The sequence below is a fragment of the Elephas maximus genome, chromosome 12, assembly GCF_024166365.1.
Source record: "Elephas maximus indicus isolate mEleMax1 chromosome 12, mEleMax1 primary haplotype, whole genome shotgun sequence".
Classification (NCBI taxonomy): Eukaryota; Metazoa; Chordata; class Mammalia; order Proboscidea; family Elephantidae; genus Elephas; species Elephas maximus.
The window spans coordinates 17,675,990-17,748,078 of record NC_064830.1 but is presented as its reverse complement, the minus strand read 5'-3'; the positions used below and the strand labels follow the sequence as shown (position 1 = coordinate 17,748,078).

Sequence of the window (72,089 nt, the reverse complement as noted above, 5' to 3'; positions counted from 1 at the left end):
TTTCCTGACGATTTCCATCCCCTCCCTAAGCCAGGTTGGACCAGACATGCCTCCCTCAAGCTCTCTTGTCACCTATGATACACCTATTAGAAGACTTCTCACATAGTATGGGTTTTCTGTTCACTTCTCCCAACTCCCACATTGTCCTGGTAATCACTTGAGGGCAGGAAGTGTGTCTTCTTGTTCATCATTGTCACCTCAGAGGCACAGTGCCTGGTGCTTATTAAGTAAATATTTGCAAAAAAATGAAAGAAGCAATGGGGTGGTCATCAAATTATGTGTCTGCTCACTAAAATAATAGAATCTTCTGAGGGGTTGCTTAAAAATAATGCAGAAGCCTGGGTTCTGCTCTGAACCAATTAAATCAGAAGTTTTGGGGGTGAGATCTGGACACCAGAATTTTTAGATAAGTCTCCCAGGTGACTATGTTGTACAGGCAGACACAGGGCTTTGGAATCTGCCCACCTGGGGTTGGCTCTGGCTTTCCTACTTACTAACTCCAGTTCCCTCACTTGTAACGGAGATGTTTATCAGGTAAGGTTGTTGGTTCTATCACCACCACTGCCATCCAGTCACTTCAGACTCATAGAGACCTTGTGGGACAGAGTACAGCTGCCCCAGGGCGTTTCCAAGGTTGTAAATTTTTACGGAAGCAGACTGCCACATCTTTCTCCCATGAAGTGGCTGGTGGGTTGGAACCACTGACCTTTCAGTTAGCAGCCGAGCACTTAACCATTGTACCACCAGGGCTCCTGTTAGATTCTAGACACTGTATAAAAAGTATTACTCAATAAATAACAGCTACTTTTTATCCTGTGCTTGTAATGGGTTTAATGGTATTACCCACATCGCAGAGCCGTTGTAAGGATTAAAAGGCTAAGACATTTAAGTAGCAAGTATTTGGTAATCAGTGTTCTTGTTGTGTGCTGTTGAGTTGATTCTGACTTACAGTGACCCCATAGGACAGAGTGGAACTGTCGCATAGGGTTTCCAAGGCTGTAATCTTTACTGCAGCAGATCACTAGGTCTTTTCTCCTGTGATGCTTTTGGGGGGCTTGAACCACTCACCTTTTGGATAGCAGCCTTAGCTGATTATTATTCTTAGGTTATTGGATAAGCAGGGGAAGAACATAGGGTAACTGCTGGCTGATGTCTATAGCAGAAAAATATAGATAATGTATGAATTGTTGTTATTTAGAGTTCTCTTCTAAAGCATGTGCCTTTAAGCCTTGAACCTTAAAGGCAACCTTTGTGCCTTGATTTTTGATCTTCATAAATCAAAATATTGATTTGATTTTGTCTTTATCATATAATGCTAGATTTATGAACTTCCAATACGTGCGTGAAGTGGAAATACATTTTCATTTGCTAATTTCTGTTAACAAGGCAAAAGGCTTTCTTAAATAAACAATTATATTTTTAGGGAAGTGTAAATTAAAGCACTATTCTTAATTTTGCTAAACTTGGACTCCCTCTAACTGTGTAATTTACTCTGACGATCACACTGTTCTTATAGTTCCTAAATTATGAAGCTCTTAGCCAGCCCTCTGTTTTAGCTGTTAGAAATACATGAACGTGATCGAGATTTTGTTTGAAATCTGGGGCTATGAGCTAGGAGTCAGAGTTTGAGGCCTTTTAGCTGATGTCCTTGTCGCCTCCCACCATTCATCCCTAACCAAGGCTAATGGAGTTAGGAAGCTATGATCCAAATGTGGGCAGTTCAGCCTTTCAGTATGAGGATGAATGGATGGATGGATTCCAGCCATGAAAAACCAATTAAACGCTTAAAAATTATGGAGAAAAATTGTGGCTATCTAGCTCAGTTGTCTGTTGACTCAAAAGCTGCCACCTGAGTGATAATATGAACCTCTTCCCAAAGTGCTCTCAATTATTTCTGGCTTTCCACTGGGGGGGGGGGAACCCAAACCCATTGCCATCAAGTTGATTCTGACTCATAGCAACCCTATAAGACAGAGTAGAACTGCCCTTTAGAGTTTCCAAGGAGCGCCTGGTGGATTTGAACTGCCAGCCTTCTGGTTAGCAGCCATAGCACCTAACCACTAGGCCACCAGGGTTTCCATTCCACTGAAGACCCCGTAAACCCAGTGGTTCAGTATCCCTGGCATCTTCCTCCCCAGCTCTGTCTTCTGCATGTATATAACTGCTGCCCATGAATGAGCAAGTAGATGTCTTATTGTTGCCATTGTCTGGAAGAATCACTTGAAAGGGTAGAGAGAGGACTTTGGAATCTGACTACATGGCCTTGGATCTGGCTCCAGAGGCTTCCCAAACTTCCAAATCTCTAGGTGCCTGAGGGCTGCAGGTTTTCTGCAGAGATACACAGAATGGGTAGCGTAATGGTTAAGTGCTAGGCTGCTAACCAAATGGTTGGCAGTTCGAACACATCCAGTGGCTCCATGGAAGAAAGATATAGCAAACTACCAAGAACTTGTATGGGGCAGTTGGAATCGACTCAACAGCACCCAACAAAAACAACAAGGGTCCCCTAGCTCTGAAGCAGATCTGCCCCACCCAGAGTGACCACCTATTGGACAGTTCTGCCATCTCTCCTTCCCCTGGGGCTCAAAGCTGGGGGCCAGCTGGGGAAGAGATATCATACTGTTCCCTCTATTCTCCTCCTGGCCTCCCCCACACCAAATACCCCTTTATACTCTCCTAATTACAAAATAAAAACTCCCTTGCATATCCATGGATACAAACGGATATTGGTGTGCGCGTTTAGGGAAGGATGCAGCAGTCTAGACCTTAGCTTAGCCAACTGAAAATTCCCTGTTACATGTATAAAATCCAAACCAATCTCATTAAGCAACCAACAAAGATAGCATAACTTGGTAATGCCTTCCTAGAGAGCAATTTGGCAATATTGATCAAGAGTCTTAAAAAGGTTCACAGCCTTTTACTCAGCATTTTCACTTTTACGAATTTATTCTCAGGAAATAGTCAGATAGGTTCAGAAAGACCTATGTTCAAGGATTTTTATTTTAAAATTGATTTCACTAATATCCATATAAAATTGGACATTAACAATCTTAATGTCCAAAATAGACGAATAATTAAATAAATTATGGTATTTATATAAAACCAGTTGTCGACAAGTCAATTCCGATTCATGGCAACCCCATGTGTGTCAGAGTAGAACTGTGCTCCATAGGGTTTTCAATGACTGATATTTTGGAAGTAGATCACAAGGTCTTTTTTCGGAGGCACCTTTGGGTGAACTGGAACCTCCAACCTTCTGGTTAGCAGCCAAGCATGTTAAAGATTGGTATCACCCAAGGACTCCATGGTATTCGTATACACAAAATAAAATACTTTGAAGCTATTAAAATCACATTGAAGAGTAGCTAATGATATAGGAAGATGTTTATGTTATGTTAGGTTTAAAACATCGAATGTAAGATTGTGGATATAGTCTTATCCCAATAATATAACAATTATATGCATATGTATATGTATGTATATATGTGTGTATATGTGTGTCTCTGTGTGTGTGTGTGTGTGTGTGTATAAAAGGACCAAAGGGATACATCGAGATATGAACAGTGGCTATACCTGGACAATGGGATTACAGACAATTTTTTTTTCATGCTGTTTTCCTCTAATTATGAGCACGCATTACCCCAAAAATATTTTAAAGTAATTCAAGCATCAGAAGGTAACAAAAGGTCAACGAGATAATCCTCTAGCCTAGAATGGCAGTTACACTATTCCAAATGTCATCTGTCAGGACCTCCCAAGCTGGGTCCCCTCACTCTTGCACCTGCTCCCGTCTCTGGTGCAGCAGACTTTGACGGAGGCAATCAGGCAGGAGGCCAGGAGCAGGGATGGGACCTCACGAGAGTCTGAGACCAAAGCCCAAAGAGCCACCGTTCCTTCAGTATTCTGGGACCACTGCAGCAAGATGCCCTGACTGCTTCTTCATTTTTGGGTCTCACCTGGTTTTCAGCCTCTTTCCCTGGACCAGCCAGGTGTCCTAGGTGTTAGGGGAGAGCAGCAGATAACAGTACGGACTCCACATTTAGCCAAGTTCATGTTTGCATCCCATGTCTACTACTTAAAGGCCATTAACCTGGGGCAGTCTCCTGATCGCTAAGAGTCTTAGTTTCCTCATCTGTAAAATGGGAAAAACAATACCACCTATAGGACCGTAAGCAAGATGATACATGAAAAAACTTACTGTAGTACCTGATGTATAGTAAATACCCTGAAATTGGGGTGTGTGTGTTTTCTCATCTGATAAATGGATCTAATGGATGATTTTCACCACTCATTCCTTAAAGCTTTGGATTAATTTATGAAGAGTGTTTCGTGACCTACTGCACCTATGTCAGGTGGGGCAAACAGGCGTCTCTGTATGCTGAGAAAGAGAAGGAGGTCATAGAAAGGGAGCTGAATGTCCCCACGTGGACAGAATTCTTTCTCCTGTCTTCACAACAGACATGGAGGAGGGCTGCTGACCAACCCCTAGAGTCCTTTGTGTCTACTCTCCTCACAGCTAAATGACTGATCCGTATTCTCCTTCGTAGACCCTACGCTTAGCACACTTCGTAAAGTAGAGAAATTCAATACACAGCTGCAAATACAGCCTTGCTTCCCTCAATCAGGAAATGAGAAGCCTGATAACCTTGAGAAGAAGCTAACCGCCCATCATCATCATCATGATTATTAGTGCAACACAAAGAACAGATGAAAATGAAGTCGAGCTGTTCACCCGAAAGCTCAGAGCCTGAGCCTCCAGTGTCCCGCTGGCCCACACCCTCCCTCTGTGGCCGGTTCCCTCCTTTTGGACTCCCAGGGTTTGGAAGCTGCCATTTGTGCACCTGACCACACCCCTTTCTGGAAGCAACTGCCGTTGCTGTTAGGTGATCTGGCTGGAAAAGAGGATAAGGTGCATTGCCGTATTGCCAGTGATTGAGGCCGTGATGGGGCTCGGATGCTCTGTTGCTGATGGGAGGGCGTTCCACTGCAGAGGAATCCTGCTCTCGAGCCATCAGGGTAATGCAGACAAGAACTACATAGCACAAGGCCAAAAGCAAATTGTTTTAAAATACACAAATGAGCTTGGTTCAGGTGGTGCCAAAGAATTCGCTATTTCAGCACAGAGTTATTTTATGCTCTTTTACTACTATCATCCAATAAAAATACAACTGCTCCCAGAGTCGTTATGTTAGACTTTTAGGCGATGCTGTCAAGGAAAGCAAGCCACAAATTTAACCCGATTTGCTAAACTGTTTTTAGTCATTTTTTTTTTCCAAAGCCGTATCAGACTTTCAAATCTGTGTGATTTCATTTTCTTTGTGAAACTGTTACTCTGAACATTCAGAATCAATTCAATTGTTCCACACCTTTAGCACCTCAATGTGCCTAAGTGCTCTCAGGTATGTGACATGATTCTTGACCTCCAGGAGCTACTAGGAAAGACAGCATGAAATAGAGTGCTAAAGGGACACCCGTGGCACAGGCTATGAGACATTGTGGTGGTGTTGTTAGGTGCTGTCGAATTGGTTCCGATTCTTAGAGATGCTATGTATAACAGAATGAAATACTGCCCGGTACTGTGCCATCCCACATGATCGTTGCTATGCTTGAACCCATTGTTGCAGCCACTGTGTCAATCCGTCTCATTGAGGGTCTTCCTCTTTTTTGCTGAACCTCTACATATAAGGCACTATGAGAGATCAGGAAAGGAAGAGAGGGTGTTGCCTACCATTTAGTAAGCACCTAGTCTGTCCGCAGGATTTTCTGGGTGGGACAAATGCTTAAGCATTCGACTATTACCCGATAGGTTGACAGTTCGAACCCGTCAGAGGAGGCTTGGAAGACAAGCCTGCTTCCAAATGGTCACAGTCTTGAAAACCTTACAGAGCAATTCTACTCTGCACACATGGGATCGCTATGAGTTGGAACTAACAACAACACTCTGTCCACAGCCAGTTGCATGGCGTGTGACCTGTGTCATTGCACGGAGCCCCACATGTAGAGGCATCTTGATTTAATGATCTGCTGTCATTGTTCTGAAATTCTTAGTAATTATGAACATGGGTCCTACATTTTCACTTTGCACCTAATCTGTGTCCTTTTCATTACGGACACGTAGCTAGACCACATTTCTCAGCCTTCCCTGCAGTCAGGTATGGCCATGTGGCTAAGTTTAACCAATGGAGTGTGTGTACCACTTCCATGACTGGCCTATAAAAGCCCCCTAGCATGATCCTTCGGCTCCTTCAGGCTCTCTTCCTTGTTTGGCTAACTGGAATGTGACCCACAGGGAGTCTCTGGAAGCCACGTGTTGAAGACATCATAGCTGCCATCAGACTGAATGACTCTGAATAACTGCCTAGGGCTGAACTTTCTGCCTTCCCCACATTTTTGTCCCAGACACTTGGAACTTCCCTGAACTCTCAAGGACGAACAATGAATGTCTTTTGTGTTGAGCTACTACAGATTCAGATTTGTTGTATTGGTAGCTTGTTGTTGTTGCCTGCTGTCAAGTCAATTTCAACTTATAAGGAACCTACTGGACAGAGTAGAACTGCCCCACAGGGTTTCCTAGGCTGAAATCTTTACGGGAGCAGCTTGCCAGGTCCTTTCTCCTGAGGATCCACTGGTGGGTTTGAACCACTGACCTTTCAGTTAGCAGCCGAGTGCTTAACCATTGTACCACCACAGCTCCTTCTTGGCAGTCTAGCCTACTGCAATGCCTCTTCTTCAGATGAAGGAAGACTTTCTCAGAAGTCCCTTGGCCAACTTCCTTTCACATGTTATTGGCCAGAATGACGTCTCACATCTTTTCCTAAACCTATCCCTGTCAAGGGAAATGAAATGACCATGATCAGCTTAGACCAATAAGGATTTACTCCCTAAGGCTAGAGAGGGCCCTGGTAACCCAAAGCGTTTGGCTCTTGATATCCAAACAAAACTGGATTTCTAACGATGAGGAATAAGAGAAACTTACCACTGGGTAGCAGCCAAGCAGTGTTTTCCACAGAGGGAGGAAAGGGAGTTCTTTTTTTTTTTTTTTTTTTTTAAACAAACATTTGGTTTTAAGCTTCTCTGAGGACAGAGAGAGACCATATCCTTTATTTCTTTTGAAGCAATGTATTAACCTCTGTCAGTTCCTAAACATTGGGAGATGAAAAAAATTATACATATTGCATTGGTGAAAGGGACCACTTTCACTATAACTATGACATTTGTATAGAAATAAGAATGACTCTCGTAGATCTTCAACAATTACTACTAGTTTAAACTTTGATTTTTCCCACGTCTCAAAAGGCCACGGTAATGAGGCACAATGAAACACAAAGGAAAAAATACATGGAGATTCCTGGGGATTGTGATGAAAACAGGCTCTAGGCAAAGAATGATATGGGCAGCAATTGAATTTCTTTGGAGTAGGTGTAAGTTTTGGGACAATTTTCCCTTTTTATGTTTGGTTTGTATATCGACAGGGAATGCCAAAGGCTGCAAGTAACAGCATATCTTCGGCCACGGTTTAAATAATTAGGGGCTTTATTTTTCTTCCTATAGCATGAAGCCTGGAGTTAAGCAGTTGCTGGGTTCAGCAGCTAAATGATATCAGCGTCAACATTCTGCAATTTTCTTGGTGTTCCCGTAATGGTTCCAAGATGTCTGTGTCTGAGATAGGAAGCCCCAGTAATCATGTCTGTGTCAGAGGTAGGAGAAAAGAGGGTAAGGGAAGGAGAGGCATTTCCAGCTCTGTTCTGTCCCATTTTATCAAGAAAACAACGTTGTCTAGACACTGGCCCCAAAGCAGTCTCTTGCTTCTATCTCAATGGCCAGGACTGAGACCCGCACAGCACACTTAGCTACTAGGGAGGCTGGGGAGTGGGAAGCAGAGTCGTCAAGACTGGTTTAGACCAGTTGTGACTGATCTTGGGACTGGGCACAGGGCTGCTCTAGTCCAAGTGGGATTCTTCTAGCCAGAAGCAAGGGAGAATGAATATTGAGTAGACAACAAATAGTGAATATCACAGTCTACAAAGAAGCTTGGGGTGAGAGGAAAGTTTTTTAAAAATAAGGCAGGTGGAATTTTGAACTTCTCTTGGCCAGAAGAGAGGTTTGGGGTCTGGAGTATTTCTTTCTTGCTTTTTGTTTCACAGAAGAGGAAATTTAATTTAAAAACATGACTAGTTGAAAACAATAAACATATGAAGAGATGCTAACTCTCGAAAATGAAGATAACAAAATGTCATTTTTCACCCACCAGGCTGCCAAAAATTCAAATGTACAATAGCATCAAGCCTAATGATCATGTGGGAAATGGAGATTCTTTGAGAGACAGGCAGTTACAGCAGCCTTTTGGGAAAATCATCAGGCAATGCATAGCAACATTAACACATTCTCTCTTATCCAACATCCCAATTTGAGCATCTATCTACCTTATAGCAATAGAAGCATCAATATATCAGGATACATGCAGAAGGATGTTTATTGTGCCCCTGTTTATAGTGACAGAAAAGTTGGAATAGGGGAACGGTTGAATGAAATATGAGTTAGCTACACCATGGAAGGAAACCCTGGTGGCGTAGGGGTTAAGTGCTATGGCTGCTAACCAAAAGGTCGGAAGTTCGAATCCACCAGGTGCTCCTTGGAAACTCTGTGGGGCAGTTCTACTTTGTCCTATAGGGTTGCTATGAGTCAGAATCGACTCGACGGCAGGGGGTTTGTACCATGGAATGGAGCCCTGGTGGCACAGTTGTTATGCATTCGGGTGCTAACCAAAAGGTCGGCAGTTCAAATCTACCAGGCACTCCTTGGAAACCTTATGGGGCAGTTCTCCTCTGTCCTGTAGGGTCGCTATGAGTCAGAATTGACTTGACTGCAATTTTTTTTTTTTTTTTTTGTACCATGGAATATTATGTGGCTATTCTTATTGAAAATTATGAGTAGATCTCTCTATGTACTGACTTAGAGGGATGTCCGTAATATTTTATTAAGTGGAAAAGAGCAAGTTTGCAGAACAAAAAGTATAATATAATTTTATTTAAACGAAGAAGACAAAATCCCATCATAAATATTTATATAAACACATACATTCTAAATATACATGTATGTGTGTAAAGAGACACCTACGACTTTAGAAGCATGAGATTTAGAGGGGAGTTGCAAAAAAGACAGAAATAAAAAAATTAAAAAGATTGATTACACATTAAAGATTAACTTTTCTCATGAATCTTTTTTTTTCCCAACAGTTTCCACATATAGCATTTAGTGACACTGATCGAACTCTTTGAGTAGTATAGCCATTCTTTCCCTCCTTTTTTGAGTTGTTCCTCCCCTATTAATATAAGTTCACTGCCCCCTAAAGTTTCTAACAAATCTTTTGAGTTGCTGTGGTCAATTTGATCCCATATAGATAGTTCTTAAAACAGCATAATGCTCAAGGCAGGCATTTTTTTACTAGTTAAGCTAAAATATTGTTTGGTTTTAAGAAGACTTCAGGGGATATTTTTGGTTCAAGGTTTAAAGAGTAGTTCAGGGCAATAGTTTCAGGAGTTCATTCAACCTTCATGGCTCCAGTAAATCTGGAGACCATGGGAATTTGAAGTTCTGTTCTACATTTTCTCCCTTTTGATCAGGATTCTTCTATGGAATCTGATTAAAGTGTTCAGTAATGGTTGTCGGGCACCATCTAGTTCTTCTGGTCTCATAGCAAAGGAGGCAGTTGTTCATGGAGGCAATTAGCTATGCATGGGTCTGGAGTATTTCTTGATACAAATAAAGTCTAGACCAAAGTGAAAACCCAAGCAGAACTTGTATCTGAACTGATGTTGCTGGTGTCACAATTGAATCCAGCAGGCTTCTTGTTGCCGAACTTTGTTCTACTGTTAATTCTATCCCTATAACTCTAGATGGGCAGCAAAAAAAAAAAAAAAAGGAAGACCCTCAGTGCGATGGATTGACACAGTGGCTACAACAATGGGCTGAAGCATAACAACAATTGTGAGGATGGCAGCGTTGCATTCTGTTGTGCATAGGGTTGCTATGAGATGGAACCATCTCCGCAGCACCTAACAACAACAACAACAACGACAACAACAACAACAACATGACTTTATGACTTTGTTCCTGATTCTCTATAATAGAGGATGTTGAGTGTGGTAGGTTATCTGTCCAGTCATCTAGACCATGATAAGGAGGACTTGACCTTCATATTTGAGTATCTCAGGTCCAAGAACAATATTTAATTTCCTTTCCCATGGTGTTCCTCCGTGCAGCCTTTTTTTGCCTGCATCTATCAGAGAGAGGGACAGCTCTGTTCACTTGTCAGCCTCATCAGCTGTGTGCTTCTGGACCAGTGCTGTCCAATAGAAATGTAATGTGAGCCATTTATGTAAGTTTAAATTGTCCAGTAACCACGTTTTAAAAAGTAAAAATAAAATAATTAGAAACTATATTTTATTTGATCCAATATATAAGAAATGTTATCATTTCAACTTGCTATCAATAGAAAAATTATTAATGAGATATTTTACATTCTTTTATTTTCATACGTAGTCTTTGAAATCCAGTGTGTACTTTACATATTACACACCTCAGTTTGAACTAGCCACATTTCAAGTGCCAATAGCCACATGTAGCCAGTGGCTACCATATCAGAGCACAGAGCTCTAGAGGACGGATACTATTTTATTCATTTTTTTCATCTTAAGTATTTGCGGAACGGTAGGTCATTAATAAATACTGAATGAATAAATATGACCATACTGCAGGAATGAGTCTTTCTCAAACATAGGCGTTGGGGGGAGGTGACCAGAAAGCCCCAGTCAAGTCTATGTAATAATTAAGAGCATAGCCTTGCATGCACACCCCTTGGGCTTGGCTTTATTAGCAGCTGACCCAGATCAAACCACGAAGTCTCTTTATATCCCTGTTTCCTCATCTGTAAAGAGGGATAGCAACATCTACCTGGTAGGCCTTTGAGAAGATTAAATAAGAAGGTGTATGCAAAATGCAGAGTGCTTGGCACATAGGAACTGCTTAGGAAGTAGTGACTATGGTTACTTTAACCTAGATATTCTGTGAGTCATATGGAGAACTTGGATTTTAGCAGCAGCAATACCATTTAACCAGGGCAGTGCTGGTCCAGATGTTGGCTGCGTCCTAGAGATAAGACTCTCGAGGCATGGGCTCTCCCTGCTTGGGAACTACCCTGGGGTCTCAAAGTAACTCATGGTGCTTCTCTTTTTTTTGGATGCAGCTGAGGAAAAGTCACATGTGAACCCTAGGGCTTAGTAAGCAGGGGAGCAGGCCAAACTAAGGTGGCCTTTGCTCAGAGAGTCTCTGATTGTTCATTGTCCCTCATAGGCTGAGGACTCAGCTTCCCACAAAAGCTAAGGCCCTTTTTCAGCTGCCACAGGTCACTTGGGGGCTTTAGAGCCACCTGTCTGCCTTCTGCTCCCATCTGCTGTCTTCATATGCTTCACCCCACCTCTTTGCCCTCCCTCTGGATACCCATTGACTTTCTTTCCTAAATTGGCTGGCTTGAAATATGTTTTTTTCAAGCTATAGAAACCAAGTGTTTCATTATCATACCCAATTTTGAGAACAAAAAAATGGGCAAAGCAAGCCAGACGCACAGTGGCATTTAAAAAAAGCTAAGGCTAACTTTATTAAAAAGCTTCTTTGTGGTATCAGGCAGGAAGTGAAATAGCTTTAAATGGCAAACATTTCTCAATCATTTAATGCATCAGTAATCTTGGCACCCTTTCTCCTCTGTCCCCTTAGTGTCCAGATGTAGCTCAGACAAGAAAGTGCATCAGTGCATTATCATAGAGCCCCCTCAGAATGCTGGTCCCCCTGCCTGCAAAGCAAGAGGACCAATGACAAACACGTGGGTAGAAGGAAGGCGAAGATTGTCTTGTATGGTTGAGCGTGGGCTAGTCCTGATGAATTGCTGACTTTTGTTGGTACCACTCACCAACTTGTTCTCTCAAACTTGTCACGGTTGGAAATACCATAAATATCAAATTTTCAACTTTAGCTTGCAAGTTCATTTGCTGGGAATGGTGACTCCCCAACCTCCACACTCAATATTTACTCAACTTACCAAATGCCATTGTCCTTATTTGTATTTCTGCTGCAAGTCAGGCTTCAGAATTAAATTAAAAATAAAAAAACTAAGAAGATGGAGAAGCATGATTGGCTAAATTTTTTTTCTTGAAGAAAAATTTGCATTTACTCACTGAACACCAAACCATTAGAAATGAAAAGGGAAACCAGAAGATGGATGCTATTGATATCCTCTTGCTTAGCTGCACTTTTAAAGATTTATTTCTAAATGTCAAACAGGATATGGCTCACGATGTGTGCAGTAAATGCTCCTTAATTGATTAAAACACAGAAATAAATGTGAAGATCTTTAAGGAAATAGGTACTTTTTTTTTTTTTTTTAATAGAAGTCAATTTTAATTAGTAGTAAAAGGGTGCCTGATGGAATTGTGTTGACTAGGACCAAAAGTCCAGCTCCTGTGAAAAAATTCTCAAATGTAATGATCTTAGTATCTTTCTTAAATTGTCTCAGAATGGTTTCCCATATGTTTTCCATAACTTCTGCTCTGCTCTCCAGTGGTAGGTGCCAGGCATTCTAATAAGGCACTAAGGAAGTAAGTGGTGTGCCCCAAGGTGTGGCTGGAACTCACATTTCTGGATTTCCAATGTCATGCTTTCTAATCTATTTCCACCCTTCTTCGTCTGGCAATATCCCCCTGTCCCTGAACCTCTGAGCAGAGGAGCTGGTTCCGATAGCACCTCCCCTGGTACAGTGCTTGTTCAAGGTATTGTCATTGCTAGTTTAGTGTCTTTCTCTTCCATATGAGCTCCTCAAGGGCACAGACACAGCTGTACTCATTTTTACATTCCCAGAGACTCCCACAGTGCCTAGAGGGCTGTTGTTGTTGTTAGCTGCCTTTGTGTCAGTCAGCCCCTACTTATGGCAACCCCATGCACGTTGGAAGGAAATGCTGCCTGATACTCCTTTGCCAACGCCATGATTGCAGAAAGGACTATTGTGATCCATAGGGTCTTCATTGGCTGGAAGGTAGGTCTTCAGTAAATACTGGCCGAATGAATGAAGAGCAGAGCTACTCCTTGGTGTTCAAAGTTAACAACTCAGTTTGTTGTTGGCGTTCTTTGTGGTATATTTCTAGTCTTGTTTCCTATGGTTCCCCTTTCTCCCTAAGATAAACAATGGAGTGAGACTTCTCACCTTGCGAAAGGTGAGTCCTATTTCTAAAGCCACTGCTGAGGCCTCTTTTGGGAGCCTTGAAATGTCGTCTATATCCCTGGAGAGAATCCTAGGTGAAAAAGGAGGGGTTGGCAAATGTTGCAAATGAAAGGGACTTACCCTTGAAGTTCAATGAAAAGGGCATTGTATTCTTTCCCTTTTAATTTCAATCCCTGTCATTGTCATTTGTCTGGCAGAGAATGATACTGGTTTGGAAAGCTTGATTTCCCTCACCCCCCTGCCCCCGCCCTGAACTTCTGGAGCCAGATATAGTTTGTGATTTTTCTTCATTGGTTTTCCTGCTTAAATGTACTTGAAAGATTTATTTCTTTTTGAGTATGGAAGAGGTGTATAACACAGTTCCGACAGCTAGCAGGTGACAGCTGTCATACTGACTTGTGCGGTACTGATTTTTGGGAAGTTTTTTTTTTTTAAGCCCTGAACGATGTGTAGCTGCTTTCTTAGGTGGTTCTATTGTATAAATGTTATAAGCAATGGCTACTTGTAGAGCCAAATATAACTTCTTTGGCTCACATTTCTGCAAAAATTGCTCATAGGTTGGTGGCCTGGTTAATGTTCTTCCCTGTTTCAATCTATCTGATTATTCTAACACACATCAGACCTGTGATTCCTTGTTTGATAAAGCCCCAACGGTTAAAGGGAAGTATTTGTCATCTCAGCACCTGGTTTCAGGAACAAAGTACTCACCTCCCAGCCATGTAAGCCATCTCAAAATAACCTTTGTTCAGGGATCTGAAAGGACTGATGATGGCAAACAGGACCCTCCTACCAGCCAGGCTGGGGGCGGGGTGAAGGTGGGGACTTCAGGTGAGGAGGGTTTTAAGAGTGGTCACAGAGACTACCAATAATTGGATGGAATTCCTGGGAGGGGGAGGGGTGAGAAACCACAAAAAAACATTTGCCTTTTAACAATTTGTTAGCATCTAAGCCTTGGACCAACAGGTAAATGTATATGTAGTTTTTTTTTTTTTTTTTTTTAAAGATATTTCCCACTAGCAATGTATGAGAAGGAGCCCTGGTGGTGCTGCTAACTGAAAGGTTGACAGTTCTAACCTGCCCAGTGACTCCATGGGAGAAAGACCTGGGGATCTCCTCCCTTAAAGATTACAGCCTAGGAAACCCTATGGGGCAGTTCTACTCTGTCACGTGGGGTTGCTATGAGTAGACACCCAACAACAACAACAACCAACGCAGCTATTAACCAATGCAGCTCAACCCTTTGGAGGTGGTTATTTGGGGCACTGGATTTTGGAAATGGAAGGAAAACTAAACTTTCCTTAAGAAATGCATCTAATGTGTGCATCACCGGCCTAACAATTATTTAGGGAACCTTAGATCCTAACACTAATTTTTGTGTGCGTGTTAGAGTTGGAGGTGATGTTCTTGACCATATTCGGCCTGTCAGCCAGCATACCACTTGTTCTTGGTTATAGGGTTTCTGGTTGCCTTGGGGAATCTTGTTCTCAGGTTAAGTGCTACAGCTGCCAACCAAAAGGTTGGCAGTCTGAATCCACCAGGTGCTCCTTGGAATCTCTATGGGACAGTTCTACTCTGTCCTATAGGGTAGCTATGAGTCGGAATTGACTCGACGGCACTGGGTTTGGTGTTTTTTTTTTTTTTGTAATGAGCCACTCCAACTTCAGGTACTCAACAAAGTCACAATAATGTTAGCTATTCTATATCGTGGACCTACTATGTGCCAAAGATTTTACCCACATCATCTCCTGTAATTCTTGTGAGGTCTTTACAAGGTATGTTTTACAGGTGAGGAAGCAAAGACTCAGAGAATTTAAACAACCTCTTCAAGGTCACAGAGCTAATAACTGCCAGAGCAGGGATTTCACTAAACTAGCTGGGCCTGATGGTGAGGCTTAAAATTTTCCATTGCAGCACCCTTTCCAGGTATTACTAATAGTGTTGGTCACTCAGGGGATTGCTTCCTTGGCGGTTCCTGTGACCTCTCAGCAAGACCCTTGTCCACTCCTTCTCTCAGCTCTCTGCAGGTTTCATCAACTTGATCCAGCTTTCCTCCCTTTTTCCTGGAGAGGAACCAACCTGGACTCTCTCATCTGATATTACCTGGTGGGAGTTAAAGGGGTAGGGAGCTCAGGGGTTGGCTACTCTGAGCACTTCCAAGGGCCACATCTGTCAGTCTCATCAACTGATGCTGGAGTTTGGGGATAGCTCCCTATCTGAAGCATAGGAATCTAACTTTGCAAAATATTTCACAACAGGGTCACTGAGAAAAGAACTGCACACTGGTTGTCTTTCTGGATACTCAACAGACTTGTAAATCCCGGAAATCAGGCACTGATAGTTGACTGAGTCTGAGAATTCTGTGATGCCTTGGTTGTGTCCATCCAGCCAAGATCATCATGGTGCTGTTTCTTGACATGGGCATCTTTTTTTGATAAAGAAGATTCCATAGACAGACTGGTGCCAGCCAGGGTCTGAGTACCTGTTATGGATTGAATTGCGCCCCACCAAAGTATGTGTTGCAAATCCTTACTTTTTTTTTTTTTTATACCTGTGAATGTAATCTCATTTAGGAATGGGGTTTTCTTTGTCATGTTAATGATGCCATATAGGTGTAGGTTATATCTTAAGCCAATCACTTTTGAGATATAAAAGGGGCAGATTAGGCACAGAGACAAGGGAACACAGATGGGTGAAAGTAGATGCCATGGCATCACATGAGGTCTCCAAGGAACCAAGGAATAGAAGCCGAAAAGAGACAAGGACATTCCCTCAGAGCCAACAGAGCAAGAAAGCCTTCCCCTAAAGAGGGTGCCTTGAATTCAAACTTCTAGCCTCCTAAACTATGAGAAAATAAGTTTCTGTTCATTAAAGCCACCCATTTGTGCTATTTCTGTTATAACAGCACTAGATGACTAAGACAGTACCCTTTTCCTTGCTTACATGTCTTCTTATGCCTCTTTCTAAGGATTTTGTTTTTGCCAGCGCCCTAAAGAAGGACTGTGTTACAAACAGAAGACGGGAAGCCAAAGGCCTTCTGGTTCATTATCTCATTTCAATACCAAACAATACCTATGGTCTTATGGGCCCTGTTTTTTTCTGGAGCTACAGACTATATAGCATGGATAGAGGAAGTATGGTAGTGGCGGTGATGTCAGCCAGATTTGGGGCTATGAGTATAATGTGGGGAATTAGTCTCAAGTCTCAGACTCTGCATCTGCAAGAAAGGAATAACACTGTGCCTATTACAAGGATAAGCAACAATACAGGTTCAGCACCTGCCACCAAGGAGATACTTCATAAATGGTAGTTATTATGATTATTATATAATAACAATCTTATTACACAAAGTCCAATTTCATATGGACTTCCTAAGTTCATAGTGTTGTAAGGGCTCAGTTCCAGTGTTCCTTTCTTTCTTACCTCAACCAGAAAGGATCCCTCCTTTCTCTTCCTCTTATAGTTCTTTGCTTGTCTGGCCATCTAATGGATCTAATACCCACCTTTGCTATTTGGCTCCTGGGCGATGCAAATGGTTAAGTGCTCAGCTGCTAACTAAAAGGTTGGTGGTTTGAACCCACCTAGAGTCTCCTCAGAAGAAAGGCCTGGCGATCTGCTTCTGAAAGGTCATGGCCATGAAAACCCTAATCTGAAACACGTGGAGTCACCATGAGTTGTTTTTTGTTTTTGCTATTTATGTATAGGCTTGTATAGACTGGAAACCCTGGTGGCGTAGTGGTTAAGTGCTACAGCTGCTAACCAAAAGGTCGGCAGTTCGAATCCACCAGGTGCTCCTTGGAAAATCCATGGGACAGTTCTAGTCTGTCCTATAGGGTTGCTATGAGTCAGAATCAACTTGACAGCAATGGGTTTGGTTTTGGTTTTGTGTATAGACTGTGTATTATCTATCTACTAGATTGAGGTTCGCAGAGGCTAAGGGCTGAAGACCACAAGCTAATTAGTGATAGCATTAGCGGGATATGAACACTAACTCATAATTTTTATCCCAGCAAAACAGCAAAAATAATTTTAGGCACCAAGTTTTGGGAAATTGTATGAGGAGTCTTCTCTTACTTTTGATTTGAGGTAGAAACGAGGTGGTCTTTACTGTTTCAAATTGGACATGAGGAAACAGAACAAGCCTCCTAGCCTCTAGCACACAGTGTATTTTATAGGGAACCTACCAACTTTCTGATTTCTCAAACAGGGTACACTGCATGGTTTAGAAACACCCCCTAGAGATATGGGTGCAGAAACTCCTGATAAAGAGTACAACCATGGAGGAAGTGCTCAGAAGGCACTGGGCTAGCAGGAAGTGGGAGCTGTTTCTAGCTCAGAGGATGTGGCTCAAGACAAGGTATGAGAAATGAAAGTAAAGAAGGAAGTAGAAGTGGGATCCTGAGGTGTCTCGAAGACAAGGAAGTGGCTTTGTTGGCAAAGGTGGAAGGTGAAAACAATATTGAAGCAAAATTTTTGGGTGGGAGTTGAAGCCATTCCCTCCTGTAACGGCTGCATGAGGTGAGAGTTTGAAGATTAGACATTTTGTATGTGGGGATTCTTGGTTAACCGTCTCAGTAGGGATTTCATAGACACCACTCTTGAGGAGAAATTTAACTTATGAAGCAAAGAGACATTGAGTTCAAAGAAGTTTAGTTTATTGATTTGTGTTTTCCTTTTGGTTTTATTTTTAGTATTTATTTTGTTTCTGTAGATGTGTGAGGTCCCACAGGATGTGTGCCTCTTGGTGGGGCATCTTTGGTTTTCTTTGATGTTGGGGAAATATAAAGTCTATCATCCATTTAGCACCAAAAATATGATGAGTTTACAGATATTAAATAATTCTATGCTCACAGTAACCCCATCAAGTAGGCAAATGACATTACCCACATTTTAATGACGAGGCCAATGAGAATCACAGTATTCAAGTAGCTTGACTAAAAGTAAGGCTCAGGTGGCAAATTGCATAAAAGGATTTAAATTCACATCTCTCTGATGTCAGAATTAAGATTTTTTTTTTCTGCCAAGTTGCTTGTGTTCATATACAGTTCTTACATATGAACAAAACTCATAACAGAGGCCATTTTTGGGGGGTCAAGCGTTCCTTTGAAAATTGACAAGAACTGGTACGTAAAAGGGTGTATACTCAACATTTTCCCTATAATTTTAGGGGGTTAAGGACCTTCTGAAGCGCATTCGTAAGCCTCTAAATGTGTATGGACCCTAGTTCAGGAATTCCTGGGATAAGAAAAAAGGAAGCCAGAAGAGGTCAGAAAGAAAAAAGTCTTCAATGGATACAGATTTAAAAATGAAATCTTCAGCACAACCTATACATTCTGAATTTGTTGCCTTGACCATGATAAGGTTGCATTACCTTATGTGGTAATTGCTTTATGTAAGGTCCTTGTGAAATGGATGACTCTTTTGAACATTCTACAGGTAGTTATTTTCTCCTACTATAAAAGCCAAAACAGAAAAATAATATAAAAACAGTATGCTGGAAAGCTTAAACTATAACCTCATTTACTTTTTCTTTCTTACTTGGGTAATTCATGTTCAGGGAAGTTACCTGCTCTTATAAGTCACATAGAAATGACTTTTTTGGACTCATTCAGAATCACTTTATAATACTGTCATAGTAATCTCAAGAGGACTTGCAGCTCATTAGAATATAGTTTTTTGTACATGTCTCATTAAATTTATAATTTATTTTACACCACTTTTCAATAAAATGCTCCTGCACAAAGAATTACGGGCCATCAGAGATAGAAGATAGCTCAGCGATTATGAATCCAATCCCATTACTATACAGATGGGAAAACTGAGGCTAAGAGAGGTTAAACTGATGGTCTTAGGCTACCCATTGAGTTGGTGGCAGAGCTGGGACTATAACCCTAGTGTCCTGACTTCTTATCCAGGGCTCAGTTTAATGCAACATACCTACCTGTCCCACAGGAACGCAATAAATACGTGTTAATACAATTTTCATCTCTCCTTACTCCCTTCTTTCTTCTACTCTAAAGTCCTGATGGGGAAGGTATCTTTGGTTGGATGGAAGAAATGGCCAGAGACTCTGAGAGCAAAGAAAGACATCAAACTTATGATGACGGTAATGGCTATGGTAAGAGACAGGTGTGTTGGACCAGGACACATAGGCAGAACCTACCTCTGCCTCTGGGGATGGGGCCAGAAATAACGGTCATCCCCACCTCAAGGACCAGAGGGAGTAGATTCAGGAAGAAGTGGTGTTCTAGTTGTGGGGGGGGGGGGAGGGGGTTCAAAGTGGTAGGAAAGGTACAGGGGAATGGGGGCTGGGAGAGGAGAGAAGAAGACCCTAGAGGAAGGGACTGCTGGATGCTCCCCTGAAGCAGACCCTGTGTGGGTTGAAAGGTGATTTGATGGAAAAACTGAAAAAATGTTGTTTAGTATTCTATGCCTCTGTATATGTTTAGGACCATCTAGGGGCAAAAAAGAATGTAGCTGTCAACTTGCCTTGAGCAGCATTTTGGGCCAGGCACTGTGGGAAGTTATAAAGGAAGTAGAAGTCATTGTCCCCACTTTCAGGTTTCTTAACCTCAGAGGTTGATGTGGTTAGGTGCCAAATTTATCTTTTTAACCTTCAGTGCTTTGTATTTTCAGACATTTCCCCCCTTTCATTAAGATTAATACCTGGGTTAAAATCCAGTTCAGGCAAGTGCTTTCTGTGCAACCTTAGGTAAGTGAGTCTGTTTACCTCTTTCAGCCTCATTTTCCTTACTGGCCAAATGGAGCTTCTTCTTGTCCCTAAGAAATTGGAAATAACTCACTTTAAGAGTCAAATATGACTCAAATTATAGGGCAAAAGACCCTGGCTCTCTTATAAGCCTAAATTTACTGCAATCAGATTGAAGTTATTGTTGGGTGCCTCCATGTCAATTTCGATTCCTACTGACACTAAGTGACAGAGTAGAACTGCCCCACAGGGCTTCCTAGGCTGTCATCTTTATGCAAGCAGATAGCCAAGTCTTTTCCTCCCAGGGAGTGGCTGGCGAGTTTGAACTGATGACTTTTTGGTTAGCAGCTGAGTACTTAACCATTGCACTACCAGGGCTCTTTACTGAAGGTATTATCATATCTAAGATTATGGTATTGGTGAAGAATATTGAATATTTCATGGCCTGCCAGAAGTATGAACAAACCTGTCTTGGAAGAAGTACAGCCAGAATGCCCCTTAGAAGCGAGGATGTCTCATGTACCTCAGCCATCTTATCAGGAGGGAGATGTCCCTGGAGAAGGACATCATGCTTGGTAAAGTAGAGGGTCAGCGAAAGAGAAGGATGGATTGACACACTGGCTACAAAGATGGCCTCAAGTATAGCAACGATGGTGAGGATGATGTAGGACAGGGCATAGTTTTGTTCTGTTGTGCGTAGGGTTGCTATGAGTCGGAACCGACTCAATGGCACCTAACAACAATAACAATATCATGTCTAATGAAAGAGTGTGCATTTCTGAAAGAGAAGGGGCAGTCTTGAAAGGGGGAGGGAGGGAGGCAGGGAGCAGACACTGTCTGTGCTCATGCTTCTTCAGGGAGACCTCCCCTGGCCCAGGGACTATTTACCTCCAGCAGCCAATGGCACCCTATTACAGAAATGAGTGTGCTCAACGTCAGGAAACATTCAAACCATTAGTGACCTTCCTGTTCTTACTCTGAGGTCACCAAGCAAACTTCTGATTATAATCTGGCTTCCCGTGTAATTTGCCTACACAGAGCGAATGTTGGGTGAGCGAATGTTGGGTTATAAGAAGTAAGTGCAGGTTCCCTTACGTCCAAATGGGTGGCTTTAAAAACAGGGATTTATTTTCTCAGTTCTGGGTAAGGGTCTTAGCTCTGCTGATTCCTTATGTGAGCCTCTCTCCTAGTTTCTAGTGTCTGCTGGAGATTCTCGGTGTTCCTTTGTTTGGAGAGGACCCTCACATGGTGTTTGTCTTCCCCTGTCTGTGTGTCTTTCCGTGTCTAATCTGCTCTTTTTATAACTCAGAAGTGATTAGATTTAGAACCTAACATACTCGGGTATGGAAACGCTGGGGGCGTAGTAGTTAGGAGCTATAACTGCTAACCAAAAGGTCGGCAGTTTGAATCTACCAGGCACTCCTTGGAAACATTATGGGGCAGTTCTACTCTGTCCTATAGGGTCTCTATGAGTCAGAATCGACTCAACAGCAATGGGTTTGGTTTTTGGTTTTGGTGTTTTTTTTTTATACTCAGGTATGACCTAATTAACATAACAAAGCAAACCCCATTTCCAACCAGGATTACATCCACAGGTACAAGGGCTAGGAATTTAAAATATATTTGTGGGCGGGGGGGTACACAATTTAAGCCATGACACCTTGGCAATTAATACATGGGCACTCTGGTTTCTGGACTTTTCATCGCCTGTGGGCTGGTTAGCATGACCCTGCACAGCCCTCACACACACAGCTTCTGAGCCCCAATGCTATGCTCCTTCCAAGACCCCTATGCCACTGTCTCTTTTTTTCCCAACTGCTGCCTCTGTCCCTCTTCACTGACCATACACAGGAGCTCAGGGTCATTTCAATACTTAGGAAATGGCTCTGGACCTTTGTTCCGCTCCCACAGCTGCATCCTATTGCAGGTTCTTAGGAGTAGGAACTGTGCCCACAACCACAGCCAAAAGGCCTGTGGGCACGCAAAAATGTGAATTGAATGAATGAGTAACTTAATTCCTGGAGCGACACCAAAAGCTCTGCTGTGGGAGTAGGCGTAGGGTTGGGGGAGAAGAGTCCCGACTTGACGTTAGTGGAAAGAGCTCTATGCAAGGAGTCTTGGGGTTCTACACTTGGCTGTTCCACTGATTCCCTGCATGGTCTTGGGAACGTCACCAGTTTCCTTATATGTGATGTGAAGCAGTTGGAGTAGGCATCCCTGGGACCCCTTCTCGCCTGGTGTGGTCCTGGATTCTAGTCCCAACTTTGCATTAATTAGTCGAGACCAGTCGCTTTTCTTTTCTGAACTTTATTCTCTTATCACTAAATTGAGGGAATAGTATCAGGTGATATTTGAGGTCCCTCTTTGCTTTCAAAGTCTATATTTCTATCATTCTATGTTGCTAATTCCAGGATGGAATGTGCATAAATCAGAGACCATATGATCATATTCATGAGTTCAGGGAAGCTCTCATGTTGTTAATTAGGTCCCTAAGATCCATGAAGGAGCCCTGGTAGCGCAGTGGTTAAGAGCTTGGCTGCTAGCCCAAAGGTCAGCAGTTCAAATTCACCACTTGCTCCTTGGAAACCCTATGGGGCAGTTCTACTCTGTCCTAGGATTGTTATGAGTCAAAATGGACTCAATGGCAATGGGTAATGGGTAAGACCCATGAAAGGAGCCCTGGTGGTGCAATGACTAAGCACTTGGCTGCTAACCAAAAGGTGAGTGGTTCAAACCCACCAGCGGCTCCTTGGAAGAAAGACCTGGCAATCTGCTCCCATAAAGATTACAGCCTAGGAAACTCTATCTGCAGTTTTACTCTGTCTTACATGGTTGCTATGAGTGGGAATTGACTCAATGGCACATGACAACAATAACAATGACAACAAAGACCCCTGATGTAATAATAAAACATGGTGCTTATATACAATGCTATGTTGCATTCCAAAATAATTACTATTATTAAAATATAGAGTCTAACATTAGACTGCTGATCAAAAATGCATTATAAGTTTACACTCTGAAAATAGCCCTCTGGTCCAAACATAGCAAAGACAGAAAAAGTGTAAAAAAAGAGAAAATTTAAAAGTCATAAATAGGGTCAAACACAAACACACTTATTGCATAGACAAGAATTGGAACACAAATGTAGAGGGGTGAGTGGGGCTAAAGCCGAGGGTCAGCTGGGCTTTCGGTTCAGAAGCAGAAGGAAGCAACAGAGAATTCAGCTCCTTTGGGATGACAGAGAATAAAAACTGCTCCAGGTGAGGTGGGGTGTGGAGCCAGTTCATAACTTGAAATCAGCAGCTGAGGTGGGCTGTGTCTTTCAAGAATATCCTGAGAAAAGCTGCTGCCAACAGCTCTGTGGAGCGATGACTTATCACAGTTGTAGAACTCTGTATCAGGCCTGAGCCAGGGGGTTCGGGGTGGGTGGAGGCAATAGCTAAACCACAGGAGGGGCAAGCCTCCAGAGAGAGGGAAGAGGGCAGAAGGTAGAGAAGAGGGCAAAAAAGAACATCCTCCCTCAAAATGTATGATGAGTGAGAAACACAGAACAAGATGGTAGAAATAAGTTTAAATACCTCAGTAATCATAATAAAATACATAGAGGTTAAATTTATATATTAAAAGAAAGTGACTGTCAAATTTGGACCAAAAACTAAAATAAAATCTGGTTATATGTTGATACATAAGAGGCCCATCCAGCCTACAATGACAAAGAAAGGCCTAAGGTAAAGAGATGGGGAGGGGGGCGGGGGGGGAGTGTATATATACATATATATATATATTTATATATATATTTATATGTCAGTCAAATACCAGAAGAAAATTGATTTCATAATCTTAACAGCAGATAAAAACAATTCAAGCCAAAAAGTATTAAAAAGGGTAAAGAGGGACCCTCCATAAAGATAAAAGGAATAATCCCTCAAGAAGATAGAAAAATTGTGAATTTCTATGTCTCTAACAGCATTTTTTTTTAACAGCATAGCTTATGCAACAAAAATTGACGATACATAGAAAATGAAAACTGTAAGCATAATGAGGAAACAAGTCTATCATATACTGATATATTAAGTTGACTAAAAATTAGTGGGGATAAATTATTTAACCAAAACAATAAAAATTTTGACATATGAAATACATATAAAATCTTACACCTAAAAAAAAAAAAAAAGAGAACATATACTCTTTCTAAGTACAAATGGTAGATTAAAAAAATAACTATGGATATTAACACATAGGAAGCCTTAAAAATTTTGAAAGAAAAAGCCAAATATACTAATCACATTCTCTGCTCTAAATATAATTAGATTAGAAATTATATAAGGTTTTGTATGAGAGACTGACTTGATTTGTAAACTTTCACTTAACGCACAATAAAAATATAAAAAGAGAAAAATATACAGGAGACTAAAAAATACCCATATGTTTGGAAAATTAAAAAGTATACTTCTAAATGATTCGTGGATTAAAGAGAAAATTATAATGAAGTTATGCAATATTTAGAAATAAGCGGCAAAAACATGCATGTAAAGTGGCAAGGAGAGGTGAATTTGTAGCTTAAATGCATTTGCCAGGAGGTACTGGAAAGAAATGAGTGATGTGAAAAAGGATAGAGTAAACCCAAGGAAAGTAATGAGAGAAATAAATAAAACAATAGATAAATAAGGGAAACAAAGCAAAACAATTGAGAGGGCCAAAATAGGCAGACAAAAACAAAAACAAAACAACCAAAAATTATTCTTTGATGAAGGGAATAACAGCAACTGTAACGATGATGATGATAAATCCTTCACCAAGAGTGATCAGAGACTGAGAGGGCACACATAAGCAGTATTAGAAATAGAAAGGAAGACACAACTACAGAAACAGTAGAAGTTTAAAAAATTAATAGCAATGTCATGGATTGAATTATGTCCCCACCAAAATGTGTGTATCAACTTGGTTAGGCCATGATTCCCAGTATTATGTGGTTGTCTTCCATTTTGTGACTGTAATTTTATGTTAAGAGAATTAGGGTGGGATTGTAACACCACTCTTACCCAGGTCACATCCCTGATCCAATGTAAAGGGAGTTTCCCAGGGATGTGGCCTGCACCACCTTTTCTCTCTCAAGAGAGAAAAGGAAAGGGAAGCAAGCAGAGAGTTGGGGACCTCATACCACCAAGAAAGCAGGGCTGGGAGCAGAGCATGTCCTTTGGACCCGGGGCCCCTGTGCCTGAGAAAATCCCCGACCATGGAAAGATTGAGGACAAGGACTTTCCTCCAGAGCTGACAGAGAGAAAAAGGCTTCACCTGGAGCTGACACCCTGAATTTGGATTTTTAGCCTGCTTAGAATAAATTTCTCTTTGTTAGAGCCATCCACTTGTGGTATTCTGTTATGTCAGCACTAGTTAACTAAGACAAGCGACTACTATGAACAACGGAAACCCTAGTGGTATAGTGGTTAAGAGCTACGGCTGCTAACCAAAAGATCAGCAGTTCGAATCAGCCAGGTGCTTCTTGGAAATTCTATGGGGCAGTTCCACACTGTCCTATAGGGTTGCTATGAGTCGATTTGGATTCAATATTATCCTTTAGATCATCAAGGAAAAGAAATAAGAGTAATAAATACTGGTGAGAAAAAAACAAACTTGTTTTCTGCAGACAATATAATTGCGCACATAGACAATCTAAGATTTACAGAAAATCTACTAGAATTAGCAGAAATTTTTTTAAGAAGCTTGCCGGAAAGATCAATATAAAAGTTCAGTGTTCCTTTACATCAACAATAGTCACAAAACGTAATAGAGGAAGAGTCTATGCATATTAACAGCAAATTCTAACTGAAGATGTGCAGGGCCTTTATAAAGGAAATTAAAATTATTTTAAGGCGTGAAAGAGAACCCACATAAATAGACATACTCATGGATGCGAAGGTCCAATATCACAAAGTTTTCAATACACACTTAAAATTAATCTATAAATTCAGTGTAGGCAATGGAACTTGAATAGAAAATTCTAAAATTTATATACAAGAGCAAAGAACCAAGAATACACAAAACAACTTTAAAGGAAAAGAATATGATGTGGGGACTTATTCTCCAAATATCAAGACTTATCACAAACTGATAGGAATTAAGGCACCATAGCATCAGAGCGGGATCAAATGGATCAGTCGAACAGACCAGAAAGCCCAGAAAATAACCCATATGAAAAGTTGATCTAGGACAGAGGTGGAATTACAAATCAGTGGGAAACATATGGATTTGCCTTTTGGGATATTTGGTTATGCACATGGGAAAAAAGTTAAATTAGATCTCTTACCTCACTGTTGAGTAAATGAACTACCACCAAAAACACTCAGATAGGAAGTGTTGATCACGAGCTGAGTGTGATGATTAAGATTGTGTGTCAACTTGGCTGGACCATGATTCTCAGTGGTTTGGCAGTTATGATGTAGTTTGGTAGCTATGTAATGATGTAATCACTTCCATAATGAGATCTGATATAATGTAATCATCTCCGTGATGAGATCTGCTAAGAGCAACCGAACAGTTGAACGGGGAATTTCCTTGGGGGTGTGGCCTGCATCCAACATATGTGGACTTTCCGGCAAAGCTGCCTGGCTTTTGCTCTCTCTGGATCCTGCATCTAGCTCGTCATCTGACCTCCAGTTCATGGAACCTGAGCTAGCAGCTTACCTGCTGATCTTGGGTTCATCAGCCCCTGCACCTACACGAGTCAGGAGAAGCCTCCATCCTGACCGGTGGACTTGGGACTTTCCAGTTTCTACAACTGTGTGAGCCATTTCCTTGATATAAATCTCTTTCCCTCCCTCCCTCTGTCTCTCTATATGTATATACAGTCTTCACTGGTTGTAATTCTCTAGAGAACTCAGCCTAAGACACTGAGGGAATGATTAAGGTTTAGAAAGATGAGGGTGGGCTCTGCCTATTGGATTACAAAGGTGTCATCGTAAAATGCTCAGACTTGACCCATTGTTTCAGATGAAAATGTAAACCTGTGAGCTATAGGGCCACCTTAAGAAGGTTACTAACTCTTGAAAGATACTTCATAACCATGTGTGCAATGGAAACTTCCCTGGAAAGTGACTATCAGTAATTAGAATGAAGTCATTCTCATCAAAACAGTGATATAAAATTCTGACTGCATCATTTCTTTAAAACAACAACAAAACACTGTATTACTTTTAAGCATGTTTTTAGCGGGCAGGAGGGAGTGTTCCTTCTAGGCTGAGCTGAGATGCTGGGCTTTAATTGAAAGTGGCAGAAAGAAAGAATGACTGCTTCTGCTTTGCACTTCTCTTCCTGCTGTGGGCAAGGGGTAGCTGATTGTTGCAGAAATGAGAGGAAAACTAGCTTTGGAGGGAGAAGTAGGCATGTATACCTGCACATACACACATACGTCTCCATATGTGAAGAGAGAGCAATAGTTTCCGTCTTCAGATGAAATTATTTTATTTTGCTCAATTCGTATAACTAAGTGCCTCCCGCTCTGTCAACGAACCCATGGTCATGTCATTTTTCTGGCCAACCAGAACATATTAGGCCCAGCCTCAAATGAGTGCCAAAGCGCCATGGGAAGCCTGTGGCTTTAATTAAGTCCTTGCTCTCCACTTCTGTGGGGAAAAAGAGTTCAACAATCATTATCTTAGCAGCTGAGATTCAGGCAGAAGATCTAAGTGTTGAAGGCTTCTGAAATGTGTTTGCTCAGGCTCCAAGTAATGCCTGAGAATATATTCAATTTAATGCAGAAAATCTGAAAATAGTGCCCAATTAGTTTAGTGTAGAAGAGTGTGGTAATATTTTCATAAAATGGACTTCATGCATAAATTTGCTTTCATCAGAGTAATTAAGACTAGTAAAAAGTTTAATGTATATTTATTGAGCACATTGTAATAATAGTGTGTGAACTGGATAATAAGGCAACATGGATGCACTATGGGCTTCTTCTTTTCAGTTCACTGAAAGTTGAGTCCTTTTTCCATAATGTCTGTAGTGCTGAACAATAAGATTCATTCTGAATTGAAATAAGAATGTCTAAGTGTTCAGCCCAAGCATATTAGAAAAATTACATTGTTCAGCCCAAGCATATTAGAAAAATTACATTGGTGGAACACGTATTTCCTCTTGGAATGCTATAAGGAAAATAGTTCTTTAAATTGGCCTTGCAGAGTCGTTGAAAATAATCTCAGCACTGCAAAAGCTTTAAGAATTCCACAAATCCTTTCCTATCCTTCATTCTTACAGCAGAGAGGGTGACATGCAAAAAAATAGAAATTATGATTTTTTTAAAAACATTTTATTGCGTTTTAGGTGAAAGTTTACACCACAAATTAGCTTCCCATTTGAAAATTCATGCACAAATTGTTCCATGACATTGGCTAATACCCCCTCAATGTGTCAGCACTCTCTCCATTTTGACCCTGTTTTCCCCATTTCCACCCATCCAGTTTCCCTGCCCTTCTTTGCCTTATCATCTTCGCTTTTGGGTACATGTTGCCCATTTGGTCTCCTACAGTTGATTGTTCTAAGAAGCACATTCCTCACAGGAGTTATCATTTATTTTATAGGCCAATCTATTATTTGGCTGAAAGGTGGCTTCCAGGAGTGGCTTCAGTTCCAGGTTAAAACGGTGTCTTCGGGCGATAGTCTCAGGAGTTCCTCCAGTCTCTATCAATCCAGTAATTCTGGTCTTTATGAATTGGAGTTTTGTTCTACATTTTTATCCTGTTCTAACTGGGAACTTCTATTGTATCCCTGGTCAGAGCAGTGTGTGGTGGTAGCTGGGCACCATCTAGTTCTTCTGGTCTCAGGTTAGAGGAGGTTGTGGTTTGTGTGGGCCAGTAGTCCTATGGACTAATTATTTCCTTGAGTCTTTGGTTTTCTTCACACGCCTATGCTCAATGGGAGGAGACCAATAGTTGTATCTGAGATGGCCACTCACAAGTTTTTAAAGACTCCAGATGCATCTCACCAAAACTAGGATGTAGAACATTATTTTTAAGAATTATGTTATGCCAGTTGACCTAGATGTCCCCTGAGACTTGTCCTGAGCCTTCAAACCCAGTAACTCAGCCCCATGAGGTGTTTGGATATGTCTAGGAAGTTTCCATAACTGTGTTCTATTATATATATGAATATATATGCAGCATATACAAGTACATATATACAAATGCCCACTACTATACCTATATACGTACACCCATGTACTCCTATACATCCTCCCACACCTACATAGCATATATACCTACCTATGTAACCACTCACAAATTTTTGGTTGTTACAGAATTGTATATATTATAGCATTTACTGTGAAAAAAACCCCAATGCCATCGAGTCAATTCTGACTCATAGCGACCATTTACTGTAAAAAAAAAAAAAATTTTTTTTACGGTGGCCCTTTATTCTTGCATACCTGTCAGTGTCTTCATTTACCTTGGTCACATTATGCTGTCTTCCCCCACACTGTGTATTGCCTCTCCCTTCATCAGAATTAACACATGTCTACTATCTAGTAAGTGATTCTCCCTCCCCCTCCCATCCCTGGTAACCATTGAAGAACATTGCTTTCTGTATATAAACCTATTGACTTTTTATAAGAGTGGTATTATGTAGTATTTGTCCTTTCGTGATTGACTTATTTCACTCAGCATAATGTCCTCCAGATACATCTACGTTATAAGATGTTTCATGAACTCATCATTCTTTATTGTTGTGTAGTATTCCATTGTACGTATGTACCACATTTTGTTTATCCATTCATCCACTGATGGACACTTAGGTTGTTTCTATCTTTTTGCTATTGTGAATAATGCCGCAATGAACATGGGTAATAATATGTCTATTTGTATCATTATTGTGAACATAATAAACATTATTGTGAAGGATGTGCTTGCTCCTGACTCTTCTTTCTTGGTGGTATGAGGCCCCCCTCCTCTCTGCTCTTTTATATCTCAATTTCTCTTATTTCTCTAGGATATATACCTAGGAGTGGGATTGCTGGATCATATGATATTTCTATTTCTAGCTTTTTAAGAAAGGCCCATACCGTTCTCCACAGAGGTTGTACCATTTTACAATCCTGCCATAGTATAAAAGTGTTCCAATCTCTCCACAACCTCGCCAGCATTGTTTTTTCTGTTTTTGATCAGTGTCATTTTTGCATGGGTGAGATGGTATTTCACTGTAGTTTTGATTTGCAGCTCTGTAATGGCAAATGACTGGGAGCATCTCTTCATGTGTTTGTTGGCTGCCTGAATGTCTTCTTTGGTGAAGTGTCTGTTCATATCCTTTGCTCATGTGTTAATTGGATTGTTTGTATTTTTGTTGTTGAGGAGTTGAAGTTTTCTATATATTTTAGAGATTAGACCCTTGTCAGACTTTTTCCCAGTCTGTAGGTTCTTTTTTTTCCCTTTCGGTAAAGTCTTTTGATCAGCATAAGTATTTAATTTTTAGGAGATCCCAGTTATCTAGTTTATCTTCTGTTGTTTGGCATTTTTAGTCATGTTTGATAGTGTATTTATGCCATAAGTTAGGACCTCTAGTTTTGTCCCTATGTTATCTTTCAGGAACTTTAGAGTTTTCGGTTTAACATTTAGGTCTTTGATCCATTTTATGTTAGTTTTTGCGTATAGTGTGAGGTATGGATCCTGCTTTGTTTTTCTGCAAATGGATATCAGCTTTGCCACCAACATTTGTTAAAGAGACTATCTCTGCCCCATTTAATGGACTTCAACCCTTAGTTGAAAATAACCTGTCAATACCTGGATGGATTTACTTCTGGGTTTTTAATTCTGTTCCATTGGTTTATGTGTCTGTTGTTGTACCAGTATCAGGTTGTTTTGATTACCGTGGCTGTACCATTACTTCTGAGGTCTGAAAGTGTGAGGACTCCTATTTTTTTCTTCTTCTTCTGTAACGCTTTAGCTGTTCAGGGCCTCTTTCCTTTCCATATAAAATTGGAAATTAATTTTTCCATTTTTTTTAAAGAATGTCATTGGGATTTGGATGGGAACTGCATTGTATCTATAGATCACTTGGTGTAGTGTTGACATTTTCACAATGTTAACTCTTCCAACCCATGAACATGGTCTGCTTTTCCATTTATGTAGGTCTCTTTTGGTTTCTTGCAGTAGTTTTTTTTTGTATTTTTCTATTGCATAAGTCTTTTACATCCCTGGTTACATTCCAAGGTATTTTATCCTTTTGAAGGCTATTGTAAATGGTATTGTTTTCTTGATTTTCTTTTCAGAGTTCTCTTTGCTTGTGTAGAGGAATCCAGCTGATTTTTGTATGTTGATCTTGTACCCCTGCCACTTTGTTGAATCCTTCTATTAGTTCCAGTAACTTTCCTGTGGAATCTATGGGATTTTCTGTGTATAGGATCATGTCATCTGTGAATAGGGATAGTTTTACTTCTTCCTTACTGATTTGGATGCCCTTTATTTCACTTTCTTGTCTTATTGCTCTGGCTAGGACTTCTAGTATAATATTGAATAAGACTGGTGATAATGGGCATCCTTGTCTCATTCCTGTTCACAAGAAGAATTCTTTCAATCTCTCTCCATTTAGAATAATGTTGGCTGTTGGTTTTGTATATATGGTCTTACTCATGTTGAGGAATTTCCTTCTATTCTTATTTTGCTGACAGTTTTTATCAGGAAAGCATGTTGGATTTTGTCAGCTGCCTAGGAGCTTCTCAGCATAAGGACCCCAGGTACAAAGGATGTGCTTGCTCCTGACTCTTCTTTCTTGGTGGTATGAGGCCCCCCTCCTCTCTGCTCTTTTATATCTCAAAAGAGATTGACTCAATTTACAAACTAATCCTGTAGATTGAGTCCTGCCTCATTAACATAACTGCCTATAATCTGGCCTCATTAACATCATAACCCATTGCCATAGAGTTGATTCCGACTCATAGCAACTGTATAGGACAGAGTAGAATTGCTCCATAGGGTTTCCAAGAAGTGGCTCATGGATTCAAACTGCCAACATTTTGGTTTGCACCCATAGCTCGCTGTAACTCTTAACCACTGTGCCACCAGGGCTCCATTAACATCATGGAGGTTAGGATTTACAACACAGGATAATCACATCAGATCACAAAATGGTGGACAACAACACAATACTGGGAATCATGACCTACTCAAGTTGACACACGTTTTGGGAGGACACAATCCAATCCAGTGGTCAGATGCTTGACTGTGTACATCACCACAGACTCCTCTCCAGGCCTCAGGGCCAATAAAAATTTGCGTGAGTGTTTTAAATGGTAGAATCTACATCTACAATCCACAAAGAAACCCTAATGTGGAACAGAATGAAAAATTGAAGTTAAAAATTCAGAGCCATGTCTTTAGTTCATTCTTTGACCTTAACAGTTAACATTAATTTCTTTCCTAAGTAGGTGATTTGAATGCAGCTTATTAGAAGGGAAATTTTTTTTTTTTTTTAAAGTCTCTGTGGATCTTTTTATGCAGCTTTCTTTTTCTTTTCTTCCCCCGACTAGGTGCTTAAAGTGGCATGACGTTGAGAAAAGAGTCATCTCTCTGGGACTTCATCTCAGCCTAAGTCATCAGAAACAGTGTCTAGCTAAGTAGCAGGAATTCAATAGCAGACAAGGGCATGAATATGCTTGTTATTTAGACAGAGCTACTGTTTCCTGGTTGGAGTCCCTTGCTGCAAACAGTTAATGTGCTCTGCTGTTAACTAAAAGATTGGTGGTTCGAGTCCACCCAGAAGACCTTGGAAGAAAGACCTGGTGATCTACTTCTGGAAAAATCAGTCACTGAAAACCCTACAGAGCACAGTTTTACTCTGACACACATGGGGTTGCCATGAGTCAGATTCAGCTTGAGGGCGACTGGTTTGGTTTTTGATATTTACTATTTCCTGGTCAGATACCAAAAACAAATAAACAAACAAACAAAAAACCAAACTTGTTGCTGTCAAGTTGATTCTGACTCATTAATACAGTTACAGAGATCTGTGCTATTTCACCAAGGCTTTGATCTGGATTTTCTTGGATATTTTTGCTCCACATCCAAACTGGTAACTCCGCTGCCTGTCAAGGCTTCAGCTGACTCTGCCTTTCCTCCACACTCTCTGTCCCTCATAACAGGGTTTCTGATCAGAAGAAGGAATTCCCTAAGGGACTGCTCAGTGCTCTGGGCCCTGCGGCCTGACTTCTGAGCTGCTCTCAGGGCTCAGCCTGGTTCTTCTGGCTGGCCTCCTTCAGCTCCTGTAGTTTATTTATTTCTAACGCTTTTGAGAGTCTCTTTCTTCTTGAAATCCTACCTTCCCTTGGCTTCCATATTTCTCCCGGGACTCTGACTTCTCTGACTGTTAACTTGCTCTTCTTGCCTATTCTTCTTTCTCCTTTCCCCTCCTACATGTGGATGGATGTTCTATTTGGTTGCGTCCTTAACTGACTTCTCTTTTTGCTCTACGTTTTCTCCCTTTGCATTTCATCCACAGCTATATGTTTGGGTTTTTATTTCTATCCAGTAAGATTTTTCCCTCTCTCCTGACCATCAGTCCCACATTTCTAATCCCCACTGGGTTTTTCCACAGGATGCCCTGTTGGCCCTAAAACTGAATTCACCCTTGATTCCTCCCTTTATCACACCCCTCCGTACCCAGCCTGTATTTTGTAAAGTACCTGTTCCTACGGATTTTTCCTTTTCACCTTCTCTCACCTCTGTCCCGTTCATTCCTTTTCTACACTCGCTATGTTGCAAGCAGAGGCCTAGTCCTTTGCAGTGGCTTCAGAGCTGTTCCCCTATTTGCATCTCACCCTCTCCAATCTATACTGAGTACCACAGCTTTCGTGGGATCTCCAAAAACAGCACCTCTCTTTCCTGCCTGGCTTTTCTGAACATGTCCCAGTGAACAAAGATGGAGGCGTCTTTATTCCTGACAGAGACCATGTTGAAGGAAATGGCGTTTGATATGTTAGCTAAGTGGCCTGCTATACTGACCTCAGATTTAGGCCAAGTTGGTCAGAAGTCTTGGCAGAACTAGCCTGGGGCAGGTGTGCTCATATGGGGGTGCTGACGCTGGTGTGACTAAAAACCAGAGCAGTAGAAGAGGATTCATGTTCTTCACAAACAGGCTTGCTCCAGAGAAGAAAAGAAGGGCAGAGCAGAACTAAGTTTGTTCATTTGTGCTTCTTAAATTTACCAATCAGATAGCATTTTCTGTCTTTGGGGAACAGTGAGAAGAGCTTCTTGGGAAGAAACATCAGGGAGGGGAAAACAGATCTGTTGGTCTTATGCTTGATAAGCCAATTTTTGTTCCCCAATATTTTATTCTCTACTATTCCTGGGTGGTGCAAACAGTTAAGTGCTTGGCTACTAACCAAAAGGTTGAGAGTTCAGTTCCACTCAGAGACACGTGGAGATCTACTTCCAGAAGGCCACAGCCACTGAAAACCTTATGGAGTGTAGTTCAACTCTGAAACACATGGGGTTGTCTATGAGTTGGAATTAACTCGATGGCAACTGGTTTTTTGGTTTTACCCTTTAAAACTCCATTTTGTGTAGGGTGGTCAACAATGAATAAAACTGGCCTTGAGCTTTCCCTTCTTCATCCATTTTTAAATCGGAGCTGTTGAGCGTCTACACAGACTTCAAGGCCCAGGCCAGCTGCCATAACAATCCCTGAAGGAACCACAACCACGGCCACAGCTTCAGCAAGAGCAGCTCTCCATATTCAGCATCTACTGTGTGCCAAGTGGAATACCCAGTGCTTTAGGCATGGTCTCTCAGTTAATTCTCAAGTGTCAGAAAACCAACCCCAAATTGACTTAAGCAAATAGGGAATTTATTGAGTCATGTAACTGAACAGTTCTTTAGACACAGCTCAGGCTCAAAGAATATCTTCCTACGGGGTCTCTATCTCTTCATTTCTCTGCTCTATTTTCTTGGCATTTGGGGTTTTGGGTCCATTTTCAGGTCCCAAGAAGTCATATGATGGTATGTAATAGTGGCAATCCAACATCTACTCACCTTCCCGTCTTGAGGGAAAGAGCAAGTTGAGTTTCCTCAGTGTTCAAGCATCAGCCTTGGCTTTGTCTAATTGACCATACACCCATCCTTAAACCAGTCACTATGATCCAAGAGAGCAAATATCCCCGAGTCCTCCAAATGGAAATGGATGTATTATTTGCTATAAGACGTAGTGGATGCTGGGGAGCAGCAACATCAATCATCTCCTACAGCAGGTTTCTCAAACATTAATGTGCATGTGATCTTGTTAAAATACAGGGAACCTTGCTAAAATGCCGATTCTCACCCAGCAGGCCTGGGGTAGAACCTGAGATTCTGCATTTCTAACAAGCTCCCGGGTGATGCCCATGCTGCTGGTCCCCAGATCATACTTTGAGTAGCAAAGCACTACGGTGCCTAAGGTCATACAATTAGTCAATGCCAGAGCTAGAACTTGAATCCAGGTTTGATTGAGTCCACAATTTGTGTGCCTTCTGCTACTGCCCCCCTAGATGGCCTTCCATCTCTGTGAATACTTCCCTGGTTACTCCTGCTGAAAATTATCTTTTTCTTCTGATCCCCATGAGCATTTTATATTTCTTTTACAGTATTTTTCTTGTTCCATATCTTATTATAATTGTTTGGGTAGGTAATACAATGCAGTGGATCCCCGGTGAAGCAATGGTTAAGTGCTTGGCTGCTAACTGAATGGTCGGTAGTCTGAACCCACCAGACTGTCTGAGGGAGAAAAGATCTGGCGATCTGCTTCTATAAAAATTAAACCAAAAAAGCCAAACCTATTGCCATCAAGTTGGATCTGACTCATAGTGACCCCACAGGATGGAGTAGAACTGCCCCATAGAGTTTCCAAGGCTATAAATCTTTATGGAAGCAGATTGCCACATTTTTCACCCCTGGAGAGCTGGTGGGTTCAAACCACTGACTTTTATCTTTAGCAGCCAAGTGCTTTAACCATTGCACCACCAGGGCTCCTTCTGTAAAGATTACAGCCTACGAAACCCTATGGGGCAGTTTTAGGTTGTCCTATAGGGTGGTATAAGTCAGAATTGACTGAGGGACACACAACAACAATACAATCATGATTGCTCACTCATTTTTTTTCCTTGAACTTCCCAGCTAGAATCTTCTAAGAAGGTGCTACAGTTTGCCAGAATGTTGTTTTAATGAGGTCAGAGTGAAATCTCTTCCCCAGCTACTGACCGACAGTAGTCTTACCCAGTCATGTCTCCTGTAGATGCCTGTTTTTGGCAACAAGTGGGCTGCATTAGAGAAAAGAGATGGAAAGATGTAAGCAACCAGTTAGTGAAGGCATTTCAGCTTCTTCTGGTGCTGAAATGCTACACCTGGTCCTCTTGGGAAGAGCCCAGAAAAAGAAAAGACATGAAGACATTGGCCCTGCCCACTACAATCCATTTAGGGAGACCAGAATAGCCCACTTGAAGCCATGGTGAACAAGACAAGACAGGCTTATAATTAAATGCTAGTTTGAAGGACTAGAAGTGATGTTGGCTTCAGAGGCGGAAGAGATGCTAGCGAGCTGGAGTAGGCAAGAACAACTGGGTAGAGAAAGTGGGACTTGAATTAAGTTCTTGAACGATGGTCAGGATTTGGAGGAGGGGCAGAGGGCATTTTAGGCCAGGGAAACAAATAATTCAAAACATAGCCTTCTTCGTGTCTGAAAGACAGAACGTCTCTGTAGTGTTGTTTGTGTTGGGCACTCCGACGTCATGCTAGGTAATCTTCAGTGGGGCCAAAAGTGACTCGATATTTATTTAGACTCTAAAATAAATTGGCCTATTACATCAGTTGTCAGGAATCTCATTTGGACAGTGACTAGATTTCAAGGTTCTAGTTCTTTTTTAGTTAAAGAAATCTTCAGGAGTAGGAGCTCATTTTCTTTACTTTCAGTGGGCAGAAGTCGGCTATGAAGGAGAATTCGTTAGTAATATGAACAGGCATTGGCCTGAATGCTGAGGAACGTGGGGAAAAATGAGACGAGAAACAAGTGCTTTGCCTCCTGCTTCAGAAACAGACATGGTTGGGTTTGGGTGCTCCCAAGAAGCAGATGTAGTCTCTATCCCAAATGTCGGGGTGACAGGACTGTTCCAGGAGGATGGGTCTAGACTGTTTCCCAGAGACTGGGGGCTTTTTGCAAGGTTTAAAGGAAGAGAGGAGAGGTGGATGGCTTGGAAGAAAGGAGGGGGCTGTTTCTGCCTCTGGAAGCGGAGTGGAATGACGTTGGAAATGACAGAATGAGATTTGTAGCTGGTGGCAGAGAGCACCACAAAGACGTTTCCCCAATGGTACTGCCGGGGCCAGCTTCAATTCTTGATGAAGTTTTCAAAGGTCTCTATGAAATAAGAAAAATTACAATAGAGTTTTCTTGTTAAATTTATTCAGTTGAAAGGGTTTTCTTTTATTCCTTAGAGTAGCCTTTTCTTTTATGAAATGGCGGTGAGAGTAGTCCTTCCAAAATAGCTTACCTTGACAAAATAAAAAGTTAGAAAATTGTATGGCTCCTTTTTTTTTCCTTTCTTGTTCAGGATCCATGAAGTCTTTTTAAGTCTCAGGACCCCTGACCTAGGAGCACAGGGAGAAAAGGAGAGTTAGGAAATGGGACAGTTGGCAATAGCCTTGTTTATTCTTTTATTTATTTATTCATTCACTCAAGAAATACCTTCTCAGCACTGGGGTCAACATTTCTATTTAATTTGAGCAGCAAGGAAGAGCCACTGCAGACTTTAGAGGAGATTAGGGCGAAAACAGTCCAGGTCCTTGGGAAGGTGACTCTTGATGCTGTATGTGTTTGCTGGCTTCAGAGAAAGAGAGGTTATATCCTTTTGGAATCTACCTGAAGGCTAATTTATATTGGTCATTGGCTAGTGTCTCATAGGTTAGGGCTGGTTACTGACAAGGAAGGGTCTAGTGGCAGAAGAGAATCGAGAACTAAAACCAACATATTAGCTCTTGGAGACGCTCAAATTGAAGAAGTGGGAGGGAGAATCATATCAGAGGCTCTTCGGGCACTTGGGGGCCCAACAATAAATGTTTACTGAGCACCTACCATGAGTGACACGTTGCACTAGGGCCTGGGTTACTGACTAACCAGGCTTATTTCATAAAAGTAAGTAGTGTTTTAGGGAGCATATGAGATCATGAAGTGGTCCCAAAGTTCTTACTCTCTATTTTCTGATTGCTTTGGGAATCAGTAATTGAGAAGGACACGTGAATGAATTTGCTGTGTCAGTGCTTATGTTGTGTGTACAGAGAGTAGTGGAAAGAAACATGCATGATCAGAGTGAGGAGGAGATGATCTTTGGAAGGAACCAGTGCAATTATAGTTGGGTTCCGACTGGCTTTTGGAAATTGCAGTCAGGGCTGATGTGGTTTATGCCAGTGAGCCAACTATTATGCAAGTCATTGTTTACAGTTCTATCTGGTCAGATCAGTGTTCTTAACAGCTGTGGCTCAGGTGAGGTAGGCGGGATTTACTGCCCAAACATTTAGGGCCTGGAGGTCTGAGTTCAAATCCTAACACCATTTCAAAGGAGGAGTTCCATAATATGCCGACTAACAGAAGCAGATTTGGTCACAGACTGGCACCTGACTAGGGGCTGACGGGCTATTGCAGGATGTAGGACCTGGGCTGCAATCTGCCTGCGTCTGGCTGGGTCCTTGAGTGAATGTGAGCATTACAGATTCAGTCTTTCCTCCATATTACTGTGTGTTTTATAATGGTGTGAGCAAGGTAATAATCCTCATTTCAGTATAAAATATGTAATAACCTCAAAAAGAAACTGTGAAACAAGAGGGGCAGGCAAATAAATGGCAAATCATTTTGCAGCATGACCCCATAACACTAACCACCCAGCTTCTCCCTGGAGTAAATTATTCAAACCTCCTCTCTACTCCCATCAACTTGCTTGCATGTCACACTTGAAATGCATTTATTCTCTCAGCAGGAAATTAGGATTTTTCAGGTAATACACTAAAACTCAATAGGAAAGTAAACATTGCAACAGTGGGACTGGGCTCTGGGAGTTTAAAGAAATGATATAAAGGCCAGGCAGAAAATACAGGGTAATTTTCCTGTAGTATAACTAAGCACTTAATTTTTATGCTAATTACAAAATTATTATTCAATGTTATTTAACATCTGGATAATTGACTTCAGTTTACTTGTTAAGAAAGGACAGACTGTGGAATCGGAGTAGGGGTGACAATCACTCCCAGGTCTTAAGTAGAATTAAAACTGCTTGTTTATATCAACAAGGTAACAATGTGTGTGTTTTGGGGGGGACTAACAGAGAAGGGCTGGGAATCCAATGGGATCCTAAATATAGTACAAAACCAAAAACCCAGTGCCCTCGAGTTGATTCCGACTCATAGCAACCCTACAGGACAGAATAGAACTGCCCCATAGAGTTTCCAAGGAGCGCCTGGCAGATTGGAACTGCTGGCCCTTTGGTTAGCAGCTGTAGCACTTAACCACTACACCACCAGAGTTTCCCTAAATATAGTACGAAACCAAAAAAACCAAACCTGTTGCAGTCCAGTCAATTCCCACTCATAGCCACCCTGTAGGACAGAGTAGAGCTGCCCCATAGGGTTTCCAAGGAGTGCCTGGTGGATTTGAACTGCCAACCTTTTGGCTAGTAGCCGTAGCTCTTAACCACTATGACACCAGGGTTTCCAAATATAGTACAGTAGATAATAAAGGATAAATATGTCCAGCAAGGAAAAGCCAAGAAGATAAATAACAGGTAGGGCTGCACCTGCTTTCTTATCTAACCTTTCAAGAATGCTATCACTGTTTCCTGTTTATGCACACCTCCAGCTGAGGAAGGGGGCTGTTCAGTGGGAAGATTCTGTTTGCAGTCCTCCTCTCCTTTTCTCCTCTCCTGGACTCTGGCTTTTACCTTCTATTTCACTTTATGGAGTTACCCACCTTGGGGGGAAAGGCTATTGAAACCTGGGCGTTGGGAGGTATGACTATGCTTCCTTTGTTACTTATTTAATACCTTTGCATACATAATAAATAAAAAAGTAAAAAATAAGACCCTACTTATTTCTCAATCCTTCTTTCTGAAGGGCAACCCTGGTGGGATAGTGATTAAGTACTAGGGCTGCTAACCAAGAGGTTAGCAGTTCAAATCTGCCAGGGGCTCCTTGGAAACTCTTTGGGGGCAGTTCTGCTCTGTCCTATAGGGTCACTATCAGTTGGAATCGACTGCTATGAGTGGGAATCGACTGGAAGGCAGTGGGTTGTTTTTTTTTTTTCTTTCTGAAAGGACTGACTTTTTACTTCTCAGGACAGACGCATGAGACATCTGTGGAATTTCAAACTAGACAGACAGGCAGACACACACACACACACTGCATATATCTGTAATAAATATCAGATATTTGTGCATCTGTGCACATATCTATAATATGTAATTTTTGCACAATCCTCAGTATTTTTACACAAGTTTGCCAACCACCTTGCCCTCAGATACCTTGTTAAGCACCGCTATGTCAGTTTTGTTTACCTGTTGCTGTAGAAAAAAATTAGCACAGCAGTTTAGGAAAATACCTGGGGCGGGGGAGGGGTGAGGGTGAGGGAGAGGCCTTTGGCAAACGAACATACAAGGCGCGCTTTATTTGTGTAAAATACGGTATGTACATATACCTTAATGTACATATATCTATAGTACATGATCAGATATATGAACATATTAAATATAAGTAATCAGTATATTAATTACAGATATATGTACATATTAAAGTGTGTAAAGAAAAAAATGTTTGAGACATTTTGCTGCAGCACAGACCTCCTGGACGGTGGGCACAGCACCCCATTCTGACTTTTCCCAACCTCCTTCCCTGTCTCGGGAATCGGGGTGGGAAACGGAGCCCTCTGGAACCGGGGTAAAGGATCCAAGGGAGGCAAGCTGGGTGTAGGCAAGAAACCGGCTGGCAGGTAGGGGGTGGCGGCGTTTTGGAGAGAATGGGGGACAAGCAGAGAAAGGGGAGGAAGCTCAGCTGCCTCACAGGTGCCTTAGTGGCCCCAGGACGTGAGTGCAGCCGGGAGGAGGCACCGTCGCCCCTATCGCCGCCCGCCGCCCCTGCGGCGTCCGTCCCCGCGGCGCTCGGCCCTCAGCCCCAGAGCAGCTCCCTAGCGGCTCGTGCGCGGAGGACGCAGGTCTGCGCCCAGACGGCCGCTCCGGGCAGGTGAGCGCAGCCTCTGCGAGCGGGAGCGGGCGACGTTCCAGGCAACCCGGCAGGTGCGGGGGCCGCGCCCTGCCAGTGCCTTTGTTGACACAGGTGACCCAAGTCTAAGAATACTTTCAGCCTTGAGCCCCCATTCGCGGCCCTCGAGGAATTGAGTTCTTGGAAACTTCGTCGGCCGCGGGGGATCAGTTTCCCCTCTGGAGGAGTCAGAGCCAGAGCCAGAGTTTAGGAGAACAGTGACTTGGAGTACCCCAACCCTGTAGGCGACGAAGGTGCGCCTGGGGCATGGCCCGGGCATCCTACCTCCCTCTCCAGGTGCTCGGGTGCCAACTGCGGGCACCACATGGCTGCAGTCGCGAGGGTATGCTCTATGGATTGTTCTAGACCGGCTCTGAAGAAGTCCGCGAAGAACTTCCTTCAGTACAACTTTTTAAGCACCCCTGTCGCACCGTGGGCCCAACAATCAACTTGTCTATTGCTCATCTAAAGACCGTTGTTGTTGTTAGGTGCCGTCTAGTCGGTTCCGACTCATAGGGACCCTGTGCACAACGGAATGAAACACTGCCTAGTCCTGAGCCATCCTCACAATCGTTGTTATGCTTGAGCTCATTGTTGCAGCCACTGTGTCAATCTACCTCTTTTCCGCTGACCCTGTACTCTGCCAAGCATGATGTCCTTCTCCAAAGACTGATCCCTCCTGACGACATGTCCAAAGTATGTAAGACGCAGTCTCGCCATCCTCCCTTCTAAGGAGCATTCTGGTTGTACTTCTTCCAAGACAGATTTGTTATTTCTTTTGGCAGTCCATGGTATATTGAGTGTTCACCAACACCACAATTCAAAGGCGTCAATTCTTCTTCGGTCTTCCTTATTCATTGTCCAGCTTTCACATGCATATGATGTGATTGAAAATACCATGGCTTGGGTCAGGCGCACCTGAAGATCTAAAGATTAGGCCACCAAAATGAGCAATAGAATGGCCCAATGAAAAAAGTTGCGTCCAAGGAAGGAGCCTTGGGTAAGACGCACTCTCAGCCCAGTTTGTAAGCCGCTAGTTTGAGACTTCCTCAGAGAAGCAGACGGCCCCTTCCCTGCCACAGCCTGTCTGCTTCGGAAGACCCCGGAATCTAAGGGATCTGCTACTTTAAAAACAACGCCCAGCTTCATTTGCGGTCTCCTCCACCTTCTGTTTTTGCTGTGAGGATGAAGATCTTGGTGATGGTGGTGGTGGGGGAAGGCGTGGAGAAGATGACTGGCACGTTGCTTTAGTTCTGCAAACCAGCCTGTATTTGGGTGCCGTTGAAGGGCTTTTGTGGGGGTGAGGGCATGACAGTTTAGTTTTCAGACACACCAGAGGGTTCTCACTTTCTTTGTTGCCTTCGTCAAGATACTTCCTTCTATGACATTTCCTGCCTGGAAATCTTTGAACCATATTCTTTCTGCAGGTCATGTGCTGTGCTCTAAGAAGGCCTATTCTTTCAGTGCCTTCTATTCATCTAGATCTGTGCTCAACTAAGAAGAGGTGGAACGGGCTCATTGAATCCCTCGGGAAGAGGACATCCTCACACTTTACTGTCCTTTCCTGGGGAGACCCAGAGCCGAATTAGTGATATGGGGAGGGGTGTCTTAGGCCTACAGTGACCTCTGAGACGTCATTCCGTCCCTATGCCATTGTACAAGAGTCCCTGGGTGGTGCAAGTGGTTAAGGCTGCTAACCCAAAGGCTGGAGGTTCAAGTCCACCCAGAGGTGCCTCAGAAGAAAGGCCTGGTGATCTACTTCTGAAAAAGCAGTCATTGAAAACACTATGGACACTGTTGTACTCTGAAACCCGTGGCGTCACCATGAGCTGTTTGCCAGGCTTGATGGCAAAGGGTAAGGTAAGGCACGCCATTGTACAGGGCCACCAGTCAGTGAGAATCTGGCCTAGATTTAAAGAACTCAGGAAAAAATATCCTAAATTTCTCTCAGCAAACAGGCGCTATTGCCTAAACACCTGTTAGTCAGTTGCCCTCTGACCGCTAGATCTGAGCACGTTGTTGTGAGTAAGCAATCATCACTGTGGCCAATGTTAAGAGATGTCAGTTAAGCTATATTTTGTATCTGGGTCAAGGTGAAAAAAACTGTTTTTCTGTTAAAAGGTTTCTTACAAGTAAATCATGAAGACATATTCTTTGACATTAAGTGAAAATGTTAAGTTGGTTGCTGATGATTGGATTTGGGGAAATTCCCCCAGGGTTTATGAAATCACCTTGTCTACTGCTTTGCTTTTTAATGGGCACACCTACTCTTATCTTGGACTGTACTGTCTCATTTTCCATTGTGGTAACTTGCTGTTTCTGTGTTCTCCAAACTAGAGTTGGAGAACAGGGCTGTGATTTCTCTTCAGCATGATTTCTTTCCCCTTGTCTCTGTGTGAAAATGGATTCACTGAGGGGGAAATACATCCATGTTCCACTTTCTAAAGTAATGGCTTATGGCTTTTGAATGTGTTGGAGGCAAGACGAGAGGAAGCCATGCCCAGAATCCAGTAGTGGCCTCTTTTTGTCGTGTGCTTTGGCCTGACTATGGCATGGCCTCTGTTGACAGAATGCCTGGACACAGCAGGATACATCTAGAGAAACTTCTGTAAGGTGGTACTGTGCTCCTGGGTACCTTTACTGGGGAAATGGTTATTCACTCTTCCTGCTCTCCATTAAAGGAAGTGACCTCCTTTCTTCCACTGTAGCCTTGAATGCTCAGTATGATGATATGTTATGATACTTGGGCAGGTCAAGGCTGGGCATCATGTCTTATTTACTTCATGGGACTTAAAAAAAAAAACAACAAAAAACCAAACCCACTGCCGTTGATTCCGACTCACAGCAACCCTATAGGACAGAGTAGAACTGTCCCATAGAGTTTCCAAGAGGTGCCTGGTGGATTTGCGCTTCTGACCTTTTGTCAGCAGCCATAGCTCTTAACCACTACCCCACCAGAGTTTCTGTATATACATATGGTGGGATAGTGGCATAGAGAGAGAGAGACAGAGAGAGATCAAGGAAATGGCTCATGCAGTTGTAGAGGCTGGAGGCTCCTTCCGACTCATGTAGCTGCAGGGGCTGGCAAATCCAAGATCCAAACTATGGAGGCTGACGAATCCCAGGATTGGCAGGCAAGCTGCTAGCTCAAGCCCAAAGAACTGCAGGTCAGATGAACAAGAGCCAGCTGCAGGACCTGGAATAAGCAAAAGCCAGAAAGCCACACCAGAAAGTCCACCTATATTGGATGCAGGCCACACCCCCAAGGAAATTCCCTTTCCACTGATTGGCTACTCACAGCAGATCCCACCATGGAGGTGATCACACCGTATCAGATCTCATCATGGAATTGATTACATCATTTTACGACTGCCAAACTACATCATAGCTGCCAAATCACTGAGAATCATAGCCCAGCCAAGTTGACACACAATCTTAACCAACACAGTGCCTCAGTTTCCTCACTGGGGTTAATACTGGTATTGACTTCATGGGGCCATTGTAAGGACTAAATGAGTTCATGTAAGTAAAGTACTTAGAGTAGAGCCTGGTGGAGTAAGCACCATGTAAGTGAGGGCTTTTAGCTATTATTTTACACTGGTGCTGCTTCTGGAGTGGTTGTTTGGCTAAGCCATTGATCTTAATTCAGCTTTTGTTGTGTGACTTTGAACTTTATTGTAAAAAAAAAAAAAAAAAAAAGGAGAGAAAATATAATTGACCTATTTCACCATTAGATCAAATGGAAACCATTTGCTCATGTATGCTCCAGGGTTCCCAGTTATTAGTGGACTCGTACTGGCATGACTAACTTTATGTGAGTTTCTAGGTATTTAGGCAATTGGAAATGGTGAGGTTTGTGTAAAGAGTTCTGGAAGAAACTGGATGTAAACATTGGTACCATAGACTGTTTACCCTGCGAAGGGTTCTATGAGGGAAACCTATAATAGATTTAGAAGATTATTGGTTAAAACACCTCTAGTTCTTATGATTATGAAAAATGAGCAAGTATGGTAGTTATGTCAGTTTGATTACTCCTTGCAATTATCTGAAAGCAGCACACCTTGTCAAAAGAAAATCAGTGGGATAACCAAATGAAGCAAAGGGATGGGCAGGGGTTTGCTTGATGTTTTTGACCAAGATGAATGCTGTACAGCAAGTCTGACTGGGACACATCCAGCAAGATGTGCAAGAGAAACCCCACAAGGCTGCACCTGCTCTCACTTGGAATGTCCTTCCATGGTTGGAAGCATTCTCAGGTGCAACGCCTGCAGATGTTTTCGGAAACTCTGCCTCCTCCACTAAGGCCTTAAATGGCCACATGGCAATAATTCTGCATCAAAATCTCTGTGAATTGGGTTTGGAGACCTGCATTTTTAACACCCAGGTGAGTATTAGTGGGGTGGAGTGAGGGGTTAGTGCAGACTCAGCGTGGTGATCAGGGGAAGGGCTATGGAAACCCCTGGTTTGTACAATGTGTGTAATGGGCTATAGCTCATAGTAATTGTGCTGTAGACTCATTCTTGGTAAGACAAAGTAATTTGTTTTTCTAGAAATGGGAACGGGCTTGCCCTGAGTCATACCCTTGCTAAACTGCTTTCGTTAGCAATGGTTCACATTTTCTAGATAATCTTATAAATGTAGGCTTTTCTCAAACACGTCTTTCTTCATGTGGCCTGTGACCAAAATTATGGCCCAGTGTCTTTGTCACTAATGCTATGCCAGCTGATAAACCCAGAAGGATTTCAGGTGGAAATTTCACAATTATTAAAAAAAGATATTATTGATGACACGGAAGAGAAAGATTTAAATGATAGATACTATTTATTGTGTTACAACTAGCCACATGCACCTTGCTGAGGCTTTACATAGCCTATCTGCAATCTTTATAAGAGCACTGCAAAGTCGATAGTGTTATGTACATTGTGCAGATAAGAACGATAGAACTCAGAGAGGGTACATTCATTTTGTGGTGAACTTCAGAGTAAAAAGTAATCCTGACATGCCAATAGTAGGTTTTGTTCTGCCTCTGGTAGTGAAGATAGCTTGTACTAATTTTCTCCCGTATCTTATCTTGGCTTCTGCTTTGGGCCTGGCATGTTTAAAACTATGTCAGGGAGTGTAGGGTGTGGCAATGGAGCAAACAGTGCTAATTGGCCAATGTGAGGACTCAAGTTGTACATTTGGCCATGTTGGCATCTTGACCTTGATGAGGTAGAGTAATACTGTGAGTCATTACTCATCGCTCCTTCCCCTGTGTTCCTATTGCTCCATACCCTTCTCCCACTTTTGGAAGTTCAGCGTTCATTGCCACAGAGGAGAGGAATACAGCCGAAGAGGGAAATTGAATCTTAGCTTTTGAATTTCAAAAGAAGAACTCAAGTATGAACAATACTAGGTCAGAGCCAATTGTTTCCCCTGTTGCCCTGAGAATGAATAAAGGATCTAGAGGATTGGGAAGGGGAAAAAGAGAGTCTGGACCCTGTTCTGTCCCCGAGAAGGTGACTGGGGGTCTGCCTTCACTCACATGCCTATGGCCAGTCCTGAGTCCCCAGCTGAGTAGGTGGATGGCAGATCCCTACAGAAACCCCAGATATGTTTGAGAACTCCTAGAAAGCAGAAACTGCTTGTCACTCCTGCAATTTCCTGAGTAGGTCCAGGGAAAGTAAACTGTTTTCTTCAGATGTTTAGGTAGATAGTCCTGAAGCAGCCTCCTCAGAGGTTCCCTGATGTGTTCTGTCTCGCCTCAGTGTAATATAAGAAACAACACAAAACAGCACAGAATGGTTACCCTTGTAGTCAGGGACAGGGACAAGGATGATATAGTGGTAAATTGCATGAACTGACACGAGAAGATCAGATGGAATGATAACATTTTTGTGGATACCACGTTGATAGATGACAGTGACCAAGAGCCAAAGGCACCAATGCATGACCTTCTTCTCCCTTCCCCCATTGTCTTGGTACTAAGCACTCCAGAACTGTGATGCAATCTTGTAAAGGAGGAAATGAGACTCTGGAATAAAATACCATGACAATAATAATAATAAAAGTAGACTTATGTTTCTTATACATTCAAATCTGTAGCCCAAGATTGTAGCCAGTGTATGAGTTAGCCAATGATGGGTTTGCTTTCGTAGTAGCAGTGGGAATGAGAGTTCTCAGTAGCAGTAAGGATTTTAGGGATACTTTAGTTACCAATGGGAACCCTGGTGGGGCAGTGGTTAAAGCACTCAGTTGCTAACTGAAAGGCCAGGAGTTCAAACCCACCAGCCACTCCACGGGAAAAAGATGGACAGTTGGCTTCCTTAAAAGTTACAGCCTTGGAAACCTTATGGGGCAGTTCGACAGGGTTGCTATGAGTTGGAATTGAATCGACTTGATGGCGGTGGGTTTGGTTTGGTTGCGTTTGAGTTTAGTTACCAGGCTGCAGATCATGGAAAGAGTCATGGGCTGGGAGTTAAGACATCTGATGTTTCCCTTCTCACTCTGACCTTCACTCAACGCATGGCCCCAGACATTGGTTCACCTCTCTGGACCTCAGTTTTCTCATTTGCAAATTAGTATTGGGCTAAATTATCTCTAATGTCCCTTAGAGTTCCAATTTTGTAAGACCATAAAGTTAAAAATCAGATCCTAAATTCATTTCAGATCGGGGGAAGGAAAACACCACATGAGCCCCCGTCCCTTTTTATATTATCAACGAGTCACAATCTCTTGATTTATATCCTATTCCATGCTTACTTTTTATGCAGCCCTATAAGCAGTAACTTCAAGTATGTGTATAAGGTTACTTTGCCTCATTCCTTCCTATTTCCTACTGTGGCATTTCTCCTAGGCTACTGCTGAGGAGTTCTTGATATTTGTGTTGATCCTTGATTCTCCAGTATTCTGCATTTGGTCTTAAAACAGGCACAAGCTTTATCATGTGCTGACCTACTAATGTGAAGAAATCTCCAAGGTCAGTGATGTTGAGAAAGGAAACCCCAGGAAGATCATAGCATTCTTGACCCTGTTGACAGTCATTAAGTATGTGGCCTTACTGATGTGGAAACTTGTCCTTGGTTGTAAGTTTTAAAAGATCCAGGAAGACTGAAACAGAGTGTTTGACATATATTGTCTTAGTTATCTAGTACTGCTATAACAGAAATACCACAAACGGGTGGCTTTAACAAATAGAAATTTATTTTCTCACAGTTTAGGAGGCTAGAAGTCTGAATTCAGGGTGCCAGCTCCAGAGGAAGACTTTCTCTCTCTGTCGGCTCTGGAGGAAGATCTTTGTCTCTTTGAGCTTCTGTTTCAGTTCTGACTCTGACCTTCATTCAAAGCATGGTCCCGTCCATTGGTTAATTGCTTCTGCTCCTGAGCAGTCTTCATGTGGCTTGGCATCTCTCTTCCCCTACCTCTGCTTCTTTCGCCTGTTTAATCTTTTCATATCTCAAAAGAGATTGATTTAAGACACACCTTACACTAATCTGGTCTCATTAACATAAGAAAGACAGCCCACTCTCAAATGGGATTATAACCACAGTCATAGAGGTTAGAATTTACAATACATATTTTTTGGGGACACAATTCAGTCTATAACATACAAAAATTCATGTTATTGCAACATGCAAAACACATCACCCCATCATAAACCCATTGCCACTGAGTCAATTCTGACTCATAGCAACCCTGTATCATCATCATATCGTTCTAAAAGTCTTAACTCCAAGTCCAAAATCTTATCTTCTGAAGGACCTAAATCAAATATGGGTGAGACTTTAGGTGTATTTCATCCTGGGCAAAATTCCAATTCATCTGTGAACCCGTGAAATCTAAACTACAAGTTATCTGTTTCCAAAGTAGAATGGATAAAGAGGCACAAGGTAGACATTTCCCTTACAAACGGGATAAATTGGAGGGAAAGAAGGTATAAATGGGCACCAAGCAAGTCCAAAACCCAGCAGAACAATTTGCATTAGCTCTTAAGGCTTGAAAATAATCCTGTTTTCTGAGACCATCTGGGCACTGGCCCTGCCCTCCAGACTCTGGGTGTTGGCTATGCCCTCTGGATTCTGGGTGGAGGCCTTTCAGCCCTGGGCTTTAGCTCTGCCTTCCATTCCCACAAGGACAGCAACTCTACTCCTTTGGCTTTGGGTGGCTCCATTCTCCAATCCATCTGAGTTGCAACCCCACCTCCTGGGGCCTGGTAGTCCCCATTCTTCTGTCCCTTGGGCATGGCTGCGCCGCCCCCTCATCTTCGGGCAGTGGTCTCATCCTCTTGGCCAAACTAAAAGGCAGCCCCACACTCAGGAATTGAGTTGGTGAAGGTCTGACTCTTCAAAACCTAGGGGGCCATGGCTCTCCTCCTTGACACCCCAGAGGCTGTGGCCCCACCCTTTGGGACCAAGGCAGCTCTGCTTCCTGTGCTCCTTCTGACAGTTCTGCTGATCTCTGAGCTGCTCCAGGGATGGTCCTTTTCTTTTCTTGGAGGACGACAGATGTAGCTCCTTTGACCTGTTTCCTGCCTGTAGAATCCCAAGAGGCAGACAGTGTTCTTTCCTTTCGTTCTTTCTTTGTCCCCTTCAGTCTAAGCTGATGGATTTTCTGCTGTGACAGATTGTTAGATCCACTAGTCAGAGGCTTAATTTCTTTAACAAAAGTTTGTGCAGGCACATCCTTGATGAACATTATAGGACGCGTGTCCTTAGTTTATAGAACAGAATTTTCCAAATCTTTAAGTTTTGTTTTTATTTTACACAGCTCATTTTACTATAAGCGAAAAGAAGAAATCACACGGCTTAGAAATATTCTCAGCTAGATATCCATGTTCTTCACTTACAAATTCTACCTTACACCCAACATTTTAACATAATTCAGACAAGTTCTTTGCCAGTGTATAAAAAGCATTGCCCTTCCTCCACTGTCCAATCACATGCTCATCATTTTCTTTTAAAGCCTCCCCAGAAGCACATTTAATGTCCACATTTCTAGCAACATTCTGTTACTTATGCCATAAGTATTCTCTAAGATGAGAGAGATTCCTCTATAGCTCTCCTCACTTCCTTCTGAGCTCTCACCAGAATTGCCTTTGATGTCTGTAATTCTACCAACAGTCTCTTCAAGGCAATCTAGGCTTTTACTATTAAACCCAGTGCCATCGAGTCGATTCTGACTCATAGAGACCCTATCAAACGACACCCTAAAACTCTTTAAGCTCCACTCATTACCCAAATTCAAGAGCACTTCCACATTGCAGGTATTCGATAGAGCAGCACCCCACTCCTGGTCACAAAATTTTGTCTTAGTTATCTAGTGCTGCTATAACAGAAATACCACAAATGTGTGGTTTTTAACAAACAAAAATTTATTTTGTCACAGTTTAGGAGGCTACAAGTCCAAATTCAGGGTGCTGGCTCTAGGGAAAGTCTTTCTCACTCTGATGGCCCTGCAGGAAAGTCCTTGTCTCTTTGAGCTTCTGCTTCTAAGCAGTCTTCATATGGCTGGGCATCTCTCGTTCCTCATCTCTGCTACTTTCACTGGCTTGTTTAATCTCTTTTATATCTCAAAAGAGATTGACTTAAGACTCACCCTACACTAATCCTGTCTCATTAACATAACAAAAAAGACAACCCCCTCTCAAGTGGGGTTATAACCACAAGCATAGAGGTTAGAATTACAACACATATTTTTGGGAGGCACAATTCAATCCATAACATGTATTTTATCCCCTAATAAGAAAGAATATCTAATAAGATGACACAACTCATGATACTTTTATATTTCACTAATATCCTAATTGTTGAATAAATACATTTATTTAGCTCCGATGAATGAATAAAGATGAAAAGAGAAAGTTATATCTACATATTGTGAGCATTGTTCTAAACCTATATCAAACACATCATGATCAGTATTTTAAGAGTTCAGTGATATAATAAGTGACTTTGCAGCAATAACAGTACTTTTTCTTGTGGTTGTGACAGCCATCTGCCCTGCCCAAGGCAGTGTTAGGTGTCTTCTTCTGTGCTGTTTCTGAGTCCTCAGCTTACTTCTTGTATAGTATTTCTCATACTTCCCCATTATTTCTGTTAACCTGTCTACTCTGCTCACCAGATTGTGAGCTTCTTTAAGACAGAGATTATGTGTTACTCATTATTGTAATACTAGTGCCTAACAGAAGGCTGGCTGGATGAATGACTGGATGGAAGATGGATGCAGAGCAGAGATGGTGAGACAGTGAATAGAAGTATGAGCAGAGAATGAGTGGCCATTATTTGGCACAATTAATCAATATCAAGTAATACATGAAGTTAAACTGACGCAAGTGAGATCTTTGACAGGTTGCAGACAATCTATAGAGTTAAAGTACTGCTAATAGCTACACTCATTGATTGTCATGCAAATTTTAAAGAAGGTGAAGACAGTTCATTATGGAAACACCACACTCATCCATGATGATGTAAGACATTTGTCCAGTTACCATTGTGGCCAATGAAACTACTCGGAAAGTCAGATTTGGTTCACATAAAATAGATGACCAATTATAAGAAAGATGTCTAGTTTGAAACTTTGCTGTACTTGTTTCAAAAATATCAAATTTATTACCTTATAGCAGTGGTTCTCAAAGTTGTTTATACCTTAGAATCACCTGATGCTCAGGGCACACTCTTTATCAATTGCACCAGAATCTCGGGGGTAGAGGGTTAGAGGGGTGGAGTGAGATTCAGGCAGCTGTAAAAACTCCCCAGGTGATTCCGATGTGTAGCCAAGGTTGAGAACTAGGGCATTATAATAACATCCTACGTGGACTACAACACATATGAAGAAACTGTTATTGTTAGTTGTCTTCAAGTCAGTCCTCGAGGTGTGATTACCTCACACACGACAGGATCAGATGATTGTGATCCAAGGGTTTTCATTGGCTGATTTTCTGAAGTAGATTGCCAGGCCTTTCTTCTTAATCTTCTTCAGTCTGGAAGCTTTGCTGGAACATGTTCAGCATCATGGCAACACACAGGCCTCCACTGGTGGATGGGCAGTAGTTGCACATGAGGTCCATTGGCTGTGAAATGAACCCAGGTTTCTTGCATAAAAGGCAGGAATTCTACCATTGAACCACCACTGCCCGTAAAAGGATAATACCCAAACAACTAGATGCTATGAATTGCAAGAAGGAATTGTCCCAAATATAGTAAGAACTTAGTTTGGAGCTTTAAAATCAAATGTGTCTGGTTGCCTCCTCTACCATGAGACCAGAAGAACTGGAGGGCGCCTGGCTGTAATTGCTGAATGTTTTGATCAAGGATTCCATAGAAGAATCCTGATCAAAAGGGGGGAAATATGAAATAGAATTTAAAATTCTCAATGGAATCTAGACTTTCTGGAGCCATTGAAGCTGGATAAGATCCCAAAATTATTGCCCTGAAATCATCTTTAAACTTTAAACCAAAACTATCACCTGAAGTCTTCTTTGAACCAAAATATAGCTTATTTTAATTATTAAAGTATGTTTGCTTTGAGCATTGTGCTCTTTTAAAGAATTATCTATTGGAGATCAAATTGACAACAGCAACTGAAAAGGTTAGATGAGAGACTTAGGGGACAGTGAGTTTAAGAGGATGGTGGTGGAATAATGTGGAAAAGAATAATGAGAATTGTAGTACAACCTGAAGAATAATATCAATGTCACTGAATTGTACGTGTGGAAATTGTTGAGATGGTATATCTTTGGCTATGTATACTTTCTCAAAAAAAAAAAAAAATCAAACAAAAAAATGGATGCTTTAAAAAAGTATCTTTAATAACAATGTCAAAAAATTAATTTAACAACCCATACGTATTAAAAATAGAGTGAAAAATGTCCTAGAAGTCAATTTTATCAGTTTGGATATATTATACCTGAAACCATTGTTTTACACTCAGCTTCACTGGATTCCATACCCTACATGAGTGTTCTCCGTGTTCGGGAAGGTGAAGACTTGTACGGCCCAATACAGATCTGGGCCTAATCGGGAGATGAGATGGCTGCTAGGCTCAGCTGCCACTCATTTTGGAAGTCACCATCTCAAATGCCACAGGCGCAGCAGGCCAAATCTTTTAATACCACTTCCACCCCTGGGAATGAAATTCATTGTCTGCACAAAGGGATTCATAAACCCTGGGCCCTGCCTTCCAAACAGCAGTATGATTTCACCAGAGTGATAAATTACTCCTATCAAAACAGACATCAAGGCTCCCAGGGAAATAATGGGTTCCAAAGGTACAAAGTGTAATGTCTTAAGCACTTACCAACAGGAGACTAGAGGTAAAAAATGGGGTCTTGGGAAATCAGTGACTCTTTTTTTTTATTTTAAACCTCTTTCAACCTCTCAGATTGTAAGAGGGACAGAGGAGCAGATGAAAAGGATAACGCGATTAACTTTAAAACGAAAAAATATCCGTCAGAAATATGTCCCTGGAAGCATGTTTGAAGGTGTGGGAGAAAGGTTGGGGGATTGGAGAGGTTGGAGGAAAGGTGTGTGGGGTTATCTTTTATAGTGTCTCTCTGGTGAGATACTCTGCGGTGGGGAAGCTGGCTGTCAGTGTGAGGTGATTTACTGAGGGCTGAGAGGCACTCCCTGCTTGAGAACCTCTTCCTGCCTGACCCGCCCTAATTACCTACAATTCTCACATTGCTGTGGGTGAAGTCAGTCACACAGGCCCCAGTGCAAACACGAATGTTATCTGGACAGAAGATGCATTCTACCATTCCCAGCTACTAACAATTTATCTTCAATCGTTTCTCCCAAGAGCAAACTGGCTTCTTAAATTGGCCTGGAAGTACATGGGAAGAATGAAACTCAGTTCTGGTCACGTCTCTCCCAATTTCCTAACACATTATTTTGCCCAGACCTTAAGCCTTGCCATGCTAAAACGACAGTCTCTTCCCCAACTTGGTGCATTTCCAGTTCTGAAGAGCCCCTGATGGCACAGATGCTTAAGCACTGGATATAAACTGAAAGGTTGGGGGTTCGAACCCATCCACAGGCACCTTGGAAGACAGGCCTGGTGATCTGCTTCCCAAAGGCCACAGCCTTGAAAACCCCATGGAGCAGTTCTACTTTGCATCCATGGGGTTCACCATGAGTCAGTAACAATGAAACATCCCTGGTACCTCAGGATGGAAATCTTTTGGGTTCATTTTCCTCCCCAGGAAGCTTTCCTAACATCCCCAGGAGCATTAACTGTGGTTTTCCTAGCTCTTTGTCCTCAAACACTATCCTAGCTGGTAGTCATTTGAGTCCGCAGGTTACTCACATTCACATATTCATATTCAAAAATACTTTTTGAGTCCCTACTATAGCAGGGCACTATGCATGTACCTGGGGTAGGAGGGGAATGGACCAGCACAGCTCTAGTCCCTGGAGATACCCAGATAAATATGCTTTGTGTTGAATTCCAGTTATACCAGTGGAGCCACAGGGAACCCTGGGTTCAGGTGCTTGAGAGAAGTCAGCACTCTTTTTTTTTTTCTGAAAGTTTCTCCCTGGGTGGTGCAAACAGTTAACCACTTGGCTGCTAACCCAAAGCTTGACGGTATGAGTCTACCCAGAAGCTCCTAGAAAGAGAGGCCTGGTGATCTACTTCTGAAAAATCAGTCATTGAAAACCCTATGGAGAACAGTTCTACTCGGACACTCACGGGCTTGTCATGACTTGGAATCAACTCGACAACCGTTGATCAAGTTTCTTCTAATTCTGCGATTCTGTAGGTTATAGTTATTTGAAACAGGTATGTTTGTTTATAAATATAAGTTTGTTTCTTTATTAAAGTAAGATGCTTTCATTGTAGAAAGTTTATACATACAGAGAATCAAAAATAAACTTGTAATTCTACCACTCAGAGAGAATCACCATTAACATTTGGCTTCAATGATGAGTCTTTTATTTTGGATATATTCTTTTTAACAAAGTCAAGAACAGCTTACTCCCCCCCCTCCCTTACTCCCATAGGTATTTTATTCTTTTCATTAGTGTATCTTCATCTTCAACGTGATTGCAATAGTTGATTATTTCGTTATTATTGTTGTTATTAAGTAGCATTTATGGAGTATTTACAACCTGCTTAGGCACTGTGCCAAGCATTTGATATACATTAGGTCCTGTAAACCCTTAATGACCAGATGAGGTAGGGTGCTGATATTTCTATTTTACAAATGAGGAATTTGAGACTGACAGAGCTTAAGCAGTTCGCTGAGGATCATACCCATTGTCAATGGTTGACCCCTCGGTTGAACCCAGGTGTCGGATTCCACAGATAGCCCGAGGGTGCACATCCTTTCCATACCTAAACTGTAATGCCTGGAACCAACCCCCTCATTGTGGACCATTTAGATTGCTTCCAGTGATTCACCATTATAAACAATACCCCGATTAAAATTCTTGTAGCTAATATTTTGTATACCATTGATTGTTATTTTCTTTAGATAAATCCTCAGATGTAGAGAATTGCAAAGAGCCCTGATGGCTGCAGTGGTTAAGAGCTCAGCTGCTAACTGAAAGACCGGCGGTTTGAACCCACCAGCCATTCCACGGGAGAAAGATGTGGCAGTCTGCTTTCATAAAGATCGCAGCCTTGGAAACCCTATGGAGCAGTTCTGCCCTATCCTAGAGGGTCGCTATGAGTCTTCAGAATCAACTTGATGGCACATAATGACAACAGAATTGCAAAGTCAAAAGATGTGTTAACTTTTGAGTGTATTTTGCCAGATTGTTCTTCCCCAACACCAGAGGTTATACCAGTTGATACGCCCTTTTGTGGTATGTAAAAGTGCCTCAAACCCCAGCAATGAGCAGACAGGGGGCAAGGAATGACACAGCACTGGGGAAAGGAAGAAAGATCAGACACCCCTAAATGAGAGACAGGGGTGCTGTGTGAGAAGGAGGGTGCTCACCCCACCGCTGCAGGCTGCCAGTTCTGCTGAGTACCAAGAACTCTTGCTTTCCAGGAGGGGGAAAGGGCAACCTTACAGGTTATGCATTTTACCCCATTACAGTACCTAAATGTTAAGCAAATGCTAACTTTTATTTGCCTTGAATTAAAAAACAACATCCCTTCTTGTCCTTCTCTGTTATAGCCAAGCCCGCTGCTTCTGCCAAGTTTCTCCTTCTAGAAATATTAGATGAAATTTCACTGCCGTCAAATGAGACCTTTATTCTTCCACCTGCACGTTATGGCTCTAATAAACACATTATCAGCTCATGAAAATGATGGCAAACAGGTGACTGAAGGATTTGATAAGTCAGCAGCAAAGATTAACAGTTCTTTTCAGAGAAAGCTGTGAGAGGTTCCCCTATTTAAAACAATTGTGGCATGCGAATTTACAGCACTTAAATCATTATTGGCAATTAGTACTTGTCAAAAAGGTTGCAGCTGGCTTCAATTACAGGTAAGATTTTTATAATTTGAATTTAGTAGTGCGTCTGATAAGCAGCAATTGGAAGAACACACGCAGGAAGATTTTCAATCTGAGAAAAACTTCAAGGCGTTTCAAGACTCAGGAATTCATGATTTCAGCCATGCTTTGTCAGTGGCATCTATTATTAAGCTTCTAGAAAAAATTCCATAGACTACATTCTTCAGCTAATTTCTTCCTTAACAGAAAGATTAGCAATGATCAAAAAATTGGTTTTTAAATTACAAAAGTCCTACATGAGCATGGTTAAAAAAAAAAATTCAAGTCGTACAGAAGGATTCAAAACAAAAACTAAGCCTCTCTCTAAACATCTCCTTATCCTTCATTCCCATGCCTGAAGATAATCATTTTTGCTTTTAATCCTTCTAGGAATTATCACCATAACATCACCTAGAATTATTTTTGCCACTATGTTCTCAATCAGTCTACTTTGGACAGTGTGTTTTAACAACCCTTTCCTAGGCAAGATTTACTAGGAATTTTGTGCCATTATATACTCTTCCATCTTTCTTTCCCATGTTGGTTTTTGTTGATTATATATTTTTACAGTTTTTCTGTAGCTTCTAAACTTCAGGTAAACCAAAAACCAAACCTGATGCTGTCCGGTCAATTCCGACTCATAGTCACCCTATAAGACAGATACAGGGTTTCCAAGGAGCAGTTAGTGGATTTGAACTGCCGACCTTTTGGTTAACAGCCAAGCTCTTAACCACTGTGCCACCAGGGCTCTGACTTTAAGTAATATGCTTCTTTATTTCTTGACCCATCCACTTTTGCCATTATGTGCTGATTCTCCATTAAGAAAGATGAGAAAATTGGTGCCTTTGTAATTCCCACTTTGGAAACCCTGGTGGAGTAGTGGTTAAGAGCTACGGCTGCTAACCAAAAGGCCAGCAGTTTGAATCCACCAGGCTCTCCTTGGAAACCCTATGGGGCAGTTCTACTCTGTTCTGTAGGGTCACTATGAGTCGGAATCATTTGACGGCAACGGGTTTGGTTTGGTTTTGGTTTTCTTCTCACTTTGGTCAGCAATGCCATTATTTTTATATTGCCAGTAGTTAAAACATTCATGTGTTCTCTAATGAATTTTGTAATTTAAAAATTAAATTTCCTATAAGTTCTATAATTAAGTTTTCTATGCTTTTAAGGATTAATTCTGAAATAAAAAATTAGCGTTTACATTATGGTTATCTAATAATTTTAACTGCCAAACAAATAGGCAAGGAAATGTAATTTTGGGGAAAATACGCAGAGCAATATTTTAACATATAACTCACTAAACTATAGCTATAAAGGATAAACTTCCAACGGTCAAGATTAATTGCATTTTTTTTCCTTAACCTCCCTCCATTGCTCAAAATTAGGCCACCATTAAATTTATTTCACATTCAGGCCGTGAGTTTCTTATATCGCCCTCTCTCTCCCACTCCCTGGAGTTCTTTTTAGTTTTCTGTTTTTGTTTTTGTAACCATTGACATAAGGGACATATGCCTTCATCATGTCTTTAGGACCTCCCGGGTTCTTAATCATACAGTACATGTAATTGGGTTTGTTTCTGTCTTGAAGATTGTGATGGTTAAGGTTGTGTGTCAGCTTGGCTGGGCCATGATTCTCAGTGGTTTGGCAGTTATGATGTGGTTTGGCAGTTATGATATAGTTTGGCAGTTATATGTAGTTTGGCAGTTATGTAATGATGTAATCACTTCCATGATGAGATCTGATATAATGTAATTAAATCCATGGTGTGATTTGCTGTGAGTAGCCAGTCAGTTGAAAGGGAGTCTTCCTGGGGGTGTGGTCTACATCCAACATAAGTGGACTTTCTGGCAAAGCTTGCTGGCTTTTGCTCTGCTCTGAATCCTGTATTCAGCTGGTCATTATCTGACCTCTGGTTCTTGAGAATTGAGCCAGCAACCTGCCATCTTACCTGCTGATCTTGGATTCATCAGCCTCCACAGCCTGTGAACAAGCCATTTGCCATTTGACCTGATGTTCTTGAGTTCATCAGCTTCTGCAGCTCTGTGCGTCAGGAGGTGCCTCCAGCCTGGCGCCTGACCCACAGATTTGGGACTTTCCGTCCTCTACAGCTGTGTGAATCATTTCCTTGATGTAAATCTCCTCCCACCCCATATATATAATATGTGCTTCACTGGTTTTGCTTCTGTATAGAATCCAGCCTAAGACAAAGTATATACTGCTGTACATTTTTTGCAGAAATGGAAGTAAAATATTCTGAATCCTACAACTCTTAAAGTACCTTTTTTTCTTACCATTGGAATATAATTTTAATTTCAAAGTAACTTACCTTTAAAATATTGAATGCCTTAATATAGTTCTTAAAGTTTACGTTCTACCTCCCAGTATGGTGAGTAGTGTCTGGGGTCTTAAAATCTTGCAAGTGGCCATCTATGATAACAACTATTGGGCTCAGGGATGGATTACCCAATAAGCAAGGTATGTAGGGCTTACTTGTGTGTCATGGATTGAATTGTGTCCCCCCAAAATGTGTGTATCAACTTGATTAAGCCATGATTCCCAGTATTGTGTGGTTGTCCTCCATTTTGTGATTGTAATTTTATGTTGAAGGGATTAGGGTGGGATTGTAACACCACCCTTACTCAGGTCACCTCCCTGATCCAAGGTAAAGGGAGTTTCCCTGGGTTGGGGCCTGCACCACCTTCTATCTCTCAAAAGATAAAAGTAAAGGGAAGCAAGCACAGAGATGGGGACCTCATACCACCAAGAAAATGGCACAAGGAGCAGAGCATGTCTTTTGGACAAGGGGTCCCTGCGCCTGAGAAGCTCCTCTACTAGTGGAAGATTGAGGACAAGGACCTTTCTCCAGGGCAGATGGAGAGAGAAAGCCTTCCCCTGGAGCCGACACCCTGAATTTGTGCTTGTGACCTACTAGACTGTGAGAAAATAAATATCTCTTTGTTAAAGCCATCCATTTGTGGTATTTCTGTTATAGCAGCACTAGATGACTAAGACATTGTGCTTACTTACTAATATGTAGTGCACAATTTCACCTGTTTTTTACCACATCAAAGATGTGGTGAAACCCATGTGAAATTGTGTGCTACAGGCTAGTAAGTAAACACAAGCTGGCATGTACAATGCTTCCTGTAAGCTCTGCATACCTTCCTTACTGGTTAATCTGCCCCTGATTGAGCTCTGTTCATCTAGCACAAAAGAGAAAGAGGAAGCCCAAGAATCAGAGAAAGAACCAGACCCTGAGACCAGAAGAACTAGATAGTGCCCAGCTACCACTACTGAATGTTCTGGTCCTGAACCCTACTGTAGATGGGTCCTGATAGAAAGGGAGAAAAATGTGGAACAGAACTTCAAATTCTTAAAGAATTCAGATTTACTGGACCTATGGAGGCTGAAGGAGTCCCTGAGACTAGGGCTCTAAGTTACTCTTCAAACCTTGAATTGAAACTATCCTCTGAAGTCACATTTAAACTAACAGGTTAGCTCAAAAAGTAAAGATTGTCACCCTTGAGTATTGCATTCCTTACAAAAAATTATCCATATAAGACCAAAAGGTCGGCAGGGATATTTGAAAGCATAGATGAGAAGGTTGGGGAACAGGGAGTTTAGGTTAATGGGAGTAAAACAACTAGAAGAGAAAAAACAAGAATGTTGAACAAAGTGAAGACTGTAATCAATGTCATTGATCGTTATATCTAGAAATTGTGGAATGGGAGCAGGTTTTGCTGTATGTATTTTCACCCAAAATGCATTAAAATATTAATTGAAAAAAAATTGAATGCCTTACTCCTTTGTCTTTCAACATTACATTCTGTTAACTAGAAGTCTGATGCCAAATTAGCTCTTGTCCTTTGTAGGTAATTTTTGTTTCTCTAGAGGAATCTCTAGAGGGTTTTGTTTTATCCTTGGGTTTCTGAAATGTCAGCAGGATACAGCTGGATAGAAGTCTTTATTTTTCCCTTTCATTTGTACTGCTTGCTACTTGATATATCCTTTTTTATTTGAAGAATCAGTCTTCTTTTTAGCTTAGGGAATTTTCCCTTGTTTTTATTATTATTATTATTTTTGTCCTCTTAATTGTTCTTGCTTTTTGCTTACAGGCATAGATTTGATAGATTAGATGAATATTGGACCTTCTGAATCTTGCCTCTGTATGTTTTTAACTTTGCTTTCAAATTTTCCATCTTTTATCTTTTTTAGCCTGTGCTGTTGGACTTTTCCTTGGTTTATCATACAGCTAAGTAACTTGGTCTTTAGCTGTGTCCCATTTTTTATTTAACTTGTACATTGAATTTTTAATATCCATAATCATATTTTAAATTTCCAAGGATGTTTTTTTGTTCTCTGCTTGCTCCATTTTCAAAGTAATTTGTACTTTTTAAATGGGTATAACCACATCTCAAATCTCTCTAAGGATGTAAATTATAATTAAAAAAAAAATGTTCTGTTTCAGTAATTTTTTTTTCCCCCACCAGGTCAGCTGTTCTGTTTCTTTTTTTATGCCCACCTGCCCTTCTCAAATATCTAGTAATTTTTGGTTGAATTGTCAGGAATGAAGGCCTGTGTTGTTGAACAAAGGTAGCCGATGTGGTTTCCTTTGCAAATGTGTTGCAGTGCAAAGCAGAAAGGTCTCCCTCCACACTGTGGTTGTGTGTATGTGGGCAGTTCCTGGTGACAGACATGCTTCCCTTTAAGGTGCAAGAGCAGAGAGCAGGCAGGCTGGGGACCTCCCATGACTACCAATTTTCCAAATTATAACAGGTTCTCAGAGGCAAAAAATACATCAAATAAAATAAGGTTAATTAGTTAGTTGTCCCATAAAGCAAATCCACGTGTTAACTGATCTCAATTTTCTTTCACTGTCGAGGGCAGAAGGCAGAAAAGTACATCCTAAGGGACTGCATTGTAATAAAGGGGTCCCCTGTGGAGGATCATATCCATTTGCTGGTCCTCTTCTCTGAGCATCCTCACAACTCCTCTTCCCTCCAAGCCTCCAACTTTTATGCTCTAGCAATAACAACAACAATGACAACAAGTGTTAACTCTACACGGGCAGGGATTTTTTTTTTTTCCTGTTTTATTAACTCCTGATCTCTGTGGTCTAGAACAGTAAGTACCCAGCATATAGTTGGTGCTCAATAAGGATTTATTAAATGGATGCATGACTGAATGAATGAACATAACCATGGAGGAGATGTACCCCCTCCTGTAAAAGGTGAGTTGTTCCCCTTGAGCTCTAGGTTCCACCCCAGCTCCCTCCGGGACAATTTTGCTCCTTCAGTCACCTCCTCTTCTACCATCAGCCCAACACCTGAATGAACCTGAAAGTGCATTCTCACCTAGAGCCTCCAAATAAGAGCTCAGGCTGGCTGATGCTTTGATTTTGACCTTGTGAGACCCAGAGCAGAGAAACCATCCAAGCCCACATGGACTTCTGACCTGTAGAACAGGGAGATACTAAATTTGTGTTATTTTAAGCTGCAAGTGTGTGATGGCAATAGAATACTAATACAATTCCAATCCACTTTCATCCCCACCACTCCACTGAAACTATTTTATCAGGATTACCAATTACTCCATGTTGCTGCAATCAAAGAGCATAGCCCTGTACTCATCTTTCTTATCATTCAGAAATAAGTTTTGCTCTTAGGTTCAAGGAAAGCCTTCTAATCTCCCTTTTCCTTTGGCTGCTCCTTCCAAGTATCCTTTGCTAGATCTCCACTTTGGCACCTCTAATGTTGAGTTTTCTCAGAGCTTAGTTCTGTGCCCTCTCCTCTTGCTATCATCTTTCATCAGTTCCCGGGGATTTAATATCATTGATGTCTTAAGCTGACTTCTCTGGGAAAAAGGCTCTGAGATGGAGAACTGTGTGCAGGAGGTTATGCTTACAAACGGACTCAGCTGTGAGTTGCCAGCAGCCAAGACTCCTGACAATGGGGAGAGAGTGAGTGCCTTGGTCCTGAAGGTGGGAGCTGGGAGGCACGTCACAACATCCACTCCACTGCTTCTACCACTTGGACCCCTTTGCCTCATATAATAAGTTCACCCCATCTGGGAACAGCTCTTCCAGGATTCCCGTTGACCTCTTTTCTTGGGGAAACTGATAAGAGGAAGGATAATGGTGTGAATTACAGCTTTTATCTCTGCAACTGGTCTCAGGAATGCAAGTGGTATTTATCATCTCAATCCTCTATTACCTCCTGTAGGTGGCTTACCTGGTGGGGTCACCTAGACCTTTATCTCTGAGAGCCTGAGCCATTGGTTACCGTGATCTTCTTAGGCTACAGGGGCTGCTCCTGTCCATTTACTATTAGGTTTGGACAAATGACTACTAAGAGACACCTTGATGGATCTCCTGGTTGCCAAACACAGTCTTCTCTGTCTCTCACTGTCCAACAGCAGCTTTGCTTCTCCTAAGGATCAGCATTAATTACCCTTGCCAGCATGGTGATTTGTTCTTTCTTTTTTTTGCCTGATGGACACTTGAAACAAGGAACATGAAGTGTAGAAACATTCCCCTTTTGGGAATCAGAACCTCTAGTCCAGCTCACTCAGTGTTGTAGGACATGGATAAAGTACAAATTCCGTAAGTGGGAATAATGATATGCATGGCCACTCCTACATTTACCCTATTGTTTCGGAATCCATGTACTCTACCTGTTGGGGACATAGCACTAATAATGGTCATTGATTTAGATGTGCACTGTGCTCTGTTGTTGCAAGGTATCATCTCTAAGCTGGTGCCTCGGCTACACCTTCAAAAGGCAGTTCCAATATTTTATAGGCCAGCATCTTTCTGGATGGTAGCAGGACCCAAAAGGATCACCAGGGGATCCTAGTGGGTCCTATGATAATGCGCTATCTCTCTTTTGTTGTAAAGTAAGAGACTTGGTCTGTTGCACTGTTATGTGGGACCCTCTGTAGATGGATCAAACACGCAGTGGGCCCTTGTTTAGTAGAGCTGTCTGAAGCCCTTGGGCAAGAAAGGTAAATGTGTACAGAGAATATGCATTGATTCTAATTAAGATGACTTGTCCATTGTACTGACACTGCGGTGGCCGAAGACAGAGCTGGCTGACAGCATCTGGCTAGTTGTTTACTTGGCTGTTTGGTTCCTTTTCGGTGGTGATGCACTCTGGTGGGTATTAACACGTGATACAAAGATCTTCATACTTTGAGCCACTCCAGTAGATCCATTGTCATGCTTCTTCCCCAGGTCTTGCCCCAATCTTCCAATGTTTTCTCTTTCTCCTGAGCAACCAGCCAGCTGTCCCACAAGAATGCAAACTGCTTCTGGTCCTTCTTCCTGATAAAGATGGAGAAAAAATGCATTTATCAGATCAATGGCTGTATTCCATGTGTCTGAGGCCATGTTAATCTGGACCTGTAATATACTACAGTACCCACACCTGGTGACTACAAATGAGGCTGTTTCTTGATTGAGCTTGTCCATTGTCATCCTCTGGAGTCTATCTGGGTTTTGTAGTGGTCAGACTGGTGAATTAAATAGGTGTATATGGGTACACCCCCTGCATCCTTTTGGTCTTTAATCTCTTCTATTTCCTCTGGGATGTGATGTTTATTTTTGATTTCTTATCTTGGCGTATGTATGTGTGGGGGCATTAGAAGGCTCCATTTGATCTTCCACACAGTCTTAATTATCTAGTGCTGCTATAGCAGAAATACCACAAGTGGATGGCTTTAACAAACAGAAGTTTATTTTCTCATAGTTTAAAGGCTAGAAGTCCTAATTCAGAGTCCCAGCTCTAGGGGAAAGCTTTCTGTCGGTGGGCTCTGGAGGAAGGTCCTTGTCTCTTCAACTTCTGCTTCCTGATTCCTTGTAGATCTCCATGTGTCTTGGCATCTGTCTTACCCCAATTCTGCTTCTCTCTTTTGCTTGTTTAGTCTCTTTTTATATCTCAAAAGAAACTGCCTTAAATTGCACCCTATACTAATCATGCCTCATTAATATAACAGAGACATCCCATTCCCAAATGGGATTGTAATCACAGGCACAGAGGTTAGGATTTACAACACATATTTTGGGGGAACATAATTCAATCCATAATACCCATTTGGTAGCTCTTACCTCATACACTAAGAAACAAATGTAACAATTCTTCCGGTTTCCCAAGTCAGTTTAAATCATACATTGGAGACTGGGGAAATAATCACTGGTTGTAGACCCACTGGAGATGCCCTTAGCCAGACCTATCCAGGACTCCTTTTCTTGCCCTTGCATGCCTCCACTTTGACAAGGAGATTATAATCATGCCTTGGGTCCCTAGTTATCAATGTTATCTCAGATCCTGTGTCTGACAGTCCTCAGCATGTCTAGATACTCCTCTTTCTCCAGTATATGGTCACCTGAGTAAATGGCTGTGGGTCTCTTGCAGGAAGGTCTAGGGGGATCGTTAATATACACTAGCTGTGGTTTTGCATGGTCCTTTCTCCTGGGGACCCAGCTTCCTCTTCAATCAATGAGTTTCAGGCCTAAAAACTGGCTCTGGTCCAGACACTAGGTCCAGGGCTATGATTTAGCTTTTTATTGGGACCAGTTTCCTTTAGCCTCTTGACTGTCTTCTTTAACTTTATTTAGTGTATCAGTTGAGCAGTGTTCTCATTGGCTGCCCATACCTCTCACCCCAGGCATGCTGTGTCCCATTAACCATCTCCATTATCAGTCTGAATCAGGCCTCTCTGGCTGCCACCCCAGCCTTGTTGCCCATTATAATTGTGCCCACCTTGCTTCTAGTTAAATGGTATACCAGCTTCTATTACTTCAAGATTCTGTTACTCTCATTTCCGTTACAGAGTCAAGTTCTATGATAAAAGGATGGCCACAACTTAATTTTCATACAGTGCCCCTCTCACCAGTACATTCTTTATCAATTCCATAAATAGAGTGTTTCCTTGGCTCTCCTGAAGAATATAGTTGGTAGGTTTTCAGACCTTATGTGTCTACTGTAGAGTACCCACTTCTCTGGGCTTTTTCCTCCCATATTCCATTGTCTGGATGGTAGTTCCAGCATTTCTGCTTTACTTTATGTGGGCCATTGCTTTACCAAGTAGCTAAGAGCCATCCTAGGCATGTCTTAGCACCCCACCTAGGGTGCTTGCCAGGGCTTAACACTATGTATTGCAGAAGAGCACACACGTGTTAATAAACTCTCCCTATCCCAAACTTGCATTCTGTTTATCTTGAGCCAGTGCCCTGGGTGCAATGAATCACTTTTATATGGCCTTTCTAGCCCTGGTCTTGTAACTCCCACAGAATGATTGGCTGGGCCATAATCTTGCAAGGAACTGGTCGATTTACTAGGCAAATAGTGGCTTAAAAATCTACTCAATAGGACTGAGCCCTTTGTGGTCCAGCTAGGGAACTGATCAATTTTGTTTTGCTGTTAGGCTTATATAAGGGCCAGTCCCACTGAGGTTCAGGGGGGCCTCACTACCATCGAGAAAAGTATGGAGTGAAGCATGTCCTTTTGACTCAGAGCCCCCCATGCTGAGAACCGTTTAGACCCGAATGAAAGAGATACAGCACTGGAGACAGAGAGATGGCAAGCTGTTCATCCCGCAGAGAAAGAGAGAGCTGCAGTGGGTTTGCTGGCCCACGGAAAGGGAGCTGGGTGGTCTGTGCAGGAGATTCCCCTACTGCTGAAGAGCTGTAACACTTGCCTGTGAAAGGCAGAGGCCTGAATGTGCCCCATGCAACACACCTGTCCCCCTCCTGCTCCCCCACCCCCAGCAGCATGTCAGGAGCCATGCAGGCCCTCGGGCATGGCAGCAAGAGAGAGAACCATGTGGGCCTGGGGAGTGTGGAAGGTGCCAGTGGCAGTGGCCTAGAAGGGCCCAGTCACAGAAGCTTGGGAGAGCCTGCTCAGAGGTCTCCTGCCAGCGAGGCAAGGTCCAGAGAGGCCCAGCTGCAGAGCAGAAACCTCAGGAGCTGTGCAGGCCCCCAGGCAGAGTGCTGGTAGCCAGAGGCAGTGGTGACATGAACATAGCAGCTGACCTGAACCACAGTGTGCCTGCCCGGCAACATAAGAATGGACATGGGTAATTTGGGGAAGGGTGAGAAGTTCCCCTTTGAAAATGTGTTGCTATTGTTTACTGTTTGCTTTCTATAAATAATAATAATGACTTTCACTTTGCCAACATGTGTAAGCATCTCGCGTGTCCGGCTTGATCACAAATGAACATAGCACCCACGGAGTGGTTGATGCCAGTGGGTGCATGTTCCTCATTCCTAGCAGTCTTATGGCTGCCTGGGAGTTTGAGGCACAGCCTGGCTGCATGTGCAACACAGATAGACATACAGGGATTATACGCTGTCAGAATCCAGTTCTGCACATACTCTCCTGATTCCTGCCAACATATCTGGCTAGGGCCGTACAGGCCCTTCCTCCTGTAGCAGAACCAGCAAGTCCCCTCTAGGTACTGTTGTGACTCTGACTTTGTATTGGTCTGGTCACCAGGAGGGGAAGTGGGACAGCTGCTGATGGTATGCAGTGTCTTGCAGGACAGATGTTGAGGGTGTGCAGCGTCTTGTGGGGCAGAGGCCCCTGCAGCATCCTCCAGCAAGGGAAGAGCACTAGCCTTCAGCAGGGAGGAAGGAGACACTTCTGCAGACTCAGGGAATTCTCAGGGTTTGGGGGCTTTGACCACATCCCTAATACCTGGGCTTCATTCTTTTCCCACCAGGATCCTGACGTTGGCGTGGCAGACTCATCAGGGTTGAGAATTCAACCTTCTCTGGAGCTCTGCTACTCTTATAATTAAGACCTGAGCCTGATCTTCAGCTTTTTCTGCCCTCTGGCTCAAAGAGATGAGAATCTTATTATATGCTGTCAGGGAGATCCTCTGACTTGCACACTTCACCTTTAATTGATGATTAATAACTCCCAGGCTTTCATTGTTTTCCACCAATAAATGGTGGCACTCAACAAGAGCTGTTCAATCCCATTATCCTTATAATTACTACTTCCCTTGAATTTCTCAAATGTCTGAAATATTGCATTTGCCAGTGCATTCCCTTTCATGGATATCGTGGTAAAAATTTTAACAGTTGCACCACTACAGCCTACCAGGGCTTTCAGTATGCCTTATACCACCCTGTGGGGGCTTCACTGCTAGCTGTTTACAAGTGGTGTGTGAACGCTGTGTTCCTCTACCTAGATTTCTTTTTATAAACAACCTGTGATGGATTGAGGAGACCTTGGCAGTTCAGTGGATTTCTTGTCTATGCTATGAGTTGGAATCGACTTGACAGCAATAGTTTGGTTTTTGGTTTGGTATACAGGAGACCCAGATTTGATTCTCAGCCAAGGCACATTATGCACAGCCACCACCTGTCTCTTAGTGGAGGCTGGTGTGTTGCTATTAGGCCGAACAGGTTTCAGCAGAGTTTCCAGTTTAAGATGTGCTAGGAAGAAAGGCATGACAATCTACTTCTGAAAATGAGCCATTGAAAGCCGTATGGATCACAATTGTCCAATCTGCAACCATTCATGGGGATGGCATAGGACTGGGCAATGTTCATTCCATTGCACATGGGGTCGCCATGAGTCGAGGCCAACTGGACTGCAGCTAAAACACAACAACATGTTGGATCGGGTACTTCAGGAATGTAAGGAGAATGCCAATCTGATCCTTCAGCCTTTGTTCTAATGAGCACAAGATGCACATGCACTCTCACTGTATTGATTTTGATAGGCATTTCTGTACGTTAAGTTTAAAAAGTATACGCGAGAAGCATTTGTGCTTGGTGGGGGCAAACTTGTTGCTTTTCTTTCTGTTAGTGAATGGAAGATGACTTCTTGGAAGAGGTGAGTTTAAAGTGAGGGGATGTTAATATGAAGAATGGGACAGACACCTACCAGTTCCAAAGCAGGTATGAGGTAGAAGGGAATGAGGTAGAACCAGGGTGCTCTGAGGAGAACCTGGGAACCAGGAGAGAACTTCTACTACCCAGAAGAGAGGAGACCCTTAGCCCATGAACGGACCCATTTTAATAGAAGTGGCTAATGAATTTGTTAAATGAAGATAAAGACAAGATTTGAAAAATCTGCTAAATAAAAAACGAGTCTTTGTATTTCATAGAACTTTATATTTTTTCAAAATGTTTTTAAACATAACTATCATGGATTGAATTGTGTTCCCCCCAAATAAGTGTCAACTTGGATAGGTCATGATTTCCAGTATTGTGTGATTGTCTACCATTTTGTCATCTGATATGATATTCCTATGTTGTAAATCCTATCTTTACGATGTTGATGAGATGGGATTAGCAGCAGTTATGTTAATGAGGCAGGACTCTACCACTTCAAACACCTTCGTTGACACCTGTCTCCTACAGTCCCCTCCTGTGTAACTGAAACTTCTTATCTTGATGGGTCTCTTGGGGGTAGACTATTTCTTTCTAATAAATAAGAGATGGGAGTAACACTTGCTATATTCACCCAATATGCAACTAGATCCAATATGAGTGGTTCCTGGGCAAGGACAGGTTATATTAATAGGTAACAGGTCTCTGTTTTGAGAGAACCATTTTGTACGTCTACAGTGTAGGTGAGATGGGGTTGGTGGCAGTTTTGTTAATGATGCAGGTCTCAACTACAAGTTTAGATTGTGTTACGAGCCAATCTCTTTTGAGATATAAAAGAGAGAAGTGAGCAGAGAGGCATGGGGACCTCATACCACCAAGAAAGAAGCACTGGGAGCATAGCACATCCTTTCCACCCAGGGTTCCTATGAGGAGAAGCTCCTAGGCCAGCGGAAGATTGACGAAAAGGACCTTGCTCCAGAGTCGACACAGAAAGTCTTCCCCTGAAGCTGATGCCCTGAATTTGGACTTCTAGCCTAATAGACTGTGAGAGAATAAATTTCTGTTTGTTGAAGCCATCCATCTGTGGTATTTCTGATATAGCAGCACTAGATGACTAAGAGAATAACCAATCCTTTAATTCTCACCACTAAAATAATATAAATAAAACCCCACAATTCTGTATCACTTTTGCCTTAAGGAAAGACCTTGGAGTAATTTCTTGAGATTTTAACAGGACACTCCACCAATCCCACACCCTACTGTACCCCGTCCCATTCCCACATTTCTTCTTTCCTTCCTTCCTTCCTCCCTCCCTCCCTTCCTTCCTAAGGTACTAAGTGTGTATTTATATTTGAACACATTTTACTGGGTTCCACCAATTTCTGCAGTGTGTTAGCCTGGTAAGACATTAGAGGTATGAAACATTACCAACTGCACATATTTCCTTATATTAAAATAGTTTCATAATTTTTTTTTTTCATAAAGGAAAACTTATACTTTGGAGTTATCATTTAAATGATAAATAGTAGGGATGATAACTGTCTTTTTTCTAATGTAAAAGCCAATGCATATAGTAATTAATTTTTTGTTTACTTGAAACTTTCACATTCACATGTTTAATTTTCACATCCAAACTCCCTGCTCTTTTGTGTATTGAGTAGGAGTACTGTATTTCTAGTTACTCAGTGGAAGATCTTCAGTCCTAAATGTAACTTTTGAATACTGCTTTTCTCCTCCTTTCTCTCTTTTTCTGATGAAGTTGTCTTATGGAAAGCAGAATTCTTATTTTCACTCATCTTGAACTTACCTTGGAGCCCTGGTGGTACAGTGGTTAAGAGACTGACTGCTAACCAAAAAGTTGGCAGTTAGAATCCACCAACCACTCCTTGAAAACCCTATGGGGCAGTTCTACTCTGTCCTATAAGGTCTCTATGAGTCAGAATTGATTCTCAGCAGTGGGTTTGGTTTTGGGTTAGAAGACACCATTGCTCAAGGTGGTACCTGTTTGAGCCTTTGTTCCCATTTCAACCTATTCTCTGTGCTTGGGCAACTTTAGTGTAGACATCAGTTACTTAAGGATTTGCTTTGTAACCAATTCTTTCATGATAGTTTTTTTTTTTTTATAGGATGCAAAACTAACGGTGAAAATTATAAGAGGGAGTGGCTACTGTATTCTCCTTCAGTCAGCTCTGTGTATTGTTTTGTTTGCAAACTATTCAGTCCTAAATCATTTAATTCTCAAGTTTCTATGGATGGATTTAGAGATTTGTGCAACTCGACTGTGATTGATAAACATGAAAACAGTTCAATTCACAGAGATAGTATGTTGTCATATTTAAGCTGAAGACATGCTTTGGCTTAACTCATTAACTAGAAACACAAATTAATGAAGAACATCAGTATTGCAAAGCCATTTTGCAACACGTTGTTGCAGTCATTATAACAGTTGCTGAATGTGGACTATTTTTTCAAGGAAGAAATGAAGTGTTTGACTCCCCACAGAATGGAAATTTTGGGGCCTTACTTGTACTGGTTGTTTAGTTTGATCCATTTTTAACAGGTCATATCTCAAAATATAGTAATGTAGGAAAGGCAACCCATCTTATGTTGCTAAAACGATGTATGAAGAATTAATAAACTTACTAAGTGATAGAATTCAATCAACTATTTTCAGTGAAATAAGTATAGCTCGATATTTTTGGCTCATCTGTAGATTCCACTCTGATCTTTCTCATACAGATCAGCTAAGTATTATTTTAATACTATGCCTCCAACAGATGGAAAACCTGTCAAGAGATTTATCACATTTACTAGCTTAAAAAGTCGTAATGGTGAAGAAGTTACAAATCAAGTACTTCAATATTTACGTAAAGTTGGCAAAATTGATTTTTTGAAGTACAGAGGCCAGTACTATGACAGTGCTGCCAATATGTCAGGGCATTATAAAGGCATGCAACAGAAAATTTTAGTAAGTTGTGAATATGCCATTTTCATACCATGTGCTGTGCATTCACGTAACCTTGTAGGATGTAGGTTGCTGCAATTTCCAGGCTGGCTCTGGACTAGACTCTGTTTATGTATGCAGATGCTCAAAGTTCCAACTGCAACAGAAGATTCTTCAGGACCAAGGAACATACTTGTCTCCTCAGAGTACTGGCTTGATAACCAAACCAAACCAAACAAAACAAAAACAAAGCAAAATCCATTGCCGTCGAGTCGATTCTGGCTCATAGCAACCCTAGAGGACAGAGTAGAACTGTCCCATAGTTTCCTAGAAATGCCTGGTGGATTTGAACTGCAGATATTTTGGTTAGCAGCTGTAGCTCGTACCCACTACACCACCAGGGTTTCCAAAGCTGGTGTGATAGGGAAGGGCAATTTAAACATTGGCTATCTAAAACGTGACAAGAAAAGGCATGAAGTGGCTGGCTTACACGCTTTCATTGGTGTGCTTACACTCAAAATGAGGGTGACAAGAGATGATTCCCACTGAATAGATTCCCCTTTTCCTGATGGATCTGGTGAAGAGAAGATGGAGGAAGATGTTGACAGGATTATATGATTCAGCTGTGAGTGCTAGTTGTTAACAGGGTTAATTGTGACTG

The 72,089-nt window shown here is 41.9% G+C and overlaps 2 long non-coding RNA genes across 3 annotated transcripts; one reads left to right on the top strand and one right to left on the bottom strand.

Annotated features, from left to right (window-relative positions):
* Window positions 1-34,823: 34,823 nt before the first annotated feature.
* LOC126086475 (uncharacterized) lies at window positions 34,824-41,812 on the bottom strand. The gene is made up of 3 exons (XR_007519537.1): window positions 41,510-41,812; window positions 37,477-37,573; window positions 34,824-37,343 (listed from the first exon to the last, which is right to left on the bottom strand). It is a non-coding gene; the product is annotated as an uncharacterized LOC126086475 (long non-coding RNA).
* A 718-nt stretch (window positions 41,813-42,530) lies between these two features.
* On the top strand, window positions 42,531-60,388 carry LOC126086474 (uncharacterized). Of its 2 annotated transcripts, none has more exons than XR_007519535.1 (3): window positions 42,531-43,084; window positions 54,728-54,979; window positions 55,674-60,388. It is a non-coding gene; the product is annotated as an uncharacterized LOC126086474 (long non-coding RNA). The 2 variants fall into 2 exon arrangements; XR_007519536.1 differs by having other exon boundaries at window positions 42,531-45,608.
* The last annotated feature ends 11,701 nt before the right edge of the window (window positions 60,389-72,089 follow it).